The 71365-nt window shown below is 46.4% G+C and overlaps 1 protein-coding gene across 1 annotated transcript; it reads left to right on the top strand.

Annotated features, from left to right (window-relative positions):
- Positions 1–15922: 15922 nt before the first annotated feature.
- DISP3 (dispatched RND transporter family member 3) lies at positions 15923–58175 on the top strand. Its single transcript, XM_066637676.1, has 21 exons — positions 15923–15985; positions 37561–38503; positions 39022–39241; positions 41753–41889; positions 42828–42962; positions 43321–43481; positions 43798–43937; positions 44283–44428; positions 46432–46590; positions 47341–47502; positions 47752–47877; positions 48159–48295; positions 50480–50661; positions 52317–52447; positions 53013–53188; positions 53277–53403; positions 53702–53844; positions 55584–55743; positions 56082–56195; positions 56653–56819; positions 57813–58175. Exons 2-21 carry the CDS (start codon positions 37570–37572, stop codon positions 58173–58175), a joined length of 4020 nt encoding a protein of 1339 aa, XP_066493773.1. The 5' UTR covers positions 15923–15985; positions 37561–37569.
- The last annotated feature ends 13190 nt before the right edge of the window (positions 58176–71365 follow it).

Here is a 71365-nt window from a genome sequence, read left to right as displayed (position 1 = left end):
ATAATCAGGGGAATACCAGACCTTACCCTTTGTGCTTACGTGACAAAGGCCAGTGAGCACACTCACCCCCTTGGGGCACACTCCAGGGTGACGCCCGGGTCATGAAGCACACGGGGTGAGGTCAGAGTCAGGAAGCAGACTGGGTGATGACCGAGCTCCGGTCTGGCTGATGCCTGAGTTCAGAAGCAGACTGAGTAAACAGGCTGAATCCACAAAGTGCCAAATCCCTTGAGGAACTTGCATTGTTCCCTGACTGACTAGGCTAGAATGTAGCTGAGGAACAGTGTGTACCTAATGAACTTTGTACTGGGCTGAGAGGGAGGTGAATAAAAGAAGGTGAGGAGGCTGGCTGTGTGTGTGAGTGCAACTCCCTTGTGTGAGTGCTCTCTCCCTGAAGCTCGCCAGTCTGTCTTGCTCCCTTCATGAACCCTAAACATGTGAGTGTGTCTTGATTGCTTCATTGTTTCAGAATGGAATTCAGGAGCAGCAGAAAGCAGGGTGGCACAAACTTCATGCAGCAACTTTTCCATTACCAGCATATCTTAACATACTTAACATACATATTAACTGAGGCCCAAATCCTAACCCACTTTCCAATCACTAGCTTAGCAGTACCTGTGGAACGTGTGCTGCATCCTGCACTCAAAGTATGGGAATGTTTATTTCCTTATCTCTGAGATACTTTGCCCTTAGGATGGTGCTGGTAAGTGGGTTAGGATTGTGCCCTTAAGGAGCTTCTAGGCCAAAGTTGTTCATTCATACAGTGGGTCACATAGCATCATCCATGGTGCCTGCAGTGGGACAGGTGATGTCATTAAGCAGGAAGTGATGTCATTAAGCAGATCATGACCAGAAATAAGTACTTTTTCTCATGTAACTGCAAATGACCGAAGAGAAAATACACGTCTTGATTATATTTTCAAGATAAGGAAGAGCCCAATTATCATGCAGGCGGCCCTCTCAGCAGTGACAGCTCAGCAGTTTATGGTGGTGCTGGGACAACCGGGGGCTGATCAATGAGCTATTGGGGGCTGCATCCAACCCATGAGCCTTACGTTTGACACCTAGACTGCTGTCCAAAAAACAAAGTCAAGACCATAGATGGATGCCACCATTAAGGATTAGCAACATTTACAAAAGAAACTAAGTTCTTGCAAAGTTTCACTTCACACAGTCCATGCTCAGGAAGTTTTATTATTATTATTATTATTATTATTATTATTATTATTATTATTATTATTATTATTATTATTATTATTATTAACAGTATTTATATACCGCTTTTCAACTAAAGTTCACAAAGCGGTTTACAGAGAAAAATCAAATAACTAAATGGCTCCACATCCCAAAAGGGCTCACAATCTAAAAAGATGCAAAAGAATACCAGCAGACAGCCACTAGAACAGACACTGCTGGGGTGAGGTGGGCCAGTTACTCTCCCTCTGCTAAAAAAAGGAGCACCCACTAGGAAAAGTGCCTCTTACCAGGGGTAGTTTATCAGGGTTGTCAGACAAAATAGTGATGAAGAATGGGAAAGCAAGGAAAGATGGAAGGAAGGGAGCTTAACCTTAACCTTTCAGCTCTTTTTAAAAAAGTTTGACATGCCAGGAGAGGCAGTCACTCTGAAAACATTGTTTTTCTGGGTATGTCTTTCTTGCCGTTGGCAAGTGAATGACCTGCAGGACTTCTTCGGTCATCTTAATGTTCCTCCTCTCTATTGCATTACAACCCACTTAATTCAGAATTTCAATTCTATAAGCCCTTATGAATACCATGGTTATGCAGTACCAAGTCCAGGAAAGCCCCTCTTTTCTCTCTCACTTTTTCCCGCATCTGCCTTTAATAATCCCCCTGCCGCTTTTTAATATACTACGTAAAAGTGACTTACAGTTGCCTTGGGAACTGCAGTTCTGAATCCCCTGATTAAGGGTAAACCGAGGAAGAAACTGTAGTTGTAGAGCCATCTTTTGCTTTACAAATCAACACAAACAACTTGACATTCCAGAGAGGAAAAGAACACAAACTGAGACAGCACAGGAGAAAGTGGGCGTCCAGGCCCAAGTTCATCAAAGATCTTCCTGATTAGGCAGAAAGACCCCAAAATAAGGTTTGGTGCTGGACTAAGAATGGTCAATGCACAATAGGGTCATTTCAGTGGCAACTAGCCTTGGATGTCTCTCCAGAGCATTGGTTTCTGTAGTATCCCTTGCTCCAAATCTTCCAGCAGTTGGTTAAAATGTGTTTCTACAGTCTAATAATATGGTTCAGCATTTAGTCAGGTTTTAATAATATGGTTTAGCATTTGTAGAGCATTGTACAGAGTCTGGAGTGTTTCAGGTGTATTATCTTGTGGTTACCCTTGCCATTGTTGGCATCCTTCAGTCTCGAAAGACTATGGCTCTGAATAGTGTTCTGGAACAGTGTCCTCTCCAATGCGCGAAGCCTGGGTAAAGTAGATATGGAGGATAGACTGTGTCCCATGCAGCAAATCCCCCCTCTCCATGTCGCTGAAATGGTCCAATGGAAAGGCATAAGCCAATACGGTTGGTTTCAGCGGCATCGCAGGAGTTGCCAGAATGTGACTGTGTTCAGCCATGAACTGCCTCAGGGACTCCGGCTCCGGATTTTGCCTCGAGGTTGACTCCTGAAGCCTTTTCCATAACTGGATGTAGCCACAAGGCAGTGGAGGTTTGGGATCAGAGTTTTCCTTCTCTCAGATGAGCTATCTTCCCAGGTAGTCCCATCTACCCGGTGGCTGTTCAGTCGCCTCTTACGACAAGTACAGTCAAACTGAGGGCCTATTCTTATCCCCAGCCCTCAGGGGCAGGTTACCCTTATGATGATCCTATTGAGTACTGTAGTATTATTCCCATTTTGCAGATGAACTTAAAGACTGAACAGGACAGAGGCAATGCCCCAACCTGAGAGCCCTGGACTGAGGGCCCTTAAGGTGCAGGGGCAGTGGGGAGGCAGCAACGCAATACCCAGGATTGCGTTGCTAAGGGGGCCTTGTGCGGTTTTGCAGAGGCAAAGTGCCATTACCTCACTTTCACTTTCTGGAGGCTGGAGAGCCATGCAGACGGTTGCACAAGGTTGCCATGCAGAGGCTGCAGTGTAGCTTGGTAAGTAATCAGTCCCTACAACCCTCTTAGAGATGTGAACCTGGAGATCATGTTCCTATCTTCCCCCCACCCCCACTGCCATGTAGGCACATTGCAGTTCTCAAACTCCCTGAGAGTTTGAGAACCACAATATTTAGGCAAAGATTAGGATGGCTTACATGACTCACAGCCCAATCCTATTGCCCTGAACCCAATTAAGAGATACAGAAGCCAGCAAGGCAGACGCAAACGAGGCAGCTTGTGAAACTTAAAGCACAATCCTAACATGCTAGAACAGGCAGGCAGTGGGATTGCACTGTATCCACTGTAACTTTTCCCCTTACCCCGAGGAGAACCACAGTAGCCCCAATGGGTCTATTCAAATTGTGCCACCTCAGGAGGCTCTGCAGAGCTGAGCAGAACAGAGCAGCCTGGAGCCACTCTGAGCTGTCTGGGGAACAGGGCTGTGTTCCAGCATAACTGCAGGGTCCTAGCCAGCCACTTGCTCCCAGCTCGCCTCTGGAAACATTCCCCTGCTCCAAAATACCTAGCTTCCTCCCTGTACCCCCCCCCCAATCCTTGTATCAGCCAAGCTCAGCCAATGCATACTCACCCACTGGACCTCCGTGGGACAGTGAACTTCCGTGCAGTGGCACAGCTTACTTGCATGGAGGCACAAATGTGCTTTATGGCACAATGGAGACCCTCTCAGCCCAGCGCAATGGACTTGCTCTGGCCCTGGGTGCAGTTAGGATTGTGCCTCAATGCTACAAGATGCACTGGTGGTCACCAGTTTCAGTTCAGAAGTCTCTAAGCATTGTCAAAAGCCTCTCTGAAATTCCCATAGCAATCCCAATCCTAATGCATTCCCATAGCATTGTTAGTCAAAATCTTGGAGAAATGTCTTGGCTGATTCAACATTCTTTGTTACAGTTCCTGTTTTCCAATGCTTTTCCAGAGAGAAAAATAGCGATGGGTTTTTTAAAGACAAGGATAGACATTTTGCATGAAATGATACATGCTGAAAAATGGAATCCTGAAAACATTGAACATTAAGGAAAACATCCTGAAAACATTAAGGGATAATTAAAACAACTTTAGGGTCAAGATCCAAGTTTGCTCATCATGAAATATGAATCACTCGCTACATTTTTATGATGATCTCCCCACTTAACTCTAATTAAAGTTTTTTCTCTCTCTCCCTGTTTTAATTGCAAAAATCTTGGCACAGTCTAAGGGGTGCTGTTGGAGAGAAGCAATCTCCCTGAATCTCAGAGGATGTGAAATTAAACCTTTCAGTAAACAACCGGCTGTACCGGCAGATCTTTCAAAGCCCGTGGGCTGAACAGGAGCTAATGCAGAAAGTGGTATCATTGTTTGAACTTGGCTGGGGAAATGAGGATGCTTCTGATTATACCTTACATCTCTGTTTAAGCATTGTGGAACTAGATCCTATAATGTGTTCTAATCCCTGGCTTAAAGATTCAAGTAATGTTAAATTTTCTCAGAATCCTTTGCAAATGATGGTTAGCTGAGAAATTGGATTAGGAGCTCAGCACTCTATACCAAATGTGAAAATGATGATGATCCCCCTGTGAGATGCTACCTTGTAGTGGTGGTGGGGCAGTTCGGTGAGGCAGGGGGCTAAGAGGGACAGGGCCACCCAAACCAGACAGGCCTCTGCTGTGAAGCCAGACTAAATGTGTCTGAAACCCATTTCTAGTAGTGCGAAAAATGAATAGTAGTGCGAAAAATGAATAGAAAGTCTATTCCAGCTTGGTCATTGCCAGGATCAAGAAGGATCACACCAGGTGCTGGAGTTCCTGGGCACCTGGTGATGTGGGCTATGGAATGCTGGATCTTCATTTGAACAACCCAGAACTGAAGACTACTGGAAGACTACTGGAATAAACTACTGGAAGACTACTGGAAGACTACTGGAAGAAACTACTGGAAGAAACAGCTACTGGAAGAAACATCAATAAACACCAAGAACTCATGAGATGCTTTTACAAGTCTAGCCCGGCCTGAAAAGGCTGTTTGAAAAGAAAGTACAAATTTGGAAAGAGAAACATCCAGAGACAGAAAAAACAGAACGAATGTTAGCAGACCAATTTATAGAAAGGAATAAAGTATTAACAGACGTTGAACTGCAAAGAATAAGGCTCAAGAAATGCAAGAATACTTGGGAAACTGAAACTGAAAGAGCCACAATAGTTGATCCCATTCCTTAAACCAGCTTCAGTGGCAGCCCCAAATCGCACACTTTCATCACAGCCACATCAAATATTTGCTTTTATGTTAACAACATCTTGCAGCTTGGAAGCAGGGTAGAGATGGGGCCCTGATGTTCTCAGCATGTGGATTAAGCTCCATAAATATGCATGAGGCTCTAATTGGCTCCTGCACATAGACAAAGGTGCCTGAGGTCCCAGCATCCAGGCTTAATTGTTGTAGACCATTGATTTGTCTTAATTCCATATTGCAATTCACAGCTCATTAGAAGAGCAAGGAGGGAGACCCTTCCAAGTCAGTGAGCCTGTCTGCCACAGAAACCTCTGGCCATGTCTGGCTTTCATACTGGAATACCAGGGGGAAACAAAGGTCACCACTAAGTACTGTTACGGGGATTGCCAGTCAGAAGTTGCATTGCTACAGTAAATTGATTTTTGGCAGGGCATAGATTTTTGGCGATTAGAATCATCAAATGCTGCTGTTGGAAGGAACCTTAGATGTCTTCTAGGCCACCCTCTGCAAAGGTAATTGCTACATCCTGCCAGGTAGCTGTGCAGCCTCAGCTTGAAAACTTCAAACAAGGGAGACCCTTCAATTGCAGGAGGCAGGCAGCTCCAGTGCTTGCCTGGAATGGCTATAATTAGGAAATTCTTCCTCATGTCCAGGCAAAATCTTCTGCTCTGTTGGCAAAATCTGTTGGTTCTAGTCCTGCCCTCATGAACCACAGAGAGTAAACACACTCCTCTTCTGCATTACAGCCCTTCTGTTACTTGAAGATGGCTCTCATATCATATCTCATATCTCCCCATAGTCCAGGCTAAGCAGATCAAGCTCTTTTAAACACTACTCATAAAATCTGGTTTCCAGGGCTATCATCTGTGGTCCTCTCAACCCTGCTTGGAAGTCTTGACTGGAAAATCCTTTCCCCTTGATTCCTGGAAGCTACAATGCCTAGACAAGCTACAATGACAAGACAGCTTTTTTTTGTTGTTGCTGGCATCCTTTAGTCTCGGAAGACTATGGTGTCACGCTCTGAATGGTGGTTCTGGAACAGAGTGTCCTCTCCAGTGCGCGAAGCCTGGGTAAAGTAGGTATGGAGGATAGGCTGTTACCCATGCAGCAAATCCCCCCTCTCCACGTCACTGAAATGGTCCAATGGAAAGGCAGAGGCCAATACGGTTGGTTCCAGTGGCGTCGCAGGAGTTGCCAGAACGTGACCGTGTTCAGCCATGAACTGCCTCAGGGACTCTGGCTCCAGATTTTGCCTCGACTCCTGAAGCCTTTTCCATAACTGGATGTAGCCACAAGGCAGTGGAGGTTTGTGATCAGAGTTTTCCTTCTCTCAGATGAGCTGCCTTCCCAGGCTGACGAGTCCCATCGACCCGGTTGCTGTTTAGTCACCTCTTACAACAAGTACAGCCAAACTGAGGGCCTATTCTTATCCCCAGCCCCCAGGGCATTATGTTACCCTGCACATGCCCGATCTCGTCTGATCTTGGAAGCTAAGCAGGGTCAGGCCTGGTTAGTACTTGGATGGGAGACCGCCTGGGAATACCGAGTGCTTATACCATAGTCTTTCGAGACTGAAGGTTGCCAACCATTAAGACAGCTTTGGTTACCAGTAAATCATAGAATCAGAATCATGGAAGTAATGTCATTAGGAATGCCTTGCTTCCTCTAATCCTCTTAGAGCATCTCCAACAGATGAATATGTTGCTTGATATATAATATAATAGCTTGAATATCTCCTGATATCTCCACCACCTCTCTCGGCAATCCAAACCACCCTGACCGTCAGGAATTTTTTCCTGATCGAAAATCTCCTGATCGAAAATCGAAATCTCCTCTCTTGCAGTTTGTATGCATTTGTTCTACTCACAGAGATAGCTGAGAATAAATTATTTCCCCATATGACATATATGACAGTCATTTTGGTATTTGAAGACAGCTCTCATATACCCTCTAAGCCTTCTGTTCTCCAGGCTGGAGAACATGCCAAGTTCCCTCAATCTTACCTCCTAGGACTTGTCCTCCAGCCCGTGATCATCCTCGTTGCTCTCTTCTGAACCTGCCCCACTTTGGCTGCAGCTTTCTTAAAGTGGGGTGCCCACAATACTGCAGTGGGGTGGGACACAATACTGCAGGTGAGGTGTAACAGAGTAAAGTGGAACCACAACTTCTCCTGACTTGGAAGCTACAGTTCTGTTAATGCAGAACTGCATTAACAGAACTTCTTTGCAGCTGCATAACACTGCTGACTCAGGTTCATCCTGTGAGCCACCACAACTCCAAGGTCCCGCTCACATGTAGAGCTGCCAAGCCAGGTGTCTCCCATTTTATACCTGCATCTTTGGTTGTTTTTGCCCAAGTGCAGAACTTTGCATTTATCCCTGCATTTATCCCTGTTATCATCTTATTCATTCATTTCAGCCCAGTATTCCATTTTGTCTAGGTTTTCATGAAGGCTTCCACTTTCTATTGTGTTTGCTACTCCTCCCAGTTTATAGAGAATCAGGCCCAATATTAAAGAGAATAGGACCCAAGAGTCCTGGGGTACCCCACCCCAATGTAGAGCCATTGACAAACTCCCTCTGTGTATGGCCATCGAACCATGAAAAGTGAAAGAGCAACCAGTGTAAAGGAATAGGACAACTAGACTATCTGGGAAAAGTGGCTTTCCCAGCTGCATTATCCTTTCTCTAATAGATGGTGAAGCTCAAAAGGAAACTGGATACAGGGGCTAGGCATGCCTCTAGATTTAGGAGATCCTTGTAGTGGCCAAGGTGGGAGATGATGATCCCAGTCTTAACTGAATGAGATGTGCCACGTCATGGCAACCATGTTCAAGAAGGTGCAGCTGTTAGATAGCTGAGTTTTGGAACATGTACTGGACACTGAAGACAGTAGTGAATGCAAACTGATCAATAAAAACAGAATGCAACTGACTTAGATGGGTGGCAATTCAAATTTATTGCTGCCCATTCTCTCTCCCCCTCCCCCCTACAGACTTAGTCATGCTATAGTATGCATACAATATTCTCTTTTACAATTGCCATATGCTCTGGCAGTGGGGAGAGCCCTCATTTAAATATCTTTAGCACCTCCCATTCTACAGGCCTGCCATGCAGCTGGGTCGCAAGCTCTGGTTTGATTGGCAGCTCTCCACAGGTGGGGAGCCATGGGAAGCCTTATTTGTTCCTGCAGCCTAGCTGTGTATTAAGTACTTTTGAACACTTGTGGAGAGCCCTGTTTTTTTCCACCTACAATCAAAAGCATTTGCCCTCAGGTTTTGAAGAGATGTCTTCAGAACCTTGAAGAGCACAACACTGCAGCCCACCTGAGCACCTCTGCAATTAAATGCTCAAAGCCCAGATTTTTGTCTTGGGAATGGAGAGTTCAGCTGCAAACCCCAAGCTCTGCAGTACACAAATTCCTCACTCCTTGAGGAACGACAACAGGAGACTTAAAAATTAGGACTGGAACCTTAGACAAGGGCCATACAGAACTACTGAATAATCTGGGTCAGTGTCACATACACAGATCAGTAGTATTCTCCACAACTTCCAGGAGGGGCCTTTGCCAAATGTACCTGCCAAACCAATTCAGGATTGAACCACACACCTTCTCAATCTACAGAATGCACCCTCTGTTTGAGCCACAATCCCTCTCTGGGCAGTAAAGGAAAGACAAGCCTCATTGCCACAGTTTTGCATGTTCCCATGTTCCTCCTCCCTACCACTGGTCTACGTTTCAATCCCCACATGCACATCAATTCAACACTGCAAAACATGAAATCAGGTTAATTCTGGTTAAACCAGAATTAATTGCATATATTTATTAAATCTGTAGATGGCACCAAAGGTTCCTGCTGGTGGTGTTCAAGTGGGGAAAGGTGGCACATAAATCACATTCACATGCAGATTTTCATGGAAGATGGCAGTGGGGATGGATGATGTGGCCTTTCCCAGTTCTTGGATTCCAGCAAATGTCTGATCTTGCCCATGCCTGATGCCTGTGACTGAGCTGGCTGTTTCTGCCTGTCATCTAGAAAGCAGGCATTTGAATTGCCCATATGTAACAGCTCAACCAGTCATCCTGTGCCAGCCAGTCATCCAGGATTAATCAGATTGTCTTAGGTTCAGAAAAGGAAAGGAAAAGTATTTTTCCACACAAAGTCTCCTTAGCTTGTGGAACTTGCTGGCTGAAGATGTTAGTGAAATGATGACCCTTAAATGAAAAAAAACAAACAAGAATCAAAGGAATTTCATCTCTTTCTTTGCAAAGCTTCCTTTGCTTATTTGGAGCCATATGGGAAATGGGGTTTAGACACATTTATTTATAGACTGTATATCACTTTATTTGGGGATGAAGATGCCATCAAATCAGCTGCTTTAGAGGGTATTAATGGAAAGCAGGCCTGTCTGTGGCTACCACAACCCCATGTACATTTTTGCTGATAGTTATTTAAGTTTGTTTTTTGTAAGCATGAAAAAGAACTTCCATGATCAGAAGCAGTCTACCTTTGAGTAAGAGATTCGGCAGAACAGGCAACAAAGGCCTTGCTTGTGAGGCAGTTTCATGCCTTGGGGTTTCCTTTGGGAACTGTTGGAAACAGAAGTCTGATGGGCTTTTGCCTCAATTGTATAGGGTCATTTTTTATGTTTTGCAAACTTCTGCAATTCTTAGATTCATAATAGTGTCACCATATAAAAGGAGAGGAAGTCCAATTCCATGAGAATCATGAAGTCACTTGGATGCTGTCCAGTTTTCCATACAAGAGGACCACACTTGATATTGATGCCTGAGCTGGTTGAGATGACCATCCCACCCTGGCCTTCCAGCATTTTGTATGTGTGTGTGTGTGTGAGAGCGAGTGAGAGAGTCTCTCACCTTTTCTTCCTCTGAAGAAGCATGAACTTTATTAACAATAAATGACAGCTGCATTATTTATACATGCAGTACATGAAAGAAACATCTTTGCCATTTGACAAATATCCAGTTTTGTTTTGCTGACCAAGAAAATCTTTTGTTATTAAGGATTGCAGTTGATGGGGGATGAAGGGAAGAGGGAAGGGAGGGAGACATGTTATGTACATCTCAGTCTCCAGGATGTCAGTGCTCAGCTTCTTGTTCCTGGCTTGGCAGAGCAAATGTTTTTGAAAAGTTGGTTCACCCTGGCTTTGTTCACTCTTGATTGCTGGTGGATCAGAAGCATGGGGGATAGCAGATGTGCGCTTTGTTGTTGTATCCTTTGGAGTGAAGTTTCCAGCTTCAGAAACCATTCCATTCTTGTTCCTCTGATTTACCTTGTCCTGCAATCCTCACCTCCTAAACTCCAATTTGACTGGAAGAATCTCTAAACATTCATTCCAGGATTGGAGGAAGCCCACTTTGGCACAGCTTCCAGTTCAGTCACACCTCCCTCCCTTTATTTGTGGACACTGTCCCTTATGTGGGAGATCAAGATTGAGCAAGGCGCAGAAGGACTGCATCGACAAACAGGGCCATAGAGTGAAAGGGGAAGTTTCTGCCCCAAGAGGATTACAATCTGCATTAAAAAAAAAACTTTATAAAATAAAAAGAGAGAAAAAAGAAAACACACAATAAAATGAAAAAGTATGTATAAAGAAAACCTTTGTTGCATGAGGTCTGCAAGTCTGTTTTGGGGGACTGCTGGTGGATGTCCATTAAAAAGTATGATTTGACTTTCAGAACAAATGTCTCAGAAAGATTTAATGTTGGTTTCCTTGCAAGACAAAGCCCACATCCTCAACTGGCAAACTCAACTTAGGGCCAGTTCAGACGTCAAGGAAAGCAAGGATTAAATTGAGAATCACAGGAAGAACAACAAGAAGGGGAAAACAGGAGGCACACAACATGGGCCAGTTCAGATGTTACGCAGAGACTGTGTTTCATTGTGGATTTTGGAATGCTCCCTGGACTCAGGAACATGTCCTCTCCAGGGGAGAGGGGGGTAATTTGTACCTAGGCCCAGGGTCAAAAAGGGGCCCCAGAAGCCAAAGGAAGGGGCCCAGAAATTTCCTAGAATCTGACATTTTCCTATCTACACCGACTTGTTGCTCTCACAGGATCTTGGGGACACTGCCACGAGCATGCAGCTGCAGCTACAGCAGCTTACTGACAAGCCATATATGCTGGGCCAAGGAATGCATGCAAGACAGTCCTTAACACAGTGTCAAATCTGGGAGGAAACTGGTCTGCTTACAGTGGCTCTTTGGCTGGTGGATCTGCTTACCATGAAGAAGCTCAGGGACACAACTGGAAGACAACAGCTGCTGCAGAAGCAAGTTTTGGTATGCACAGGATACTTTTCATTCTAGTGTGAGTCTAAATATGAAGATGCTAAATTTCTGCATGATTTTCTATATTTAAATCAGTGCTCCTGTCACTCTCAATAACTTTGACTCATCTAAACCCAAGGAGGAAATTCAAATGCGAACCTCAGAAGCATTTAAGGAGGGCAGATGAAGATCACAGCCAAGGTGAGACCTCCTTTCCAGCTCCAATTCCATGAGAATCATTAAGCTTTGCTGGACTCATTACTGGGAACAACATTACATAATGCATCATTGGGCAAATGCTAATTTACCATTGTTTATTGGTTTCTCAGGTTGATGGATTGATTGCTCTCCTCACCTCAGCATGGGCTCAGCTTGCTTAACCAAGAAGCATTCTACAAGACTCTTCCCATTTTCCCAAATGCTCTTTGCTCCCTCCATGAGACAGGCTTGTGCAGCTGGCTCCCCTCTCTTTCAAAACTCCAGTCATTGGAACAATCTCTTTAGATACTTTTTTTAGCTCGGCAATAAAAAATGACTGGGGGAGGCCAGAACTGCATAAAATCAGGACATGGGTGTTGGAGGAAATTAAAAGTAGTTTCCTCTTTGGGGGGAAGCAGAGTAGCTTAAGCAGCGAACCCCCCCTTTTAGGTATCACCCCAGGGAACCTACCTCACCCGGCTGACTGCTATTCAATGAAAAAAGGCAAAGAGGCAATGGCTTGTTAAAGTTGCAAAAAAAGAAGTTGTTTATATACAGTTGTTTATATACAGTTCCATTGAGTGTATATTTACAGCATCTGATTAGGATCAGAGGTTCAGCTAACTTAGAGATAGCAAGGCCCTAGAGCTGCCTCGCCCTGCATGGACATGTGCTCAAGATGGCGTAGGCGGCAGAGCCCTGCTGCGTGCCATCTTAACAGGTCAGTGGTCAGAGGCCAAGCGAGTGAGTGCTCAGAGGAGAAGGGAAGGAAAAGGGTTAGGGCCACACCCCCACAAGGATCACATAGAGAACAGATTGAAAGGTCAGATTCACTGGACAGCATCCTGCCCGCTCTGAACAGCAGACAGAATTGTACAACAATGGGGAAGGAAATGAATGCAGAGAGAGGCTTTTCTCCCTCTCTCATAATACGGGGGGGGGGAGGCGTCCAATGAAATTGCTTGGTAAGATATTCAGGGTGTGGACAAAAGAACACAGAAGAATGTGACAACATTCATTTCTAGAATTTAATATCCTGGGATGTGGTAGTGGTCTCTACTTTCAATGGTCTTCAAAGGGGGGTGGGGCTTAATTGTAGCTGCTCTATGATCCTCCAGGCCTTGAGACAGTCACCTTTGCATACCAGTTGTGGGGGGATAACAAAAAGAAAGGGGATAACTGATGTGTCCTGCTTGTAATCTTCCCAGAGGCCTTTGGCCCAATGGTGTAGCTAGACAGGGTGCAAAGCACTAAGTTTTGCAGGTACCTAAATGTGCCATGTAAGTGGCCCCTCCCTGCTAACATAGCAGAGGTGAGATGAAACCCTGTGCAACCCCTCCCTGTACTATTTTTTGATTTAAATCACTCTCACCAAAACAGCCACATGGGAGAACTGGCAGGCACCCACTGGGTTCCACTTGGCACTTGGCAAAGGGAAGAAACAGAGATGGAGCCACCAGAAAAAAGCCAGCACATTTTTTGGCCTTTATGTGTTCCATTGCTATAGACAATTGGAGCTGCTACATGACTGAACCAAAGCCCACTTGCTGCTGTGTACCTGCCCAGATGGGAGGCTGTCAGCACTCCCCATAAGCCCCTCTTTTAGCTTTGTCACCCCAAGGGTAGAACGTAATCAGGACAGAGAAGGAGCCATGGCTCAGTCATGCTGACTGTCAAGCTGACAGTCCCAGTTGCACTACTCAGCAGCTCCATAAGAAGACCTTTGCCAAAGGTCCATCCATATAATGAAAAATGTGGGAACTGTGGGAAGCCCACAAGCAGGGAATGAAAGCATTTCTCTGCATTAAAGCATTTCTCCCTCCCTGCTCCCCTGCAACTGATTTTCAGGAGCACATTGCCACTATTGATGGACCTCTGGTCCTCCATAACTTTAGCAAATCCCCTTTTAAATATATCTCAGTGGCCATCACCACATTTTGTGGCACCACATTTTGTGGCCACAGATTAATTCTTGGCTGTGTGAGGAAGTTCTTCCTTTTGCCTGTCCTAAATCTCTACTTGTCAATTTCATTGGATGACCCTTGGGTCTGTTGTTGTGGGAGAGGGAGAAAAAGTCATCTTGTCCTTTCTCCCCATACCAGGTATCATTTTAAAGGTTTCCATTTTCCATTCCATTCCCTTGAATCACCTCTTCCCCCAAAGTTCTTCCTCTCTCTTGACTTCAGGTGGTCAATGGAATTGTTTGGCTACAAACTTAGCTTGGACTGGCCCAGATGGTCTGATCCAAAATACAGCAGCTTCACATTTTGAATTATTAAAACAGCAATACTATACCATATTTTTTAAAATCACATGTATGACTCAAGTTCTACAAGATTTCTACAGTAAAACAAGTGAAATCTGAGTCAGAATACAGGCTGTAAAAGGTGGTTTCCAGAGCTAAATGATGTGGAGAGGGGGGGAAAATGATCTGGAAGGGAGGAAAAAAGAAGAAGCTCCTTCCCACAGCTCCATTGTCATCTCATCTCCCTTCATCAAATTTCTCATTACTCAGCATTTGACACTGCGCAGCCCCAATGCTTTTATAGACCAGACTTTTTTAAGGGGATTATAGACCAGACTTCTCCCGGCTGTCTTCTCCAGGGAATTTGCTCCCTCGACAGGAGAGGGAGTCTCACAAGTTCCCAGCACAACCAGGGTTCATTGCACAAGTTCTCCCCTGGTGAGTGCTCTGAATGGATGGCTTTGCCACTTGCTTGGCACAGCATGTGAGAACAGCAGATTTGCTCCACCAAATTTTCCTCTGCAAATGTTGATGCTGAATATTCTCTGCGTGCCCTGACATTTATGGGATAATTGTATCTGCTTTTATTGACTTGATATTGGGCAAAGCAATAAATTATCAGCAGATAGATCAGTCTGTGTACATTATCATCTTGTAATCCTTGCATCAATTACCCTGCAAAAGAAATCAGTATTATTACAAACTTCCAGGGTGGCAGAAGGAAGGTTTAAGAGGCTTGCCTAAGGCCATCTAGTGAGTCCCTGGCAGAGGCAAGACTCAACCCAGAACTTTCTCATTTGCAGCTCATTCTTTTAGACATTATGAAAGGCTAGTGAAAATTAGTGTCTGAAAGCATTTCTTAGTCATCATGAAAGATTTTTCATGGCTGATACACACTGGCAATCGTATCCAAAAGCATTGCTTAGTAAACATGCAATGACATTTTATAGCCAATGGCATTTAATCGTCAACATGCAATGGTGCTACGTATTTGGCCACATTTCATAGCTGAGATGCAGCTGTATTTCTGACCACATTTCAAAGCCAGCATGCAGGTGTATTTAGTTTGACAGCCTCTGCTCCGCCCCCTCTCCATTGTTCCAGCCCAGTACTCTCCTCGCTCCACATTTCCTCTTCCTCTCTGTGCCTCTCATCCTTTTCCAATCCAGGGTGGAAAAGGAGCAGAGGAGGCAAGTATGCAAGGGGACCAAGGGATTTCCCCTACCAAGTGTGATCATAAGATGAGCCCTGCTGGATCAGGCCAAAGGGACCCCCCCCCCTAGTTTAGCATCTTGTTTAGACCCCTTTTCACAGGGTCTCTCCCATTGGCGTAGCCAGAGAGAGTGCAAAGCACTGAGTTTGCAGGGAGCCTCAGGGGGCGTGCAAGGGAGCCATTTCAGGTGTGGGGAGCAAAAGGGAGGCATTCCTTGCACACCCTGGTCAGGCTCCCTGCAAAAATCGGTGCTTTGCTCCCCCTCTGGCTACGCCACTGCCTCTTCCCCCTCGTCCCCCTCTTCCCCCCCGCAGCGTGTTTCCCCCTCCCACCCCGGCTGTACCATCCCTCCCGTGCTGGAGGAAGGGGCCGGGAGCGGGGAGCCGAGCGGCCACCTCCAGCTGCGCGCCGGCCAGGCGCCTCCTAGAGAGATCGGGCCGGGCAGCCAGCCCAGTGCGCTCCGGGCGCGGTGCGGCAGCGGGGTTGCACCCCCCCTCGCGCAGCCCGGGCGATGGTAGAGGCCGGATTGCGCAAGACTTGGCTGCCCAGGCGGGGTATAAAAGGCTGCGGCCGCCTTTGGTAGGGCTGGTTGGTGGGTGTTGCTTCTTGCTGCAGGGAGCGGAGGACGGTGGGTTCCTCGAGGGGCGCCTTTGTCTTGGGATCGACCCCCGCATTGGGCTCACATGTGACGGTGAGCAGCACTGCCTTCATGCCTGACCTGTGCTGGGGGAGCTCTGTTTCTGCTGGGGGTCGGTGGAGAGCATCTGTGGACCCGCGTGGAGGGCTTGAACGATGCTCCCAGTGTGCTCTCTCTCCGGGGCCCCTTCCCAAGTGTGGGGCGGGGAGGGAGTCCTTGCATCGGATTAGTTGAGTGCAAGTCTTACGGGGAGCGGGGGGAGTCATTTTGCCTTAACGTGTAGAGAGACCCTATCGGAGGTGCGCTGATGCTGCCAGCATACCAGTCTCTGGGTTCTCACCTGGAGCCTATGGGGAGACCCATCCTGCATCCTGCACCAACTGGGGACTTGTGTGGGGTGCTTGTGAAAAGTTGCTGGTGCCCTGGATGTGTACTCCCTGAATTTCTGAGAGGGGTCTGTTCTGGGGCGGGGGGGGGCTTTCCAAAGGGGGCTCCTTTTAGGTGCTGCTTCCCTCTGGCCTCTTCAGTTTTATATTGCTAGCTTCTGGTCCCTAGAAGGAGGCACGTGGAGTGCCTTGATCCTGGCCCCTGTTGGTGGTGGTGGTGGCTGCTTCTAGGGAAGGAAGGTGTCTGCAGGCCCCACCACCCACCCCAGGTGTCGGTGGAGGTCCTCAGCTGCAACTGAGCAAGAGCTCCCAGCTTGAAAATCTAAGGTAGGTGTAAAGCCTCCCCAAGCTATTTTTTTTCTGGAGTTGTGGGAGGAGATGAGATGCAAAAGCAAAGCGGTTTATTCTGGATTAACTAATCTGAGTTGAACCGCTTATGAAATGATCAATTCGATTCCCTTCTGTAACGTGTTTCGAAGGGAATGCTGTGTTATTCCTGTTTTCCTGCCTCCTGAAACACCCATCTGCCCAGGTGTGTGGCCAGGTGAGCGTTGGTTTCCCCACAGGAAAGGGGGGCATCACTTGGGGATGAAGTGATGCAGGAGTGAGAGGTTCTGGTTCTGGCAGAGGGTTTGGAGAAGTCCCAACTCAGAGAAGTTGGGAGCCAGCTGCCTGCTGGAGCAGGTCCTCTGGTACCTCCTGGCTTGCTGTTTGTGTGTCGATGGAAGGCAGCGTCTGGGAATTGGGGTATAGCTCAGGTCTTACTTTCTGGAATTGCTTTTGTTTGTGGGGAAAGCACATGTGAGAGCTGAGCAAAGTGGGGGGAGGGAAGTTTCAATTGTTGCCTGATAAAGTCTGTCTTGAGCAAAAGATGAGGTCTCTGTTAAGATGGAGACCAGTGTGAATCGGGAAGAATATGTGTTTGGCATCAAGCTCTATACAGTATGGGTACTCACCAAGAGCCTCCCACATCAACCTGCTCATGCACTGAGAGATTCGTCTGGAGTCCCTCCTTTGGGTGTCCCCGTGAGACATAGTTGGGCAGGGAGGGAGCATCTTCTCAGTGCATGTGGAATTCCCCTCCCCTCTGAGGTTGGCCTGTTGCCTCTTTGGATGGCCTTTTTGCACCAACTGCCAAGCTTTCAACTTTGACATGGTGCTGATGCTGCATCTCCAGCTTATTTCAAATCTCTTTGGATGTCCTAACATAGGTGCTGAAACATAGATGTTTCGAGCAGTAGAGTGGATTGGACGTTGATTGAATACACTCTTAATTGCAACATACTTGGGCTTGCACTGCAATCCTAGGCATGTCTGCTTGGGAATTAAGCAGTATTGAGCAAAATGGGCCATACTTCTAGGTAAGCATGTGCAGGATTGCAGGCTTGGTTAATCAGTGGTATTATGATAACTCCAGTAAGGGCTTCCCTCTCTCTTCTTTGTTGGGGTGTATACTGGAGGTGTTCCTTTAGTTTAAGAGTAGCCAATATTCATCTGTCTTGTTACTTGTTACCTTGTTATTCATTGTTACCTTGTTACTCATCATGGTGCTATAAGGGTTGTTGCAGAACAAATATGGCTACCCCTCAGGAAGTCAATATTAGTTGGGATTCCCTTCAACTAATGCGCAAGGCAGTTGCTTTCTCTTGGGCCAAATACTATTAGCATGCAGCTGAGCAAGAGAGTTTGCTCCGTATATTCAACTTGGCAAACTTAGACTGCAATGCTATGTGCACTTATCTGGAAGTAAGCTCCGTTGAATTCAGTGAGACTGAAGTTCTGATCTCATCCAGCAAGACTACTTCCAAACCCATCTATTGGGTAGCTTTGTGTTTGTAACATAGACTGTTTATTCCCATTTTGCAGCTAGGCAGGGTGGTCACTGAGGTTGGCCTTTTCCAGGCCTGCACAGTGTAAAAGAATGCTGCTGGATCTGACCATGAGGCCATGTAGTCTGGATCAACCAGTGGCCAACCTTCTGGGAAGCCACATTGAGACCATGGCCCTCTTCTTCTGTTTGTGTATTGTAACTGATTTTGAGGTAACTGCCTCTGACTATGGAGGCTCTGTCTGCCTATAGGATCCATGTTTGCTCTGCTGAATTGGAGCAAAGGCTCCTCCAGCTTCCAGAGTGGCCATTCAGATGTTCTTGGGATGCATGCCAGTTCAAATTCTGGCCTTAGCCATTGATTTCCTTATGCAGAAACCAGCAGCTGCAGACTGGATGAGTGTCTTCTCAGTGTTTGTCACTTTTTTCCTCCTTGCCCATCAGGAAGGAGAGTGATTCTCAATTAATGTCTCTGCTCCCCAGTGGCTGACTGCCTCCATCAAAGCCAGTCTTCTGTAGAATTCTGGGTTTTCATCCTATCCAATTGTGTGCTATGACTTGGAGAGTGAAAACCCAGTTGATAAGGGGAGAGAAATCTCTCCCTCTCTCCCTCCCTCTCTCTCTCTCTCTCTTCCACCCCCCCCCCAGCTGCTTCCAGGCAGTAATGATTTCAGTTGCTAGGTTTCCAATGAGATACACAGCAGTGGGGGGAAAATTCATGGATAGTTAATGTCAAAATGCCAAGAGAGGCGAGTAGAAGCAGTTCTGAGGAAATTTGGATTTTTGGTTAGGTCTGAGCTGCAGGAAAAACAAAGCAGGACTCTCTTGACAACAGTTACTTAAACAGGAATGAGGCACATGTTTGGGAACAGAACCCTGTGAGGGCCCATCCAGTTCAGCCTCTTGTTCGCTGTACGTCTGAGATAGAGGGCATGAAGATGAGAGCTTTCTGCTGGCATTTGGAGGTATTCTGTCAAGGCACATGTCTGCCTCTTGTGGCTAACAGCTGCTGGTAGGCCCTGTCTTAAGAGCGTAAAGAGCCTTACCTGGGTCAGGTCAAACACTTTTCTAGTCCAGTACCATACTTTTCATAGTCCCTGGCCCAAGGAGCTTACAATTGAGGAGAGCCATGTCAAGGATAAATAGCTAAATGGAAGCTTCCTGTTATCAGGGACTGAAGGAAGGAACCTCGCCACCTTGCGCACTGTCTCTAGTTAAAAAATAAATAGCACAAACTTCACATTCAGATGTTGAGGACAGAGAACAAGGAAAACTGCAGCATAATTGCCATACTTGATGATTTACATAAAGTGAAGAGGCAGTTCCCTGCCCCAAAGGACTTGCAGTCTGGAACATGATGTAGGAGAACAGAGGGAAGGGTCATGGATGCAAGAGCAAGCAGGGATGCACCTGTGATTGTTCCAGATTCACATATCTAAGCAGGGAGCTAAGATATACTGCCTTCAAAAGTGGAAGCTCTATATGCTGCATATAGCTAACGGCCATTGATGGAGCACCTCCTCCACAAATTTGTCCAGACTTAAACATACAAGACTGCACAAGTTTCAAGTTTGGGGAGTAGAACATGCAACGACCTTCCACTGTCTCCAGTTTCCAGACCTGCACTGATGTTTAGCTCTCACGCATACCAGCACATACGCCCTTAGGTGGTTGAGATGATAGAATTAAGGATGGAATCCTAGGCACACATTCCTGGGATTGAGTCCGCTGAACACAGTGGGACTGACTCCTGCTTAGCCATGCCTTGACTTTCACTTTGAAACTCTGTACCTGGGGCCAAACCACAGCACTGCAAATCTCTGGTCTGTCGGGGCCATTTTCTTCTTCCCTTCTCTTCTTTGGCTGCTCCCTGTCCCTCTTCGCCTCCAGCTTAGCGGCTTTCTGGTGCCTGTTTACTGGTGTTGCTCCTGCATCTTTTTTTTTTTTAAAGATTGCAAGTCCTTTTGGGACGAGGAGGCATGTATGACTTAGCTGGGTAAACCACTTTAAACTTGTTGTTGAAAAGCATTATACTGCATAAATATTCTTGATAAAACGTGTCTGAATGAGAAACATGTTTTCAGCTGCTGCCCAAGCATGTCGTTCCAGGGAGTCCCCGAGGATGATGGTGCAGGTTCTGTGCATGGATTCAACAAAGACCTCTCTTCATAAGAAGGAAGTAAAGAGGTCTGTTGTGCTTGGCTTCTCTGCAATTGAAGCTGGAGGATTTAGGGAGCATTTGTTTAGGGCAAACTGTTAAGAAATTTTATCTGGAGGGAGTAGGGTGTTTACTAAAATGTACCTTGCAACCCTTCTACATTTCTAGAAAACCATCTGCTGCTTTCAGAGTTTTGGGCAAACAATGCAAACATTTGAAATGCTGCCAGATTCCAAGTACAAAAGAATATTTTAAAATAAGAAGTATGTTTTTTTGGCTGCTTAGGAAGGGTCTGAGTAGATGTTCCCCTTCTCTTTAGAAATTGATAAATTCAGGAGTACCAGAATTAGAAATTTTTCTAGCCATGGATGCATCCCTGAAAAGCGGGGTGGGGTGGGGGGGGCTGTGGATATAGGCTTAGCTGAAGGAAGATCAAATTGATTTGTAGGCAGCCTCTTCAAAAATAAAAATAAGAGCAGCCTTGTCCAAATTAATTATCTATGTGCCTCTGATACTAGGGGGCCGACTGAGCTGCTGTTGGGGATCACGATGAGATTTTACATCTCTCTTTCTGTTTACTGTGTGCCTGGCTGTACTGTTGAATTCCCATTTGCTAATGGAAGTGTGTGTGTGGGGGGGGAGAGGGAACAACATGGGGAACAACATGGGGGCTGTTGGAGATGTATCGCCTTTGATCCAGTGAAGCTGCCTCCTGAGTCTGACTGTTGCTCCTGTACAGTCAACCCTGACTGGCAGCTCCTCTGCAGGAGCTTGAAGAAGCCCTGCTTGGAGATACCGGCAGGGTCAAAGCTTGGAGGATCAAAGCCGGGGGCTGCCAAAATGTCTTCCTGTGTTGGCAGCATAAATCTCTGTCACCTTCTCCTCTTGGCTAAGACTTTTGCCTGATGTGGCATCATTCTCTCGCATATTTAATATACAGTACAACATAACCAATCTGATGTGGCAGCTAGGCATAGGAACTTGCATTTAGAACATTGATGGGGGAGAGAGTGCAAAGGGACATGGAGAAAGTGAAACTTTATATAAATTGGCTCCCCCTGCCAAACTGTGTGGGGCTACTATTTCTCGTGAAACTAAATTTTGGGGGTATGGTAAATTTATTTTGTTCTCATGGGAAAGCAGGTTCTTCTTCCCAGTTCTTACAACAGTTCTGTAAGATGAGTTAGTCTTGTACCCATGTTGCAGGTGGGAAAGACTGAGGCAGCCTCTTGATTCTCTTCTGCTCTACACCCTCCTTGGCCAGCCATGTTACCTCAAAGAAAAGGACCAGACTGCCACATAACCATACTTTGCTGCTCTGTGCACAGCTATCCCAGTCATGGTGCCCTGCAGTCCCTGTGGCAGTGAGGTCAAGTGCTAGCTGACCTACTGGGGCGTACCACAGTTGAAACCCTTGCCCTAGAGCAGCCTGGAACTTGTTAACCATGACTGCCTGATCCCATACGAATTTGCCTGTTGAAATCATTAAAGTTCCTCTGGCCTGCTGTTAATAGAAATGAAATAGACTTTCACAGCAGGTAACCTTCTCAGTGGTGGCAGCATTTGTTTGGAGCACCTTTGTAAGGGATATCAAACTGGCTCACTCTTTGCTGGCTAAGAACAGTTCTAGAAAGTCTTTCCTCTGGCATGGCTTGATTTTCTTCTGCTCATTCTGTGTGTAGATTTTTGAAGTGTCCCATGTTTATTCCTTTTTTAATTGTGAAACTTTTTTGTAAGTGGCATTGGCTATATTAGGAAAAGTGACATATAAGTCCAGTAAGAAAAGACATGGCTTCAGAGCAGATTCCTTACCTTTGGGCTGTAGCTCAGTGGTAGGGGATTGGACAAGTTTCTGGAGGAAAAATCCATTATGGGGTACAAGTCATGATGTGTATGCGCAACCTCCTGATTTTAGAAATGGGTTATGTCAGAATGCCAGATGCAAGGGAGGGCACCAGGATGAGGTCTCTTGTTATCTGGTGTGCTCCCTGGGGCATTTGGTGGGCCGCTGTGAGATACAGGAAGCTGGACTAGATGGGCCTATGGCCTGATCCAGTGGGGCTGTTCTTATGTTCTTAGTGAATCTGTTTTGCATGTTGTGCTGTGTTGTGAATGCTGTTTTTGCATGCATCCTCTCCATGTTGGGCAGAGAAATGATTGCCAAATCCTAGAGAGCTGTTTCCAGGCAGCATCAATGTGAGTGAACTAAAGGGACCAGCATGCAATGTCACACAATGCAGTTTTCTGTGTACCTTGTTGTTTCTGACAATGTGGTGAGCAGCTGCTCCACTTATGTCTGCAAAAATGGAACAAAAAGGATTGAGGTGCCCTTGGAAAGATCAGCTCTTGGGTTAAGGGCTTTTAAGGGTTTTTGTTTGGAATTTAATGCTCAGAGTTGTTTGTGTATTTCAACACACAATGTTGCAATGCTAGAAAAAAATGATCTCGCTTGTTATTTGATTCTAGAATTTGGGGTTACTTCATGCAGTCAGTCCATGGAAGGCTGAAGTTAGCACATATTCAACGAATGCCTCATCTAACTTGTGGAACTCCCTGCCACAAGATGATGAAATTGTCTGCTAGCTCAAATGGCCTTTTTAAAAAAAGGACACATGTCTGGAGGGTCAGTCTAGTGGTGGCATTAGCCAGGGCAACAAAAATGGAGACTCTTAAGTACCAGGAGAATATACTTCTGAATACAAATGCATTTTGGTAACAAAAAGGCAAATAAGAATTATCCTATTTCCTATTTCATTGTCCTTAAACACCTACCCCTGAGTATGGTGAAGCTGGCTGAGTGTAGGTCACAAGCAAGGAGCATTATAGAGGGGAGAGCAGAGAGAAGGAATAGTGAGCATTTTGAGTTTTTTAGTGCCTGACACTCCAGCGGGACCCAATAAATGTATCATGGTGCTATTATCCCCATACATTGTCCAGTTTTAAGTGACCCAGCTTCCAGTTAATCTCTCTGCTCCCCAGCTTCATTTGCTATATGGGTTTTGTGTGGGTGTCCCTTGGATGTCGGCTCTCTTTAACACCTGGGGATCCTCTCTAGGCTCTTTAAAGCAAGTGCTCTCCCTCCTCTGCCTCAAAAAATGCTCCCTACCATCTGCCTGGAGACTGTGGAGTACTGAGCCCTGCCAGGCCTTGTTGATAGAGAACCTGAACAGCGAAAGGGTGAGCTGTTGGAGCACTGTGGTGGTGGTGGGGTGTCATGCCAGGAGTGGGCAAGGGGAGCCTGTTCTGCTGGTGAGATGTTAAGGAGCCAATGTTGCTTTACCTGATCTTGCAGGTTACAGAGGATGCAACAGGTGTCTTGCAAGAGTGAGAAACTGCTGAATCTATGCTGCAAATCTATGCATCTCACCCCAGCAGTGTCTGTTCTAGTGGCTGTCTGCTGGTATTCATTTGCATCTTTTTAGATTGTAAGCCCTTTTGGGACAGGGAGCCATTTAGTTATTGGACTTTTCTCTGTAAACCGCTTTGTGAACTTTAAGTTGAAAAGCGGTATATAAATACTGTTGATTGATTGAACTTAAATGGGAGTCACACTGGATCTGTTGGATGCAAATGGTGGAAGGTGGATCCTTTGTGGCCTTCCTGCAGGGACGGGAGGCAAGCATCCTGTCTGTCCTTTATTTTTATTAGATACAGAAGAGTGAACTTGGATGGGCCCCGTAGCCAACCCACCAGTGCTGCTGTTGTGGCCTCTGACATGCAATCCTGTGTGTGTGTGTTCAGAAGCAAGATCCATTTGTGTCAATGGTTCTTACACCCAGGAAAGCATGTACCCAGGATTGCAGCTTTATTATCTTATCTGGTGAAACACTTGGATTGCAATCCTTTGTGTGCCTATTCCCAAGTAAGTCCCCTCTGCAATAAATGGGAGTTCTCCAAAGGAGTGCCCTCTTGACATGTTATGGTTGCAGGATACGCAGACCCTTAGATTGTAGACTTCCTCAGCTGTATTCATCAAGAATTCAACATTCTTCTCCAAAGATGGCCACTGGCCTAGACAGGAATGAACCTGGTGCTTGTCACTTTCGTGGATATATCCTTCAAAGCTGTCCTGATGGCTGAAAAGAGAATTCCTGTTTTCATTGTTGAGTCCTTGTTTAATAGCAAAGGCTAGAGCTGCTGGCTCAACTATGGCTGTGACAAAAAGACAAGGGGTTGCTCTCTTGGTCATGCTTCCTGCTCTGGCAAACTGAGGATAATGACAGCACTAGCATACCTTACAGGGTTGCTGTGAAATGGACTTTGGCAAGTGCTTGAATGCTACAATGCCAGCACAAATGCACAATTTGAATGCACAAATGCCAGCTGACTACTGTAAGAAATAGGCGGACTCTTTGTGCTGATCTTTAGGGCTGCTCTTGGATTATTAGGAGAGTGTTGTGCTCATCCTCTTGTAAAAGAGGCACATGAACATCAATTGTCTACAACAGTGGTTCCCAAACTTTTTAGCACCGGGTCCCACTTCTTTAAACGATTATTGCAGGGGTGCCCAAACCCCAGCCCAGGGGCCACTTGCGGCCCTCAAGGCCTCTCAATGTGGCCCTCAGGGATCCCCCAGTCTCCAATGAGCCTTTGGCCCTCCGGAGATTTGTTGAAGCCTGCACTGGCCCAAAACAACTTCTCTCAGCATTGTTTGACTGTTTGACCTCTTGTGTGAGCTGTGGGATGAGAGCTCCCTTCACTGCTTGCTTTTTCACATCTGTTATGCAGCAGCGGCAGCAAAGGAAAGGCGAGCCTTGCTTTGTACAAGGCCTTTTATAGGCATTGAGCTATTGCAAGACCTTCATTCATTCATATAAGTTCATCTTTAATATATTCATTTATGTAAACTTACATAAGAACATAAGAACATAAGAACATAAGAACAGCCCCACTGGATCAGGCCATAGGCCCATCTAGTCCAGCTTCCTGTATCTCACAGCGGCCCACCAAATGCCCCAGGGAGCACACCAGATAACAAGAGACCTCGTCCTGGTGCTCTCCCCTACATCTGGCATTCTGACTTAACCCATTCCTAAAATCAGGAGGTTGCGCATACACATCATGGCTTGTACCCCATAATGGATTTTTCCTCCAGAAACTCGTCCAATCCACTTTTAAAGGCGTCTAGGCTAGACGCCAGCACCACATCCTGTGGCAAGGAGTTCCACAGACTGACCACGCGCTGAGTAAAGAAATATTTTCTTTTGTCTGTCCTAACCCGCCCAACACTCAATTTTAGTGGATGTCCCCTGGTTCTGGTATTATGTGAGAGTGTAAAGAGCATCTCCCTATCCACTCTGTCCATCCCCTGCATAATTTTGTATGTCTCAATCATGTCCCCCCTCAAGCGTCTCTTTTCTAGGCTGAAGAGGCCCAAACGCCGTAGCCTTTCCTCATAAGGAAGGTGCCCCAGCCCCGTAATCAGCTTAGTCGCTCTCTTTTGCACCTTTTCCATTTCCACTATGTCTTTTTTGAGATGCGGCGACCAGAACTGGACACAATACTCCAGGTGTGGCCTTACCATCGATTTGTACAATGGCATTATAATATTAGCCGTTTTGTTCTCAATACCCTTCCTAATGATCCCAAGCATAGAATTGGCCTTCTTCACTGCCGCCGCACATTGGGTCGACACTTTCATCGACCTGTCCACCACCACCCCAAGATCTCTCTCCTGATCTGTCACAGACAGCTCAGAACCCATCAGCCTATATCTAAAGTTTTGATTTTTTGCCCCAATGTGCATGACTTTACACTTACTGACATTGAAGCGCATCTGCCATTTTGCTGCCCATTCTGCCAGTCTGGAGAGATCCTTCTGGAGCTCCTCACAATCACTTCTGGTCTTTACCACTCGGAAAAGTTTGGTGTCGTCTGCAAACTTAGCCACTTCACTGCTCAACCCTGTCTCCAGGTCATTTATGAAGAGGTTGAAAAGCACCGGTCCCAGGACAGATCCTTGGGGCACACCGCTTTTCACCTCTCTCCATTGTGAAAATTGCCCATTGACACCCACTCTCTGCTTCCTGGCCTCCAACCAGTTCTCAATCCACGAGAGGACCTGTCCTCTAATTCCCTGACTGTGGAGTTTTTTCAGTAGCCTTTGGTGAGGGACCGTGTCAAATGCCTTCTGAAAGTCCAGATATATAAAGTCCACGGGTTCTCCCGCATCCACATGCCTGTTGACCTTTTCAAAGAATTCTATAAGGTTTGTGAGGCAAGACTTACCCTTACAGAAGCCATGCTGACTCTCCCTCAGCAAGGCCTGTTCGTCTATGTGTTTTGAGATCCTATCTTTGATGAGGCATTCCACCATCTTACCCGGTATGGATGTTAGGCTGACCGACCTATAGTTTCCCGGGTCCCCCCTCTTTCCCTTTTTAAAAATAGGCGTGACATTTGCTATCCTCCAATCTTCTGGTACCGTGGCTGTTTTGAGGGACAAGTTGCATACCTTAGTCAAGAGATCTGCAACTTCATTCTTCAATTCCTTAATAACCCTTGGGTGTATGCCATCAGGGCCCGGTGACTTATTGATCTTTAATTTATCAATGAGGTCTGAAACATCTTCTCTTTTAACCTCTATCTGACTTAACTCCTCGGTCAGGAGGGGCCGTTCGGGCAGCGGTATCTGCCCAAGGTCTTCTGCCGTGAAGACAGATGCAAAGAACTCATTTAATTTCTCTGCCATCTCTAAGTCTCCTTTTATCTCCCCTTTCCCTCCCTCACCATCCAGAGGGCCAACCGCTTCTCTGGCGGGTTTCCTGCTTCTAACATATTTGAAGAAGCTTTTATTATTCCCCTTAATGTTGCTGGCCATGCGTTCCTCATAGTCTCGCTTATGTAAACTTGAATAAACTTATGTAAATTTATTCTCGCTTGAATAAACTTATGTAAATTTATTCAAATTTTAAATGTAAATTAATTCTTTTTTTCCCCCAGCCCCCGACACAGTGTCTTGAGAGCTGATGTGGCCCTCCTGCCAAAAACTTTGGACACCCCTGCTCTATTGGAACCCACCTAGGTTTACCAGACTTTTAAAAAAGATTTAGAAACATTTTTTTTATAAGTAATAAAACCAGAAAAAGACACTCAAACATTTATCTCCCTATGCTTGCAGACACATGCTTGCAGACTGCAGGAACAAAGCTCTTTACATGGTAATCAGCAGTGACAGTATCTGATTTCTGAATAGCCTCAGGGCTTGAGGCAATTTGTTATCTGATCTTTCCATCTGGTGACCCACCAAAAATCAGGTCGCAATCCACCAGTGGGTCTAGACCCACAGTTTGGGAACCACTGGGCTACACCAAAGGGCAATTAGAGCCTCTGATTGGAGGCGCACAGTATCAACTGGAAAGGGTTATTGACTCCACCAGATCAGGCTTCTGTAACGCAATGTCTTGCCTCTTTCCTGCCTCATCTGCTTCACAAGAAATTCCCCTTTAAGGCTGTTTTCTTGAAAGTCTGTGGCAATTTCCAGCTCTTGGAGTGCAGAACCAGTCTCCCATCATCAAAGGAATATCTCTGAGTTTCTCTTTTGTCTGTTGTGTGTTCCCTTTTAACAAGCTCCAAATCCTCCCACTGAGGTGTGGGGGGGGGGGGGGAGAAGACTGATTTTCTTGCATTGCAACCATTGCATTAATGGTGGATTTAAAAGGCCTCGCTGGGGACGGGGAGGGGGAGAACCCTCCAAACAATCTTGGCTTGCACTGGCAAAGAAGCCGATCCACCCAGGTCTCTTGAAATCCTCCTCTCCTCCTCCGCCAGCCCCTCCTTTTCTTGTCAACTGGCAGCTCTGCATGCCAGACTGAATCTCAGAGCCCATTTTTATAGCTGAATTTGAACAGAAAGACAGACAAGCCTGCAAGAGAATGAAAGGCTCAATATAAAAAGAACTGGGCTCCCATTTGTTCTCTTAAAAGAGAGTCTGAAGATGCCACCATTCAGGAAGTACTTGGTGGGTGGCCCCAGGGGCGTGCTCAATGTGTGCCTCTTGAGTTGGAGTACCAAAGAAAGAGTTCAAAGACCAGCCTCCCCTCTACATTTTCTCAATCTGTGTAATTCTCCTCCATCTCCTCTTCTGACTGCTGTGAACCAATGTGCCATTTTATTTCCTGTATTAAAGTAGGAAATGTTTTTCACGCTTGCACCCAAAGAGGATCCTGCCTATTTTTGCATCCATTTGGATTGGAAGAAGGCAAGTCCACAGGGCTGGTGCATGCAGAGGTGTAATGGGGAACCTCATTGGGGAGGTAATTCCACTCACTCTACACTGAGAATGGGAAGTACCAAGGCAGAACTGGGGCAGAATTTTATTCACACAGTGGAGGGTTTTTGAGGGGAGAGCAAGAGAGCAGGGCATGAATAATTCAGGAATGCAACAGGTAGACTCGCTTTGGGGAAAGTTCTAATGGCTCTTGGAGAGCCTTCTCTTTCTAACAATCACTGAGTTGGACAATGCAGGGAGGAAACGGGATAGAGACAGGGTAATAGGGAACCATAACCTTTTGTGTGCCTGGAGTATTCTTGGTTACAGACAGAGACGGGGCCTGTAGGCTTTGTGGACAAGATGGGTTTTAAGAAGGGAGTTGAAGGCAAGGGCCTGCAAGTTGCTGTCACTGCCCCAATGGCTCCAACAGTGAGTGGGAGGGGCTGCTTACACAGTGCATTTGGGTGCCAGAAATAATATGCCCCTTGGCTATGCTACTGCTCAGTTCATCCCTTGGAGTCTGTCACTTCACATAGGCACCCCTCATCCTGATCAGGACTGTACCATCTTGAATCTCTGTGTCTCTCCGTTTCAAAAAAGGACAAGTCCAAAGTTCGGCTCTTCTCTGCTTCTTCTAAACCTCCTGTCTGGGAGAACACTGTGTTAAAAGCAACTGGTGTCTCTGCAACTCCCTCCCTTTCCTCCCTCTTCTGTTGTCACTGCTGTCACTGCGTTGGGTGTGCTTAGGGCGACAGATTTTCTGCCGCATCATAGGTGGCAATAAAAGTGTGATTCAATGACAACTAAAGAGCAAGATCATCAGCAGGTAAATGCTTTATTCCCAGAGCGATCCACTTACAGCTGAGATAAGACATGTGCTCCTCGGAAATGAGATGCGTTTCTCATACAGAGCAGGTTCCTCTTTAGAGGCCAACACCAGAGAACTGTGTTAGTGTTTATTAAAACACTAGTAGCAAGATGGAAATACACCTCTGGTAGCAGAGGGTTGTTTATGATGGGCAGTGCATGCCGTGGAGTTCTCTTTTGCCATAGGAATGTAGTGCTCTGCAAAGCAAATATATATTCAAGATAAAAGAACGCCTTTAAATAAAATTCTCAACCACTTTACATAACTGTGGCACGAGGCACCATCGTTCTATTTAGAGGGAGTGTGGAGGCTACCTTACGCAGCCTCATACGATCAGGTTGAAGACATCTACTACTTTTGACTCAGTCTGTTGGCTAATCAGTCTTATCGTGACAGCCTTCACTGTCCTCTCACAACAGTCCAAATCAAGAACATGATTCTTGAACATGAAAAAGAACATTGAACATTCTTGAACAAGAATCTTGAACAAATCAAGAACATGTCTTCCATGGCTATCATCAAATGAGCTTGAAAATGAACTGAGCTATTTGCTAAAGTGGATCCAGATGTGTCATTTGCAGTTGGAATCTTGCAAACCTTCACATCCCTGACAGCAGACACTTTTGGGGGGTCGGGGGCAAAGAGGACTTACTAGGGAGATGCAGCCCCCTACCAAAGACCCTTGGGGGATGAGGGTCTTCAGTGGCAGGTTGCCATTTTCCTCCACAAGCATTCCAAGGCTGCTCCAACCTCTTGAACAGGAGACAAGGAGTCTAATCCATTGAGCTTCACTCCTTTTCAATAGAGAGGCTTTATCTGAGCCAGAGAAGATGTGGAAACCTTCAGAGCTCAATGCAATGAGGAGGTGAGCTTTGCAAGTCCCCCAGTACCTTAATGTACCTGCTCAAGAGCCCCGGAGATGGCCAAAGACATCCCTTTCATTTGGAATCAGAGAGGAAGTGATTTGGAGCTGGATAATGAGGAAATGTGACTGTGCTGAATTTTGGAAGCCTCCCCGATCTTGGCTGAGAATTTGCAGCCCAGTTCTGGTGTGAGTGAGCTTGAGGTCTTTTCCAGCTATAAGACTTGGCTCCTAGGCGTGCTTGGGCATTTGCACCCTCTCTCAAAACAAAGACATGCAGACAGCCAGGCTTCAAGTGAAATGAGGCACAGAGGCACAGTGATGGCTTGTACCAGCCCGCGGTCTCTCTTCCAGCCCAACCCCTCATCTATGGCATGGAGGACTTTGCTGCACACTGAGCTGTGTTGATGTTTTCATGCTGCTGCCCTCTTTTCTGCATGGCTTCCACCATGGAATCTGGTCCAGATGAGAGCATATGCTGTTCTTAAAGCATCAAAACACCCTTTCTCCTTCCTTTGCTGTTTCTGGGTTAGAGAGACACAAATCCCCTTGCTGAGCTGTCTCTCTTGATCTTGTGGGAACAGCCAACTACAGCGTTGGAGTTGCCCCTTTGTAGGCTTCCTCTCAGGGTCCCACAAAGCCAAGAAATTAACACTAAGGAATTGGGTGCTGGAGGTGTCACTCCCAATGTGGTTTGCAGCTGGTTGGAGATTCCTGTGAAAGGGCAGAAGGGGTGGCTGTTCTCTTTTCTGAATGGAAACCGATTTAGTTTTGATTTTTGTCTTGCTTTTGATACAGGAGGATCTTTGAAGTAGGTTTATATCAAGAATAAGAGATTGGGGCACTTCTCCCTTTCTCTCCTGCAGAAGAGAACATCTGTCTTCCTCCCTCCCTAGAATCCAGTTCTCATTGTGACTGATCTCATTGCCCTGCTCCGACAGTTGGCAGTTGAGTGGTCCCTGGCCAGGCTGAGGCTGTCTGTTTTGCGCTTCCTCTTTAGGATGATGGGTAGTTTTGGTGTCCAAGGGCATGAGGAGATGAATCAGGGGCAGTGCTGAGCCTTTGAACCAGAGACAGCTGGATGTTCTGTTGCATGGTTAACAGAACATGTGCAGCTTCATTTCTACAGCATTAACCCAGCATCCACCAGGCAGGGAGCAGCTTTCCAGTGTTCCAGATTAAGACAAGTTTCTCCCAAAGCCACCAGTTGCTGTAGTCCCAGCAACATGGCATACAGCTGGCACTGTGCGCCAATCCTTTTGCGATGAGAGAATGACTCCCATTAGGAGACCTGGAGGATGTTGGGGGAAGGACTCTTGCCCAGTTGAGGTTAATAAGCAATGAGTCCTGCTAACCACATGCTGTTTGTGAGATGTGCAGTTGCACTATATCTTTGTCTCAGGGTGTTGCTTTTCAGTTCCTTAATGATCCCTGGCAACATCCCTGTTGTGTTCATTGAGCCTTCCATCATGATGCTGAGATCTCTTTTCTGGCTAGCTGCTGACAGCTCAGATACCACTGGTGTGTACTTGAGATGGGCTTATTTATCTGCACCCCCAATGTGGGTGTGGTTTTATTTGCAAAGAACCTTACTTGTTCTTACTTACTTACATTACTTACTTACATTGGCAAGCTGTCTTTTGGAAGGTTCTGTCCAATAGCAGCTGTTGAGCTCTGTTGCTGAGGCTACTCCTTAAAATCAAAAGATCTCCAGCAGAAACACTTGGAAAAATTCACCTGGCTCCTTCAGAAGACTGTAAGAACTCCAAAGAGATTGGCTATAGCACCTCATAATTGGCAGAAGAGAAGGAGGTCTTCAGGAACCTCTTGCTATGAGCCATCATTGGAGACAAGATCTTGGGTAGAGGAGCCAATAACTTGATCTGGCTCATCTCTGGTAAACCAAGATTCCCAAATGCAGTGAATCATAACTTGGGGTACACCGATCCAGCTGCCCTGTTGGTTCTGGGATGTGATGACCACAGTCTTTGATGGCTTTCAAGAGGGATAAATGGATGTTTGATCCATCTATCCTAGTGATCCTCTCTCAAAGGGCAAGAAGTGGCTTCCTTCTGAGTTCAGTCCATCTAGGTCAGAACCAGGCACTGACTGGCAGCATCTCATGAGGGTTTCAGAATGGGGGACTTTCTCAGCCTTACCTGGAGATGCTGAGACTGCTTGTAGACTTCTCAGGTGCCTGAGAAGAGCTTGTAGGTTAATCCTATAAACTGAATGAAACACTGGAAGTGGCCTCCATGCATTTCTGTAGCTCCTCTTCCATGCATTGTTAAATTGTAAGGAGGTGGGGAAGGCATGTAAACTGTCTGGATTTTCCACAGTCTGCCCCTCCTTGTGCTCGTACAACAGAGGCCTCGTCAGACCCAGTGCTTTTCAGGGCTGCACAAATAATTTCTCTTGTATGTATGTGTAATGCTCCCTCTACTCCCTCCCCCACAGCTTTGCAGAGTCTTAAAAACAACTAATGAAGCAATTATCCCAATCAGCTTGGGGAACTGCAACAAGGCTACAGGGATGATGACTTAGTCAGTTTTACCAGGGAGGAGGAGGGGGGTTATTTAAAGTCTCCAAGGACTGTGTGGGATGACTGTGAGGCCAGGAGATTGCAAACAGCAGTGATACAACTCTTGCTGGGGGGGGGGGGGTGTGTGCAGGTGTCCCACTTCAAAAGTGGAGGGATAAGAACCGAGGAGGGGCAGACCAGGAGGGAGACACCAGCATCCAGACTACTCTCCTTTTGATCACAAGTGCCTTGATTTACTTTCCTCTTGCCTTGTTAAAATTGAAATAAATTACCATTGACCACAGAATTCTTAACCTTTTGCTGTGTTTTTTCCATAATCTTTTGTTCTCCATTTTTGGCATCAGTATAGGAACAGCTAATGCTACAGGCCTGAAATGATTGCCCCTTCAATTTCTCGATTCCTGTATCCCTTTCCTCCAGTGAAGTGTTTTGAAAAAGAAAACCAAGTAGTGCTTGTAGTAAATATAGAATGTACAGGCGCTGAGCTTTGAGATGTCTTTGCATATTTGGCAATCTGGCAGGCACACCTGTGACTGCGCAAATGCTTTGTTATCTATGGTTAGTGTTGAAAAGCCAGTGCCCTGGAAAATAGTGGAAAGTTATAGAAAGAGCTAGCCTTGAAAATGTTATGAAGAAATCATATCTATGGAATGTGTTTGCGGTTAAGCTAGAGAGCCGGCGGGTTACAGCCCATATGAATGTCAACATCCTCTTAGAAATTTCCCTATTTCGTAGCCTTATATCATGTGTTTTGAGACTTAATAAAAAGCTGGGTCAGGAGCTGGGAGACACTTCACTTCTCCCTTGATTTCATTCCTGCTCCTGCTTCCAGCACTTTCAACCTCTCTGAAACCTGTGTCTGTTGTCTAATTCTTGCCATGGCTTCTCTGCCACACCAAAGCAGCATCTTAAGCTGCTCCTCAAGTAGCACCAAAATGCTACAAGTGCTTGGTTTAAATTGCAAGATCTTTCCTTTTGTAAGCTTGCCCATTTTCAAAAGAAGGACCCAGTGTGTCCTAGACACTTGAGATGAAGCTCTGTGATGGCATCTCCTCCAGAGTCTTGTCAGAAGTAGCACCTTGCAAAAGGGAGAGGCTTCAAATTGCTTCTAGTTCTATGGTTTGAAATTGCCTGTGACTTCCAGGGTCAAACTACAGAGAGAACCTTGTCGAGATGTGGAAATTGGCAGGGGAAAGAGAGCAGGTTTTTACTTTTAGGAGAAGAGCACATGGGTGTCTGACTTAGTCCAGTTTTCCAGCTTGGGGGAGGGAGATGCATTTGAGATTTCCAAACTGCAGCCCTAAGTGAGCAGCTGCAGCAGGTACCAAGGTAAGCACAACTACCATTGTTTCAGACAGACACAGTTGGCACACCTGTTACACCAACTCTAACTACCCAAGTCCTTGTTAAAGGCTTGACTATAGGTAAAGTTGCATTAAGAGGCAGAATCCTGGTCCATGGTCTTTTACACTTTTTGGGAATGGCAAGTCCTGCTGTTTCAGAGCTGGGTCTTCCCTCATTCTGCTGATGCTGCCAGGGGTTCAACTTGGGGGCTTCTGCCTGAAAAGCAGTTCCAGGTGCATGGGAGAATGGGTAGAGATTTAACAATGCGGGTGGACTTTGGTGGTTGTAGGTGCTGGAGTTGCAGGGGTGAAGGTCAGATGCAGCAGTGTGATTGGCTATCAGAGCAGGGAGAAAGGGAATTCAGTGATGGAATTATAAGAAGGACTGATCATTTCACAAGACTGATCTCCTGTCTCTGAGGGTGGGGCAGCTTTGAATCTAAGGGTATTCTTGTATTCAAGAGCAGAAGTAGCCAATAGCTTGTTATAGAACCTGCTTCTGATGAGCATATCAGGCTAGCTGCATCTGTCTGGCACCCCATCAAGTTGTATTTTGTCGATATGGACAACCAGAAAACATTTAGGATGAATTTTCACTACATCCCCCACTCCTGAAAAAGGTGAAAAATTGCATCCACAAGCAGATCTTCAGGCCTCCAAGGAGCCCTTCTGGCTCAAGCCAAAGGTCCAGCATCTGTGGCTGACCTTGATGCCCCAAGTGAGCCCCCAAGCAGGGCATGGATACTGCAGTCCTGTGCTGCATGTCAAATGCATGCCCCCCTCCCCAAATGGGCTTGCAAACAACTTGCGGGTTCCATATAGCCACAAGGACTTGCCAGCGCTCAGCGCTCTTCCATGAATTTGTGTAATCCCTCCTAAAGCCATATAAGCCACTTTGAATTCCATGAAGAGACGTGCCTTCCCTCGCTCTGGCCTCAATCCCCTGCCAATCAATTTCCGCAGATCACCTGGAGTTCTAGCAATAGGGAGAGATGGTGAGAAATGCTTCTCTGGGAGGGTTGGTAGTCCTTGCTACAACTAGAGAGATGCTCTGGGAATGTGAGTTGCAATCAGGGCTCCAAAAATGGAGACTAGGTATTGCTTTTCAGCAAGAAGAAGGGACAGATGCTTCCATGTCCCTGAGGAAATCTTAAAATGAAACCAGGGAGACACCAGCAAAAGGGAGCCATCCCCAAATGTGTGCCATCCCTCTCTTAAATGTGTTGCCCTCTGCCCTGTGGTGAGCTGGTGCTGCAAAGAGGATGCCTTGGTCTTGGTCTACATGTGCTTGTTTCATCAAAGAATAGAAATAACATTATAAATACCGAGAAGGAGAAAGATCGGCTCTCGGCCTTAATGAGCGGGAGAAAAAAGCCTGGGTATATTTCATCCCAAAGCCTAAAGTGTTCCCAACCAGACAGCAGGGACAAGGCCACTAAATTCAAAACCTCCCTGGCAGGGTGATCCTAACTACAGTGTGCATGAAGGGAATTCACTTGGGTGTCCGGAGGAGCGCCGTTTGGATGAGTGATTCATGGGAAAGCCGCCAAGTGAAAGATGGAGCCAAGGCAGCTGTCTGGGCCGGGTGATTTGCCACTCCTGGTTTGGAAAGCACAGGGCAGGGCTTGGAGAAATGGAGTTAGAGAGAAGTGGGAATGTCCTTCAGAACATTCAGTGTTGCTGCCATGTCCTGGAGCCAGAAGAGTGGGGTTCTTTGAGAAGTACCTGGAATGTAGAAATGCTCTCTTGAGCCCTCTGTTTTCACAAAACTCTCCATTTCCTCGCTCCCCTCACCCCCCAAGCTCAGCTCCTGTATCCCTGCCTGTGGCCTTCATCCCTCCAACTCTGCCCCTTGAAGATTACCTAAACTCTCAAATGATTCCGCCCTTGTTGCCCCTTTTTCCTGGAACCTCCTTGCAGAGCTCCATGCATTGCCCTTCAATTATATCACCCCTTTTTTTTCCTGTGGCTGCCCCAAAACAACCTTCCTGCCACCTCTCGTACTGTGTTCAAATCCCCCCTTCAAAAGCCCTTTTCCTGCAAAAGTGCTGCACGCACCTCACATTGCCATCCTGCACTCGAACTGAAACCAAAATGAATGGACGTCCTTCCTGTTTATTCCTGCCTCAAAGTTGTCCCTTCTCTTGTTGTCTCTTTGGAGTCTTTCTTCTAGACCAGGGATCTCTAAACTTTTTGGCCGAAGGGCCGCATCAGATACCTGGCACAATGTCAAGGGCCAGAAAAAAATTAAGTAAATACATTAGAGATAGATGAATGAATGGGCTCAAATGTCTAGGATTTCTCCAAGCACCAACACAGCCCAAGAAATAAAGCACACACTTAAATAAGCATAATTCCGGTTGTATTTGGTCAATTGGGCCAGAGGCTCTCAAGGGATCAGAGGATGGCCATGGGCCAGATAGAGGCTTGCCACAGGCTGCATTTGGCCCCCAGGCCGGGGATTGGAGACCCCTGTTCTAGACTGTAAGTGTGTAGGTGCAGGAATCTGTCTTCTTGGACTTTGTAGTACATGATGTGTGAGGCTAGCACAAATGAAAGAAATGAAATGTTACCCTCTCCTAGTTAGGTCAGTAGTGACTGATTATTGGAGATTCTTTAGAGTGATTTCCCCCTCCCCCTATCTGTATCCCCCTTTCAAGTCCCTGGCTAAATGAATGGTTGCTTTTATGCAGACTGTTAAGTGCCAGGTTGTGCTGCTCTCCATGTTTCTGATTAAATGTGTGTGTTTGGTGGGTTGTTTTTGGCTTATTTTCTTGCTCTTAAAAATCCTTCTGTTATTGTGTGTCTAATGCTGGAAATATATATTAACTGCCAAGGGAATAACTTCCATCGATCGGATAGGGTAGAGAAATATATGAAATAAAATACACTAAGGAACAGTGTTGGGGGGGTGACCTCTTGGAGTAGCACTGATACTGCCTGGTGCCCACAGTAATCTCCCCCCCCCCCGCACTATGAATTGAGTGGCAAAAATGTCATTTCTGTTCTGCACGTATAGTATAGCCCACTCATTGTTCATGGTGCTATAAAAAAAGTGCAGGAGGCAGGTCCCTGTCCTGAGCAGTTTGCAATCTAAAATCAGACATAGGGCAAACAGAGGCATGAGTGTCAAAAGACCTGTCCTTTACATCTCTTACCGACGCTTCTTAAACCATGTGGACAGGGGAGCTGTCTCTTACTGAGTAATGCCCATTGGTCCACCTACTGCACTGAAGGGTAGCAGCTCTCCAAGTTTGCATGTGGGGGCTTCTTCCAGCCCTGTCTGGAGAAGCCAGGGATTGAACTAGGAAACCTTCAGCCTGCAGTAAGGCAGATGGTCCCAGGGCTATGGAAACAATTCTTTGTGTCTCCTTCCAAGGACTTGCATTCCAGCATTGTGGCTCATGTTCTTTCTTCACCATTACCACAGGTCCTGAGGATGGATGCTGAGGACGACCCCTTGTTACAAGATGCATGGCCGAATGAAGAAGAGGAGGCAGCCTTTGGCCCCCGTAAAATGGCAGAGGGCCCACGGCTCTGCGGGAAGTGCCAGTGGAATGCCAAACCACAAATGCCAACCACAGCAGTTCTCACCTCTGGCTTCTGGAGTGCCATGGGCTGGGTCTTCACCAACCCCTACTCCGCTGGCATCATCCTCTTCCTGGGTTGCACTATTCCAACTGCACTGGCCATTTTTATGTTCTTGCACTACCCGGCCTTGGACATTGACATCTCATACAACGCCTTTGAGATCCGCAACCATGAGTCCTCCCAGCGCTTTGATGCCCTCACCTTGGCCCTCAAGTCCCAGTTTGGCTCATGGGGCCGCAACCGCCGGGATCTGGCAGAGTTCACCTCTGAGACCTTGCAGAGGCTAATCTTTGAACATCTTCAGCACCTCCACCTCAACACCTCACGGTTGGGGGGAGTAGCCAGAAGGAGGCGGAGTGTGGACCAAGGGCGGCCTCCTCCTTCTCCTTCTGAGGCCCTGCCAGGCTTGGGCAACCAAACGTCCCGCCAACCCCGGAGTGTCCCATCCCACTGGGAGTATTCTAATACTGTTGTGAGTGCCAACACCCAGACACATGCGCACTGGCGCATTGAGCTCATCTTCCTAGCTCGGGGAGATGCTGAGAACAACATCTTCACCTCTGATCGCCTGGTCACCATCCATGAAATTGAGCGCAAAATTATGGACCACCCGCACTTCCGGGAGTTTTGCTGGAAGCCCCATGAGGTTCTCAAAGACCTCCCGCTGGGTTCCTACTCCTACTGCTCCCCTCCAAGCTCACTCATGACATATTTCTTCCCCACAGAGAGAGGTGGAAAGATCTACTATGATGGTCTAGGGCAGGATCTGGCTGACATCAGAGGTAAGACCTTTTGGATTGATTTGCATGTGGGTCTCATGTGCAGTCTCTAGGTCTCCAGGTAGAGCTGAGAAAAGAGATTGTTACTTCCAGTCAGTGCAGGCAATCCTGAGGAAGACAATTTGGTAGAAAGCAGCTGCATAAGTTGTGTGGTGGCAGGTGGTTTTCTAAAGATTGATTCCATGGTGTGACTGTGCTGTGTTTGAGACTTGCAGGGCCAAGGACGTGAGCCTCTCCCCTGGAGTCAGACCTAGGTGATCAGCCCACGTGATTGTATCACTCCCTGTCGTCCACCAAGCTATGTGCAGTCCTGGAGCCATCCATTCTGGCTCTTAGATGCTTTGTGACCCCCCCCCCCTTATTTTTTGCAGTCCCAGAGAGGCAATGCACACTATCTGATCAACCTTGGTCTGTGGCCGCTGGACTGCAGTCTGCCCAAAGGGCTCGCAAATGTGACCAACCTGCCCCAGAAGTGGTGTTGGTGTGTTTCTTTCACCCTGATTTTTCCTGCCTGCCTTTAGGTTCCCTGGAGCTGGCCATGACCCACCCAGAGTTCTACTGGTATGTGGACGAGAGTCTGTCAGCAGAGAACATGAAGAGCAGTCTCCTGCGCAGTGAGATTCTCTTTGGGGCTCCCCTGCCCAGCTACTACTCAGTGGAGGACCGGTGGGAGGAACAGCGCAGGAAATTCCAGAGCTTTGTAGTCACCTATGTGGCATTGTTGGCCAAGCAGTCCACCAGGTAAGGAGGCGGAGAGAGGTTTCACTTGTGGGAGGAAAGCTGCTTCCCTGGGCTCCTTAAAAACTTAGCAAAAATACCTGTGGGGTCAGCTTACACAGTCACCTGCCTCCCAAATGGCCCACGCAGAAACAATATAAAGGCAACAGTCATCTCCTATTTTTGTATTCTCTGAACCCATAATTCAGAGGTGGACTGCTCTTGAACATGAAGTTTCCATCTGGTTATCATAGCTGTTAATTCACCCACCTTAAGAGCAGAAAAGAAACCCCTTGTTTGTGGAGGCTGGCTATAGTTACTAGGTAGTGTAGGAAAAGCACTCAGTATATACTCAGGAACACACATTCCAAGACTGCAGATTCTAGTGTAGACACCGTGAGACCCCTGCCTTGTGATTGCCCTTGCCCCGAAGACTGCAATTAATGCTTGAGGCCATTAAGGAGAAATTGCAATGGGGGGGCGGAAGGGTGGTGTCACGGCCACTCTCTTGCAGTGCTGGCTTTAATGTCTTTCTCGTTTAATTATCTCAGATTAGCCTTGCTCAGGCCCTTCTGTGGAAGAGCCGGGACGTATTGTTTGGCTCGCGATCTTGGCTGCCGCGCCTCTTGGTTCCTCCTGCTTATTGCTCCTTTTGTACTTTAATATAATAAAACACTGATTAGGATTCCAGGTGGAATTGCTGGGAGTCATGTTCCGACAGCCGCCTGTTAAGCTCTAGAGGAAAGTTATGGGGGGGGAGGGAATGATGTGTGTTTGTCCCTTGCCAATCGCTCTCGCTCCTCCAATGCCTAATCCCCTGGCTTTGCTTGTGGTGGTGGGGGGATCCAATGCAGTGCTCTGTTATTCACAGAGATTTTCTTCTCACTCTCCAGGCAGGAGGGCTGGAAAGGATTCAGATTCCACAGGCCCCCTCCAGCTGCCTGTTGCATGGCTGATGTGCTTTTCTTGACAGGTTTAAGCTTGCTCCAAGTGAACGTAAGAACATAAGAATAGCTCCACTGGATCAGGCCATAGGCCCATCTAGTCCAGCTTCCTGTATCTCACAGCGGCCCACCAAATGCCCCAGGGAGCACACCAGATAACAAGAGACCTCATCCTGGTGCCCTCCCTTGCATGTGACATAGCCCATTTCTAAAATCAGGAGTTTGCGCATACACATCATGGCTTGTAACCCATAATGGATTTTTCCTCCAGAAACTTGTCCAATCCCATTTTAAAGGCATCCAAGCCAGATGCCGTCACCACGTCCTGCGGCAAGGAGTTCCACAGGCCAACCACACACTGAGTAAAGAAATATTTTATTTTGTCTGTCCGAACCCTCCCAACACTCAATTTTAGTGGATGTCCCCTGGTTCTGATGTTATGTGAGAGTGTAAAGAGCATCTCTCTATCCACTTTATCCTTCCCATACATAATTTTGTATGTCTCAGTCTTTTCTAGGCTGAAGAGGCCCAAACGCTGTAGCCTTTCCTCATAAGGAAGGTGCCCCAGCCCCGTAATCATCTTAGTCACTCTCTTTTGCACCTTTTTCATTTCCACTATGTCCTTTTTGAGATGCGGCGACCAGAACTGGACACAATACTCCAGGTGCGGCCTTACCATCGATTTGTACAATGGCATTATAATATTAGCCGTTTTGTTCTCAATACCTTTTCTAATGATCCCCAGCATAGAATTGGCCTTCTTCACTGCCGCCGCACATTGGGTCGACACTTTCATTGACCTGTCCACCACCACCCCAAGATCTCTCTCCTGATCTGTCACAGACAGCTCAGAACCCATGAGCCTATATGTGAAGTTTTGATTTTTTGCCCCAATGTGCATGACTTTACACTTACTGACATTAAAGCGCATCTGCCATTTTGCTGCCCATTCTGCCAGTCTGGAGAGATCCTTCTCGAGCTCCTCACAATCACTTCTGGTCTTCACCGCTTGGAAAAGTTTGGTGTCATCTGCAAACTTAGCCACCTCGCTGCTCAACCCTGTCTCCAGGCCATTTATGAAGAGGTTGAAGAGCAGGACAGATCCTTGGGGCACGCTGCTTTTCACCTCTTTCCATTGTGAAAATTGCCCATTGACACCCACTCTCTGTTTCCTGGTCTTCAACCAGAAATGCCAGAAATGCTGGCGATGGCAACGACATTGGGCATGTGGCTGGAATCTCAACCCCGAGAGGCAGTGTGGGCCTTGCAGTAGCATAGCTGGGGGTGTCACGGTAAGTAGTGCAGGCGCCACAACATGCTGTGTAAGCGGCCCCTCCCATTCACTGATGGCAATTGCTGTCACTACTGCAATGGCTCTGATGGCAAGTGGGATGGGCAGCTTATACAGTGGGTTGAGGTACCTGCAATAACTTACTGCACCCACCCCTCTGGCTATGCTGCAGGGTTAATGGCCAACTATGACCAAAGAGCGGTTTCATCAGTGTGCCAAGGTGGGGAGCTCCATGCAGCGTTGACGTTCTCGGTGATGAACTCTCCCTCTTCCTTCCTCCCTTCCTGTTTTTCTCTCCAGCAAGGTTCAGGTGCTTTACGGTGGGACAGATCTCTTTGACTACGAAGTGAGGAAGACCTTCAACAATGACATGTTGCTGGCTTTTGTGAGCAGCAGCTGCATCGCTGTCTTGGTCTACATCCTCGCCTCTTGCTCCGGTAAGCGGTAATGGAAGCAAACCGGCCCACCTCACAGGGTCACCGTCTCCCAGGTGAAGTCACGTGTTGGTTAAGATGGCCACCTTGCCTCGGAAAGAAGGGAATCACTGTCCCAAGCCCTTTCTGGTGTATCTGCTTCTAAAGAAGAATGAGATTCCCCACTACCAGGACAGCATCTTCTTACCATGAGCTCTCATTGATGAAACATCAAACATCTCTCCTAGATTTATTAACCCACATTCCGCCTAGCAAAAGACTGATTGGCCAGCAGCTGTAACAATACCCACACACTCCACCTCAAATGCAAGGCTTCCCAATGATTTGCACAGTCAGCTCTGACTCTTTAAACCTTACGTAATCAAGTGATGAGCATAAGAACAGCCCCACTGGATCAGGCCATAGGCCCATCTAGTCCAGCTTCCTGTATCTCACAGTGACCCACCAAATGCCCCAGGGAGCATACAAGACAACAAGAGACCTGCATCCTGGTGCCCTCTCTTGCATCTGGCATTCTGACACAGTCCATTTCTAAAATCAGGAGGTTGCACATACACATCATGGCTTGTAACCCATCATGGATTTTTCCTCCAGAAACTTGTTCAATCTCCTTTTAAAGACATCTAGGCCTGCTGCCATCACCACATCCTGTGGCAAGGACTTCCACAGACCAACCACACGCTGAGTAAAGAAATATTTTATTTTGTCTCTCCTAACTCTCCCAACACTCAGTTTGTATCCCCTGGTTCTGATGTTGTGTGAGAGGGTAAAGAGCATCTCTCTATCCACTCTATCCTTCCTGTGTATAATTTTATATGTCTCAATCATACTCCCCTTCAGGCACCTCTTTTCTAGGTCATGCATGTGTGGACTTGCTCTTGGTTTGTGTGTCAGCCCCTGAAAAAAAAGCTTCAAAGTCTTCCTCCATCTCCTTCTTGCAGTGTTCCTGTCTTTCTTTGGGATTGCTAGCATTGGACTCAGCTGTTTGGTGGCCCTTTTTCTCTACCACGTAGTGTTTGGAATTCAGTACCTCGGCATCTTGAATGGAGTGGCTGCTTTTGTCATCGTGGGAATTGGTAAGTCATCTTGATGTGCCCCTTGTTAGCACTTCCTGGCCCCCAAGTAGGATGCCATCTTCTTAGTCTCACCTACATGGTCATCTTCCCCATGTACAAAATGTAGATGTTAGCTCCCTGGGGACATAGACCTGTTTTTTTTCATATTGGAAAGAGCAACTGTTGTTGATACTGCTATGTTATGAGAAGATATACAATGTTGTCAGTTGGTGAAGGGGGATGATATAATTTTACCATCCTGATCCAAAAGGCTGCATCCTTTGTACCTTTTCAACACAAGCCATGAAATGTGTATTTTCTGAGCGTTTCCTGATTTCTTTTTGTTTTATCCCCCCCACACACACACACACCACCCCAGGTGTGGACGATGTCTTTGTCTTCATCAACACCTACCGGCAGGCCACCCACCTGAAAGACATTCAGTTGCGGATGATCCACACCATCCAGACGGCAGGGAAAGCCACTTTTTTCACCTCCTTGACAACGGCCGCAGCATATGCCGCTAACATTTTCTCGCAGGTGAGCACGAGACTTCCCTCTTTTTGTCTTCAGCGTTTCAGGTTCTCCAATGTAGAATGTAACAAGAACTGCCCTCCCATCTGGATAGTTCAAAGTTCCATGAAGCCCTAGTACACTGTTTCCAGCAGTGGGACAGCAGGCTCTTGATTGCTTACACCCCAGCCTTTCTGGTCCCTTCTGGATGCACAGCATGTGATCCATCTCTGAGCCTCCCTCAAAGCTCCATGTCGCTCCTCAAGGTTTGCTGTATTCCTTCAATGCCTCATGCCCAGGGGATCTCAGCTCAGGCTTTTCAGTTCTCCTCCTCTCTCTGCAGATCCCAGCGGTGCACGATTTTGGGCTCTTCATGTCGCTGATTGTCTCCTGCTGCTGGGTGGCAGTTCTTTTCATGATGCCTGCAGCGCTGGGGATATGGTCTCTGTACTTGTCACCCCTGGAAAATGCCTGCCACAATAGGTGTGACTTGTTGAGTAAGCTTGGATTTAAAATGTTATGTGTTATGAGGGCAAGGAGGTAATTCCAGGAGGTGACTCCCCAACCTCCTTTTTCCTCTCTTTTTGGATATTGGTCACTGCTAGGGGACTGGGCAGAAGGAGAGTTTCTGGGTATTCTGTTCCAGATTGAGAGAAGTCGTGTGCCCCAGCTTCAATCCTCCTGATGGTGCACATCATGCACAGCTGATGCCTGCCTTGAGCACCTGTTTGATCTGTCCTTGGCTGACAAAGCCAAGCCACAGTTGTTCTGCAAGGGCAAATTACTCAAAGGTTCTTATGATGCTGCCTGTTTTTTCCTCTGCTGCAGCTGTAGTCAGAAGTGTGTGAAGGAGAGCACCTTGCATGTGTCAGATGGGCTGTTTGTTTTCTCGATGGCTGCGGACAGTTCTGGCCCACGGACCTTGCCTTACCTTGATGACGACATCCCCCTCTTGAATGTGGAAGATGAGCCAGGTAGGCTGGAGGAGCAGGGTTGCAGGCTGCATGGTGTGTGCAAAAAAATTAGGTTTTCCTTGTGCTCAGTGTGTTCAACTGAGTGTGCTCAGATGCTCCACCTGGAGCGAAGCCTGGAAATTTGCTTCAAATCTCTGCTATGAAACTACAGTGCTAGCTGAGCTGAGACCCCCTGTCCAGATGCAAAGCTGAAGCTTGGGGATCATGAGCTGCATCCTAGTTTAATTCATTCATTCTTTAATCTGCATGTAATTAACCTGTGGAACTCCTTGCCACAGGATGTGGTGATGGCTTCTGGCGTAGATGCCCTGAAGAGGGGATTTCTTTGTAGAAGAAAAGTCCATCACAGGATACAAGCCATGATGCGTATGTGCAACCTCCTGGTTTTAGAAGTAGGCTGTCTCAGAATGCCAAGGGAGTGCCACCAGGTTGCAGGTATCTTGTGTGCTCCCTGAGGCATCTGATGGGCAGTGCAGGAAGCTGGACTATATTGGGCTGATCCAGCAGAGCTGTTCTTATGTTCAGAGATTGGTTCACTTCCACATCTATCCCTCCACTCAAATTGGCAGAGTAAAGACTCAAACAAATGTCCTCCTTGCGACTGATGTCCAGCCAGCCTCTGAGTGTCAAAACCTCCTATTCTCACTAAGAGCTAGAAACCTGGGTAGAAAGCTTGAAACATGGCTATCTTGGAGGAAGTGCAATGCCCTCAAATCCATCCCTCCTGTGATGAGCCTTCCTGCAGACCAGGGGTCCCTGACTCCTGGCAAACAGCTCACAGTTTTTGAAGTTTCTGCCACAGACACCCAACCTCATTGATATGCTGTCCTGCTGCTACATGGTAATTTATGGAAATATCTGTTGTTTTCCTAGAATAATATGAGACCGGAGGACAATTTCCTACGGGGGCCCCCTTGGGTCAGCGGGGCAGGGAAAGTCGCTGTGTGTGCATGTGCAATGTTAATACAGCTAGGAGCAGATACTTTAGCAGTGAAATGCTAAATTCAAGGGAAGGGCGTGATTCAAGATTTGGGGTGAGGCTTAGACAAGACCATCAGCAATAGGTTGTGTCAATTGAGAAAGCATCCCAAAGTCCTCGATCATTATGCCGGGATAATCTGAAGGTGCCCTCCTTACTGACCCAGTATTACTGTGAGGCATAGCAATTCTCCAAGGCTTTAGATTTTTTCCCCTCAAGCCCTGAGATACCAGGGATTGAACTGGGACCTGCTCCCTGCCTGAACAGGGTTCTCTCCCTGCGCTGTGGCTTCTCCCTGAATAGTAAGGGAATGCCATAACTGTTGTGTGGTGCTTGTGGGCTTTCCAAAGACTTGGTTCGTCACTGTAGGAAAAAAAGAAGTGGAGCTTGTACTGAATCTTCTCATTTCACAGAGTGAGGTGATAAACTGAGGCACTGGAATCTGGGCTGCTGTACTGGAATTCTGGGCTGCAGGAAGGGAGTCGCACTTCTAAACCCTTCCCCATCCCCCAAAAAACACTCTAAGGGTGCAATCCTAACCCATTTTCCCATAATGCAACTTCGAGGTAAGGGAACAAACATTGCCATACCTTGAGAAGACCTCTGTAACTGCCTCCCAACTGCAGCACATGCCCCACTGGCACAGCTATGCCAGTGCTGGAAAGTTGGTTAGGATTCGCCCTTAGTGTAATAAACTAAAAAACTAAGGAGCTAACTACGCTATATCTTTTATCCAGTGTTCTTTTATACAACATGGGGGGGGGGGGAGTTTGCACATGGTTGCATTCTGAAATATGTTTCCCCCCACTGAAATGGAGCAGTCCAGAATTCTGTCACCTCTAACTTCATAAGCAGATATCTCTTGTGAGCAAGTCAAGTCACCAACTCAATACAGTGTTTAAAAGTCTACAAGCTATGAAGCGGTACAAACCCCCAATGTTGTGCAATGCAGGCTTCTGGATTTTTACTTACATACTTGCCTTTCTCTGCTTGCATTTCACCTTGGCTTTGTCCTTTCTGTTAGTGGCTGTGGAAATGGGGGATGTCCCCCTGGTATCCGTGCTGCCTGAGAACCTCCAGTGCCCCACCAGAAACAATCAGGGTCACCTGATCCCTCGCTTGCAGGAGCTCCTCCAGTATTGGACACTGTGGTCAGCAGTGAAGAGCCGATGGATGATTATTGGTAAGCAGGATGGGCAAGTCAGCATTCCAGTGAAGCTCAGCATGTGGAATGGCATGCAGATTTCATTATCCAAACAAACCTTTTCTTTTATTTGAAAAAAAATGCAAATTTCTAGACCTTAAGGGGCACACAGATTGAAAAGTGCATGTGACAAAGTGAAAGGGGTGATTTTGCCTTAGCCTACACTCAGCTTGTACCATTTTAGGTAGCCCAGCTGGAAATGTCATGGTTTTTGCCTTTGAAGACACTGGAAAGATCCCATATGAATGCCAAGTATTTATACAAAGATTTCTAGACTGACTTTCTTTCCCATCACCAAGGTGACTCACAATAATATATTAAATACCAGAATTAAAGCACAGTCTGAAGTTTGAATTATTGCAGCTTTTATTTCTGCTGTTGAATTTTTGTGTAGTTTTGTTGCTCTTATATTTTACATAAATTGGATCTTGGACACCCATGTTAGATGGGGGAAGATGGGATATAAATTAGTTTGTTGCAGTACTTACAACTGAGTACTTACTCATAACCTTGTAAGGTAGGTAGCATTATTCCCATATAGCAGATAGGGAGAAGTGGCTTGCTTAAAGCCACCCAGTGAGCCCCTGACATAGGCAAGTTTGACATAGGCAAGTTTCAAACTGGTGAAGTCTTGGATCCATCTTGCAGCCGCAACGCTACAGTGGCAAGAACTCTTGATGTGATTTGCGTGTAATCCTGCTTCGGTCTTCATGCTGTGTCTTGTTGCAGGGCTGTTTGTGATGGTTCTCCTGCTCTCCATCTTCTTCGCCAGCCGCCTCAGGCCGGCTAGCCGTGCTCCCCTTCTCTTCCGGCCTGACACCAACATCCAGGTGCTGCTGGATCTCAAGTACAACTTGAGTGCTGAGGGCATTTCCTGTGTCACCTGCTCAGGTGAGATGAAGCTGAGTCAGTCGTAGCTTGCTCAGGGGACTGATGGCGCAGGCATTTGGAAAAAGCTTATTCCGCTTGATTTTTGTTCAGCACCACATGAATGACAAGAGTGCTGAATGAATGGCAAGAGGCTTTTGTCACCCATTCAGGAGGGCTGTGATTCTTCCTCCTTTGGGGAGAACCTCCCCCCCAGCCTTGCTTCTATCAATGCTCAATAGCCTTCCTTCCCTGACTAACCTTGTGTGACAGGCTTATTTCAGGAAAAACCCTGTAATCTGCAGAATAACATCCACACCACTTTGGAGAAGAAGAAACGGGGATCAGGGCTTGCATGGGGGCCCCAGTCAAGTGCACCTGGGGATGGAGCTCTGCAGGGTGAGTTTGTGAGCAGCCTGCATCCTCAGTCTTTGCCCACCCTTGCTGTAGAAACCCTGCTAAATAATAATAGCCCCCAGAGGAGTTCTGGAGCGGAGGGGAAGCATGATCTGGCTGTACCTTCTAGTTAAGGAGGAGGACAACATACAGCAGCAGAATGTATTTTAAAAGTGACTTGCATTTGAGGATGAGGTGCCCTTTGGACCACCCTGGTTCTTGTCCAGTCAAGGGCACCTGTTGCTAGATGGTCCATCTCAGACTGACTGTGCTGCATTCTTCAGACCCCCAGGGAACTGTCTACATCTTCAAATCCAAAGGGAAGGGTCGACCAGCAATCTACAGGTTCTCTCTCAATGCCACTGTCCCAGCTCCATGGCAGACAGTGTCCCCAGGAGATGGGGAGGTCCCCTCTTTTCAGGTGAGTGGTGGGAGTATCTCTCAATGTTGGCAACAAGGAAATGGGCGTACTACAGTGCAGGAGGAAGGGGAGATGGGGAGCTTCTTTGAGGAACCCCACTTTTTCTGGAATCCTAGCCTGAGCTTTGTTTTGGGGAAATGTACAAGGAAGGACATAAGAACATAAGAACAGCCCCACTGGCTCAGGCCATAGGCCCATCTAGTCCAGCTTCCTGTATCTTACAGCGGCTCACCAAATGCCCCAGGGAGCACACCAGATAACAAGAGACCTGCATGCTGGTGCCCTCTCTTGCATCTGACATAGTCCATTTCTAAAATCAGGAGGTGGCACATACACATCATGGCTTGTAACCCATAATGGATTTTTCCTCCAGAAACTTGTCCAATCCCCTTTTAAAGTCATCCAGGCCAGATGCTGTCACCACATCCTGTGGCAAGGAGTTCCACAGACCAACCACACGCTGAGTAAAGAAATATTTTATTTTGTCTGTTCTAACTCTCCCAACATTTTAGTGGATGTCCCCTGGTTCTGGTGTTATGTGAGAGTGTAAAGAGCATCTCCCTATCCACTCTGTCCATCCCCTGTATAATTTTGTATGTCTCAATCATGTCCCCCCTCAGGCGTCTCTTTTCTAGGCTGAAGAGGCCCAAACGCCTCATAGGGAAGGTGCCCCAGCTCAGTAGTCGCTCATCTTAGTAGCTCTCTTTTGCACCTTTTCCATTTCCACTATGTCCTTTTTGAGATGCGGTGACCAGAACTGGACACAATACTCCAGGTGTGGCCTTAGCATCGATTTGTACAACATTATAATATTAGCCATTTTGTTCTCAATTCCTTTTCTAATTATCCCAAGCATAGAATTGGCCTTCTTCACTGCCGCCGCACATTGGGTCAACACTTTCATCGACCTGTCCACCACCACCCCAAGATCTCTCTCCTGATCTGTCACAGACAGCTCAGAACCCATGTGAAGTTTTGATTTTTTGCCCCAATGTGCATGACTTTACACTTGTCAGAGACATGTGTGTCTCTGATCACCATGCGGAATTACAAAAAATAAAAACAGATACCAAACTCCACATTCTGAAACTTCTCAGTTGTTCATTCTTTTTAATCAAATGTTAAGTTGCTAGCCCTCAAGGCTGTGCAAATAGTCTTGAGAGTTAGCAAGCAATGTGAAGAAATCTCACTTGCTGTGAGGAGGGGGCGTGATCCATAACTAACTTGAGTGTCAGTTTCTTCTGTAGCCTATTTTTTTTTTTTACATTTTTTTTTTTTACATTACAATAGATTAATTTACTCAGATTGCAAGAGTCAATTTTTTACCTGTGTTCATGTTAGGTAGCTTGGGGTGCGACCTGGTTTGCAACAAAGATATGGAGGTGCTCAGGACTGACTACACAAATAGCAGATCATGCAATGAAATTGTTCTTGGACTTTGCATACGGAATAGTGCTTCAGATATAGAAGGCCTTGTCTTCTTCCTGACACAAATCATTTCTTAGAAGGAAATGCTTTTCATTAATTGTCCGCTGTGACCTCCCCTCCCCCCAGCTCCCAGTCTCTTTCGTAGTTGGTCACCCCCATTTCAAACCTCATCAATCTGTCGCTGTGAATTTAGGATATTTTTTTTTGCCCATCATTGTCCATCATTCAGCACTCAGTCATGTGACCCTCCCTCTGCAGTCATGGTGCCAGAAAAATATATTGTGGGGAGGAGGGGACAAAATTATGAGGAGGGGTGAGCTTTGTCCCACATGTTAGATTTCTGAAAGGGACACAGTTTTATTATTTCACATGAGCATTCTTATGCTAAATACATTTTTCTCTGTGGTAGAGTAACTTTTCAGAAAGTTATGTTCAGTATTGCAGTCTCAATTTTCAGATTTAGCCATGGAGATTTTTGGGGAACAAGCTATTGATCTTTAGTGTGGGGGAGGAGAAGCATTGCTCTCTGACCCTGCCAATGCCCACTGGCAATCTGGGGTGCTGTTGTCCAAGAACAGTGTCTTCCTGTGATCTGCTGTATGTGCAGGCCTGCAGATTCTTACCATTATCTAACAGATAATGATCTGTTGGGGCAAGCAGGGAAGAGTCTAGGATGCTAACCTTTCTTTTGTGGCCTGTTCCCCAACTCCGGACAGATGGAGTGAAGTGTTCTGTTTTCATTAATCCATTGCTTAGGTATATAGAGTTCCTTACGGTAACTTCACCAAGAGGCTGACCGCTTGTATGTCCACAGTAGGGCATGTCCAGCAGATGGGCCCCAAGAAATGGATGATGACCACTTTGTCCTGCGATGCCAAGAGAGGGTGGAAATTTGATTTCAGTTTCTACGTGGCTGCAAAGGAACAGCAGCAAACACGGTAATAAAAATGTTGCTTTTATCTATTCCAGCAAATGGGATAAAGTCCGTTGAGGCACAGTGCTTGATCAGGGCTATACACAGGGTGCAACTCTGGAGAAGGCTCAAAGTGTGGAGGCTCTAGTTCCACCCAGAAGAGTCCCAGTTCCTAGTCCTCATGGCTTCCAAAGGGCCATGATGCTTTCTCAAGTTGAAAAATGCCCATCTCCACACACATATTGCCCCATGGTTGGGTGATAGAAGAATTCTCAGTGGCAGAGTTGTAATTAGGGTGGAGCCTGACAGACGTGCTTTGGGCACTATGCCAAGGGGGGTGCAGGACATTGGCTTGCCCTAGTTATGGAGGAGGTTCTGGCGGCATTGTGCCCGCGTTGTTTTTCTGAGCCTCCACAGGTGAAGGAACAGGGCGAGTGCTCTCTCCTCTGAAGAGAACCCTGAAATGATGTCACAACATCATCCTGGGTGCTGGAAAAGAGTGCTGAACCTCTGCTCAGTGGCTGCTCCATTCCTGTGAAGTGCTTTCCCCCAATGCTTCCTGGAGACATACCCAAAATGAATTGTAGAATTAACTTATCTTGCAGTGGTTTGCTGTGGTGTGTCTCCTGAAAGGATGATGGGCAATGTTGACTTGAGGGGAGAGTTCCAACAAGATGATTTGAGAACTGCCCTCCTTTCATTGAACTGCAGTTCTCCGCATTCCTTGATTGAGAGCCCTGACCGTTTTATTTGAAAGTGGAGACATGTCCTTTTTGAAGCTAGTTTTTCAGGACAGGACTAAACTGTTAATGGGGGGCAGTTCCAGCAGAATCTTCCAGTTTTGATGTGGGCTGGTGCTTCTCTATTTTATTAGACCAGTAAATCGATTTTATTTCACCCAATTTGAGTGAGCCTGCATTCTTAGTAAGAGTCTGCCCTGATTCTTCCAGATGGACTTGAACTACATTTTAGAACATTATTTAATCTTTTTAGAAAGATATAGAAGCCATGTGCATGTTAACTTCAGGAGATGCAGAAAGTGGCACATATGGTACTTTTTCCCAAGCTGTGTTTGAACAAAGGTGGCAGCTTTCTCTTTTTGCTTTTTCTTTTCTTTCTCTTTTTCACTTTATGTTAAAAGAACCTTTGACAATGGAGGGGAAAATGGACATTGAAATAGTCTGGTGTTTTCCCTGAAGTTCAAAGGAATGAAGCCCTGTAGCTCTTGTACACACTTTTTCTGCTAGGAAGTCCCACTGAGCTCAATGAGACTTACTTCTGAGTAAGCCAGAAGCGGGAAGTAAGCAGGAAGCCAGCTGTACACATAGGACTGTGCTGGCAGCACGTCTTGCCTAGATACTTTTAACAGGGGATTGGACAAATTTCTGGAGGAAAAATCCATCACAGTTTACAAGCCATGATGTGTATTTGCAACCTCCTGATTTTAGAAATGGGCTGTGTCAGATACAAGGGAGGCACCAGGATGCAGGTCTCTTGTTGTCTTGTGTGCTTCCTGGGGCATTTGGTGGGTCACTGTGAGATACAGGAAGCTGGACTAGATAGGCCTATGGCCTGATCCAGCAAGGCTGTTCTTATGTTATGTAGCAGCTTACAAAACAAGCAATGGAGGGCAAAAATGCAATTAAAAGCAGAAGCCTAAAACCACTTTTCTGTCTGCAGGAAGCTGTACTTCGCCCAGTCACACAAGCCCCCTTATCACGGTCGGGTGTGCATGACTCCACCTGGGTGCCTTCTCAGCTCCAGCCCAGATGGACCAAACAAAGGCTTCCTGTATGTACCAAGTGAGAAAGGTGAGAGCACTTGGGGGGATGTGACCCAGAGGTCTTGGCTTTGCATGCATGCCTGGGCTCCTTGAGGGCTGTGTCTCTAAGCAGGACTGAAGAAGACCCTTGATCTAACGGAGAGTGACTTCCAGTTAGTGCGAACAATATGGACCTAGATGGACCCTGGGTTAGGAGGCCAGCTCCTGTATGTGCTTGGCCACAGAGGGATTTAGGCAGTTTGAATGCAGTTTCACTCTTGTTGCTTCTCTGAGTGGAAGGAAGTTTTGTGGGAGCAGCCATCTGCACATGCTTCCTTCTCAGAACAGAGAGCTTGTTTGGTGTTTGTGTGTAATACGTTTGTCTGCAAATATACCAAGTGAGTAGAGGGAAGCAGGAAGCAGACAGGGATGCTCCTGTCAGCCCCTCAAAAGCTTGTACCTTGGATTTGCTTAGGGACTTGCTCAGAGATTCCCAAATTCAATCACCAGTATTTGATGTAGGATGGGAAAAAGTTCCTTGCTGCAAGCCTTGGTCTGACTTGATATAGTGCAGCTTTGGATTTCCATCCTTTCTCCTTGCCTTTCTCCTCCAGCATCCCCCAAAGCCAAGCTGTCGCCCACTTCTGGGTTCAACCCTTGTGGAAATGCCAGTTGTGGGAAGCCAGCTGTTCGACCGCTGGTGGACACAGGAGCCATGGTATTTGTGGTGTTTGGGATCCTGGGAGTGAATCGCACCCGGCAGATGGACAACCACGTCATTGGAGACATGGTATATGTGCCTTTCTGCATGGGGTGGGTGGGATGCGTTTAAGGTCTCATATGTTTCCTCTCTTTCTGTGGGTGTCTCCTTGTGAAAGGGCAGTGTCATCTACGATGATGGTTTTGACCTCTTCAAAGAGATTGGCAACCTGTGCCAGATCTGCAAGGCCATCGCCACCAATGCTGAGCTGGTCAAACCAGGAGGAGCCCAATGTTTACCCTCAGGTATGTTGACACATCTTGAGCCATTATAACATCCTCTTATGGCCATTTGGGAGTGATATTTGCATGTGAGCATTGCTTTCAGTTGCTTTCAGTCTTTGAAACATGTAATTGGGACGTGATTCATTTGGGGCCTGTTCAATTCCCGAGAGATGAAGTGACTTTTCATTGTAATTGGGGACAACCCAGATCTCACTAGGCTTGAAAAGGATTTTCTTAACTTCAGTGAAAACACAGCCTTTGCTGTTCTGGATTGTGCAGAAATTCAGTAACCACCTAAATCCTCTCTCTCTCTTTCCAGGTTATAGCACCTCTGTCCTTCAGATGCTGCACCCAGATTGTAAGAACCTTCCTGAACCAAACCTCCTTCCTGGGCAGCTGTCCCACGGGGCGGTGGGTGTAAAAGATGGCAAAGTGCAATGGATCTCCATGGCCTTTGAGTCGGTGAGGACCCCCACCCATTCTGTTCCCCAGCTTGCAAGTTCAGGTTCTGGGGCAGAGTTCTCCAAGTCAGAGGCAGTAGTGTTACTGCCTCCACCGCAGAGAATGGGAGGCACCATTTGTCCTGAGCTGGCTCAGAATTCAGTTTTTTTCGTCCTTCCTGTCTGTCTCCCTGCCTTCCCTGAGCCTAAATCTTGGAGCATAATGCTGGGTGCCCTAGCAGATGTCCAAAGGGAAAGGGTTTTCCCGAAGGTAGAAAACTGGAAAAATGACTCTGCCCGAGTTAATGAGAGACCAGTCAATTTGGTGCAGCTCAATTGAGCATGTAGAAAGCATTACATTTTTCACAAGATCCATGCCTGTTTGAGCTGGGAACCGCCTGTGGCTCTACACGGCTGTATGTTTTCAACCTGTGGAAATTAGAACCGGGGGAATAAGGTTTTCTTAAGGGCAGCAGGTTGACCCTTGGAGCCTTTCAAACAAATGGAGCTCTTGCCTGCACTAGGGAGGTTTCCCGAGGGTGCTTCTAATTGACCTGGAAAAGCTGCTGGTCAGTGGGTGAAACATCAAGCTGGTGCATGAGTGCCAACTCACTTCATAATTTAATAATCTTGTAGGAGCTACTTTTAAGGCATTTTGATGGCGTGTGAGAACCAGGGCACTTGTTTTTATTGCTTTTGCAAAAATGTGTGTGTAAATAAATTGTTGTGTAAGATTATCTCTGTCCCCATATGGGAAACAGGGCAAAGCATATTTAGCTGTTTCTCACATTGGGGCTGGTTTGGTGGGGGTGGCTGAAGCCAGCAGTTAAGAGCAGACAATGGCTATCTCGAGGATGTTTCTGAAATAATCCCTGTGGGACCCAGCTTGTCCCACAGGGAAGACTGGTTGGAACCCAAATGATAATGAACTTCTGCAAAGAATGTCTTAAGGACATTGATTCTGCAAGGAATTGTCCTTCTGCAAGGAATCTAGGCAAAGGCTGCACAGCCTCTGGCTAGAAGACCCTGGCTGCACAGCAGAGAGACGTAATGGAGTGTTGTACAGAAGTTCATGCATTTGTAGTTCATTTCAGCTTTCAGTTCCTTTGGATCTCCTTCACTCTCTCCCTCCTCCTCTGCTGCCCTCTAAGCTACTGGTATATGTGGTGCATTGATTAAACACCATTATACATCACCAAGCTTGTTTCGTTATTTCAGGATTTTTTCTGGATTTTTTCTGTGCTGTATTTTACCTATTCACAAAGTGTGCCCTGGTAAAATGCAGCACACAAAGCATCTTGATGCAGTCGTGTGTATGATCACATTGCACTTGCTTTGGTGTGGTGTTTTTATAATGCTCACATGGATGTGGCTGTTGGTTGCACAACGCACCATGTGAAAGAACTTTCCTGAAAGAACTTGGGAAAATCTTCTAATTACATATAAATTCAGGAGAAGTGGAAGTTCACACAATCCCATTAGAACAAACAAACAAAAAGGCTAGCAATTCACCCTTAAGCTTTAGCATTAGTCTAGCATTGGACAGCTAGCCCAAATCTAGAGTTATATTTAACTCAGATCACACAGCAGATTCCTAATTCTGACTGTCTGAACTCTGACTGAGCAGATTCCTAACTCTGACAGTCTGTGTCTGTGTCCAGACTCATTGTCTTCAAGCACAGTGCTTTCTGATGACATAGAGAGAATGCAAGAAGTGTGCATCTGTGAATTGTTCTAACCATTGGCTTCTTACCATTGCAGACAACCTACAAGGGAAAATCCTCTTTCCAGACCTACTCAGATTATCTAAAGTGGGAAACATTTCTCCAGGAACAACTCCGGCAGTTTCCTGAAAGCTCCATCTTGCGCCGGGGCTTCCAGACCTGCGAACACTGGAAGCAGATCTTCATGGAGATCATAGGTAGGTGGGCCTCTGCCTTCCTCTAGCAGTCCCAGCTGGAGAACCAGGAATAGCTGTGATTTGCAAGGTGGGGAAAAACTCCTAAGACTCAACTCCCTGCAGACATTGAAAATTTGTGACTGGTAACAACGGAGTCTAAAGGTGACTGTTCCCTGTCCCACAAGGCTTACAGTCAGGGCTGTGAATCAGGAGATTCTGATTCTCTGTGGCAGAGCTCCTATGTTCAATTGAGATGGTGGTGTGGAAACATGTCTGCCTCCCCAAGCTCTGCAGTAGAATTTGAAAAAAAAAAGAAAAACACAAAATCTCTCTCTCTCACACACCCTTCCTTATTCCAGGTGTGCAAAGTGCTCTCTATGGCCTCATCCTCTCCCTGGTGATCTGCATAGCTGCTGTTGCTATCTTCACCACTCACATTCTCCTGCTACTTCCAGTCTTGCTCACCATCCTAGGTACAGAAGACCTTCTCACCTCCTCCTTTTTTTTCTGTTTAAGAATTAATCATTCACAATCTTAATGTTATGAGAGTCGGTGTAGCACATTGGCTGAGCAGTACTTGGTTCAATTCACTTCTGCCTTGAGCTGGCTTGGTAGCTTTGGGGAAGCTTCCCCTTTTGACCTCAGTCTTCTCAATCTGTGATATGGGGTTAATAACACCTGATTGGGCTACAACATAAATAATACACAGAAAGTTCTTTGAACAGTTGGAAAATGCAATACAAATGCCAAGTATGATAAGATTTCTGGTTTTAAAAGGCTTATTTGTACATAAACCGCTTTTATGAACTTTTGTGAACTTTTAGTTGAAAAGCGGTATATAAATACTAATACTAATACTAATAATAATAATAATAATAATAATAAACCTTTTCTGTTTTTATTCCTTCCTCTCTCTCTCTCTTTCTGCAGGGGTTGTCTGCCTTGTGGTTACGATCATGTACTGGTCCGGCTGGGAGATGGGGGCGGTGGAGGCCATCTCCCTCTCCATCCTTGTTGGATCTTCAGTTGATTATTGTGTCCACCTTGTGGAGGGATACTTGCTAGCTGGGGAGAACGTGCCACTTCACCTGGCTGAGGTGAGTCTTCCCCATCATAAGATGCGTGCTGCCCTCAAGACTCTCTCCTTTCTTCAGCGTCTGGATATACCCCCCCCACACATTCTGTACCACACATTCTGATTTGAATGGAGAGTCATGCTAAATGGGACTGTGCCTGCCCACTTGGAAAGGCATCTCCATCCAGACACAATCCCTTCATCATGGTTATGGTGCCGTCCACATCGATGGTGCTTTACAAGGAGGGAGCGGATAGAACCCTGTCTCAAGGATCTTACAGTCTAGATGTCCTCTCTTCCTGATGTAACTAAGCATCATGAAACAGAAACATCTCATAATGCTTTCTCTGCTTATTTTTCTTTCCACTTATCCACTTCCTTTTCTGTTTGTCAAAATTGCAAGCCTCTTGGGACAGGGATCTGTCCTGTCATTCTGCGTAAAGTGCCATATTCATGGCTGTACAAATGTAGACAGAAGGGAAGGGGAGACTAAACATGGAATTGAGACTAAATAGGAACGAGTAAATTCTATGTGCTTAAGCTTTGTTACGGCAGGGAATGAGGATTTTCCTTCTTACCCTCCCTGACATGCTAGTTTTCCAAGTACAAGGAGGGGGGTTATGGCAGAGGTAAGGATTCAGGCATACAACTCACTTGCTCCCATCTGTGAATGGAAGTGGTACCGTCCATAGGTATGTAAAGCAAGAGCTTTGCTAAGTGAAACCTAGGGTCCCTCTAGTGGCGTCTCATAGTGGCCACTCGCATGCCTCTGGAAAATCCTCAAGCAAAGCATGAAGGCAATCAGCAACTGCTATCGAAGGTAGACTGCCTTTGACTGTGGAGACTCAATTTAACCAGCATCTCCCTGGTAGGGTTCTTAACACAAGCTTGTGGCAGTTCTCCTTGCCAACTTGCAGGAGAGGTTGATGGTCTGTTTTAAGGGGGGGGCAGTGCAGGATTAACTGACTGCAGTTACAACACATTCCCATTTCTCTCCCCCGCCCGCTCCTCTTAGGACCCAAGCTCCAGCCGCCAGTGGCGAACAATTGAGGCGGTGCGGCACGTGGGTGTGGCCATCGTCTCCAGCGCTGTCACCACCGTCATTGCCACCATCCCACTCTTCTTCTGCATCATTGCCCCCTTTGCCAAGTTTGGCAAGATCGTGGCCCTCAACACGGGTGTCTCCATCCTGTATACACTGACTGTGAGCACAGCTCTGCTGAGTGTCATGGGACCCGCCTCCTTCACGCGCAGCCGGACTTCCTTCCTCAAGGCCCTGGCAGGCGTGCTCATCACCATGGTGACTGGCCTCTGTGTCTGCTTGGCACTGCTGAGAAGCGGCTTCAAGATCCCCCTCCCCAATGGGACGATCCTATAGTTCCACTTCTCTGAATGACCTCTTCCAATACACATTTTTTTCTTCCCCCTTTTTTCCCAACTGGAGTCCCACAAGAGTCTCGGGACCAGAGTCTGGCAGTCCAACGGAGGATGTGCGCATCAGGGGACTTGATCACCATTCTTGCCATTTCCTGGGTATCAAGTGTACACATGGAGTCCTCACCATATGTGAACAGGGCTTAGTGGTGCAGGCAAGAGTCACAATGTAAGCTCTTGCTGGGCCCTCGATACCCTTTTCCTGGATCATTTGCTCGATCTTCCCTCTACAATCCCCTTTGTATAAAGGGGAGGAATCTGAGCCCCCATCCAATGGAGGACCCATGGCAGCAGTGTGAGAAGGGAATGGAGGAGAGATCCACTCCTTTCCTGTGAGGACTGGAGATCATTCATGGTTGGCCTTTCCAACTGTGGACTGGTGGGCTGTTCATACCAGCTGGTGCCACAAATTTCTTCCTCTAGTTTTCTAAGAAGATTGTTTTGTAAGTCCAAAAGAAAAAAAATGCCTCTGTCCCTTCTCTCCCAGTTTCTGGGTGCATGTTATTCCCATCTCCTTCTCTTTTGCTTGGAACCTGAGTGTTAATTTTCTCAAGGTGGATGGTGAGAATCCATGCATGTCCTGTGGCTGAGAAGAGGTGGAGGAGAATCTCTGCTTTATGTGTGTCGTCCCAAGTTGGCAGATGCAGAACTGCTTCCAGGTACTTTTTCCGTGTCATGCGATGTGGAAACCTGGAAGACATTGTGTGTCTTCCATACTCTGCTTGTGTATACTCTGCTTGTGGGGGCAGCTGCTGATTGATGCGGATTAACTGACTGCAGTTACAACACATTCCCATTTCTCTCCCCCGCCCGCTCCTCTTAGGACCCAAGCTCCAGGAGGACCCAAGCTCCAGGAGGAGGATGCTGTCGTGTTTTGACAGTTTCCGGTTGCTTTGATTTGTGTTTCAAATGTCTCTCCAGTTCTCCTATTGCAGTTTTCATAGCTGAGCCACAAGTAGCTGCTGAGGTAAGGGTCGAGAGACGAGCCAGGGCTCAGAATGGGGTCCAGCCACTGCTGGCCATAGAAGTTGCGAGGCCCATGCAAAACTTTTTTGTCATACTCACCAGGATGAGTGACAGCAGCAAAGCACCTGGCAGTAGCATCACTGCCAGTTCCTTCCAGGAGGGTGATTTCAAGCCAATTGGACCCAGGAGTGGGCAGGAGGGACGGCCGTCCAGCAGCAATGCTCTGTTCACCATACTCTCCTTGCAGTGTCTCAGCATAGAAGATTCCCAGCTGGAGCATCAGCTACAGAGGAGATGCCAGCATTCTCCTTGCCACCCTGGTGCAGGGTCTCTCCAGGTGTGGGGCCCAAATTGGTCAAATTGCCCTTAGGCTGGCACTGGGTCCAGCCAGGAAAGGCTGTTGAAGCCTTAGCCTTAGCAGCCATTCCTACAAGAAGAATCAGAGCCAGGCCTGTACACGGGGCAGCTGTGTACAGAGTCCTGGAAGCTGTGTTGCTTGATTGGTGGATCCAGACAGGAAACTGGGCACCAAGACCCAGGTTTTGTGAGGCTCAGGTACAGCAGGGGCACTTGTTTGATTGTGGCATATTCTTGTTCTGTTTCCCTCCCACCGCACACGTTCTGCCCTTTTGCCCCTGAGAAACTGCTTGTTCTGAGCAGATGGTTGGCATTAAACTCCAAACGAAGCGGCAACCCGCTCTGTTAACAAGCACATGCAAAGCATCACTGAGCTCATCCTTTTCACCATTTGTATGCTAAGCAGCTGCAACCCCAGCAGAGAAAGCAACAGGGACTCTGCTTGGGTGGGGGTGTACTGTGCAAACATTTATTTACAGGGCAGCAAACCAAGGGAGTTGAATCTGTAATAGGTGCTGGCATTTTGTAGCATTGGCTGAGGGGACAGTTCTGAGGGGACAGTCTGAGGGGTTGAGTTGGAACAGTGGCTGGCATGAGTGGCTGAACATGTGCAGACTGGCATCAGCTCTGCAAGGTCTCAAGCAGAGTTTTCTCCCATCACCTGCTGTCTGAGCTCCTTAACTAGGAAGTATGTGCTGGCTACATCCCAGTCATCAGGCTGCCTTGGCCACACACTAAGTCCAAGTTGGGGGGGGGGCTGTTGGGTGGCTTAATGTGGCTGCAAGCCAGAGGAGCTTTCCATTGGGTGCTTTCCATGCACAAGGCTCAGAACATGCAGCTACGTCACATAGCTGTGCCCCACCTGTGCAATCAAAGTGCAAGTGGTTTGGTCCCAGCAAACTTCATTGGTCTCAGCAAGCTTCATTGGCACCACTAATTTTTTTGAAAAACATTTTGTTTTTTAAATCTGCCAAATGGAATTGGGGGCTATCCTTATTTGATCAAAAGATGAATTGATTTTTCCCCCCCTAACCAACTGGTAGGCTTGAGCCATCCTGTGCACATTTACTAGGAAGCCAATCCCAATGTTCAGTTGAGCTTCCTCCTATGTTGGCATGCAGAGGATTGCATCTGAAATTGTGTCAGAAGCACCACACTAGATTACATTCTCTGCACCCAAGCCTGGCCTCCCTCCTTCTCCTTGGCTGTAAAGTCTCCTGCTTTTCTTGGGGCAAGTCACGGCTCCTCCATACTTGCAGCATAATTTGTTTGCCTTGAATTTTCCTTACAAGAGAAGCTGCTTCTCCTGGGAAGGTAATAAAACGCCCGTTATTTACTACAGTGACTGACATAAATCCTTCTGTGCTCTCCAGCAACGGAATTGGCTGCTGATTGATTGATAGACAAACTGGGAGAGCTCAAGGGGGAGGGCAGGCTTGTTGCTTTAGTAAATCACTCTTGCCACGGAGAGCACTTAAAACTAAGGGTGGTTTACAGGGTCTGCCTTGACCAGGTTCCTCCCCAGAAATAGACTTCATTTGTTTCTCAGTTATTTCTGGGTATTGGTAGATGCTGCAAGGATTTTCTTGCCCTTGTTAGACTGGGAATTTCCAGGACACTCTGTCAGGATGAGCCTCTGAAGCTGCCTTGCTTCGAGAGAGACCATGCTGGAAGGGTCAGGGTCTGTCTATGTAGGGCTGGGAACTGTGTGGAGAGCTGGTGCTCTGTGGGGTTCATTCCTAGCCCTCCCCTAAAGACGTCACTTCCTGTATGAGTCTTAGGAAAAAAAGTGATGGCAGGAGAGCATGCGAAGCTATCCATATAGCATTCAACAATTTTGATAAATTACTCCCCTACAACAGTCTTGTCAGATTGGCATCATTTATCCCCATGTTTCCAATGGGGCTAGAACTGAAAAAAGCAACTTGCCCATTGCCCCCCCCAGTTAGTTGGTGGCAGAGCCAAGGGTCAGATAGGCCAGTTCCTAATTTTTAATGCTGTCTCTGCATTATAGAAATGCTGTCTCTGTATAGAAGACACTGTATACACACTGACCTGGGAACAAGTCCCTTTGAACTCAATAGGACTTACTCCAGACTTGTAGGCTTGCACTGCTTACCCTAACATACTAGCTCTCATCTAGCCTGCAACATTGCAAAAACTGAAAGTGAGACACTTCTGTCCCACTCATCTTGCTGGCTTTGTTTTCCTTGAAATTATTATTCATTCAATAATAATCCTTTTCAGTCACATACCTTCTCTCAAAATTCTGCAAATGTTCAATCTGTGCAGGAGCCTCAAAAATTCACTTCCAGTTTAGTTTTAAAGTGATTGGGGGAGGTGCTCCAAATTCAGTTGTGAGGGAGATCTAATCTCCCCGGCTAATCTTCTTAAGTTTTTTGCACAAATTAGAATGTTTGTATTTTTCTAAATAGACTGGTTCCAAGTATCCCTCAAAACCCACATTCACAAGTAGGGCAACAGGGTATGATTGTGGGTACCTAAGTGACTTTCTCATTCTAGTCAAATTTCTGTTTGGCCCGTAGTCCAAATGGGTGCCTGAAAATTCTAACCTGGGTTTGACTGGTATCTGAAGTACAATAAATAGATTTGCTATGCACACAAGTTCTTAGAACACCAGGAAAGTTGCAAGACTGAAAGACACTGCTGCTTGGTGATTATTATGGGATGTGGGGGGCTAAGAATGGGTCAGAATCTTCTTTGCATGCGGCTTTCAAGGGTTGACTACATAGCACAATTTCTTCACGGTTTCTACCCTTCTTCCTGTTAATTTATTTTAATGTTCCTCTATTGTTGAGGTTTTTCCCCTTCTTTACCTTTTGAGACTGTTGTAAATAAAAGATTTTGACATTCCCCCCTTTGTGCTTGTTTCTGTTTGTTCTGGGCCAGAGCTACCTACAGCTCAAATTTCATGTTATAATAAATGCATAATCTGACCCTGTGTTTTGAAAATAGCATTGGGAGGAATAGGGCAATACCACAGGGGGATTAGGGTGGATTTAGGACTTTGAGTAAACCATTCTTTCCATCCTGGTTCCCCCCATCCCACTCTGTTAATTGGGAAAAACACTTCTAGACAAGTAGAAAGTTGTTTCTAGATTTAGACACAAAACCCACAGAAATAATACAGCTTTGACGCATTTTGATAGCCGAGATAATTTGGGTGGTGATTCTGGCTGGGATGGACAGAAGAGATATTCAACATTCTGCCTGCTCTTGAGAGGCCAGCTCATTCACCTTTTCTATTTTAATGAGCAACCAACTCAGGACTGTAGTATATCAACTGTATATCAACTGTATAACAACTGTATATCAACTGTATTATAACAATGTCAGAGATTCATTCTCTCCCCTCCAGAGTTATCAAGATTCTGCAACTTAGCAATTGCTAGTCATCCAGGTGCTTGAATTATGGGAGAAAGAGGTAGGGACTCTTAATTCACAAACCCCTGTCTTCAACACACACACACATCCCCCCCATTTAGCCTTCTCTCTTAGATTGGTCATGTGTTAAACTGTATGGGTACACATCAGTGTTGGCCTGTATTTGTGTATAACTGTTCATTACTTTTAAGTAAACGTACATATTCAATGCATGCACAATTTGTGCTGAGTGCTGAACTGTAAAAACCAAACCTGGGTGCAGTTATGGGAAAATTTGTGTCTAAGTAGTGCAGAATGCATGAACAGCCTTGATCGTTCCTGCACAAGCACATGGTCACCTGAAAGCAAAAGCACATGGTCACCTAAACCTAACTGAGGTTTAAGTTCTTGCAAAAACTGAGGTTTAAGTTCTAACTGAGGTTTAAGTTCTTGCAAAAGCACATGGTCACCTAAACCTAACTGAGGGGTTAATATCCCTGTAATTAGGTCGCTGTTTTCTTCAACAATTGCCACTGTACTTAGAGGTTCACCAAATTCCATGTGTTCTTGCCAGAATATGAAAACCATCATTTCTCCAGCCTCTTCCCCGTTACAGTGCTTGCTCTCCTCCCCCCTCCCCCATGCCTGCTTAACTTAGAGATGCCTGTGTGCATGTCTGCCATGCAGCTTCTACCTTTGGTGGGCAATTTATGCAGAGAAATGCAGAGTCTTTAAATCTTCCACTTTTTCACTTTAGCAGCCGCCCTCCCTCCCACCCAGCAGCCAGGGCTGGGTGTCGCAGTGCATGAATATCTATCATAATTGCTTATCACACATACACCTGCAAGAGGAGTTTGCGGAGCCATTGGGCTTCTGGTGGCACCTTGAAATTGCTACATGCAGCAGCTTCATACAGGGTCAGCCAAATGCAAGAAATGTAGGTGTGCAGTAGGATGGCATGAGCTTAATCCAGTCCAAGGCAAACTGCCCACAGAGAGTTAATACCAGCCACAGTTTGAAGGTCTCACTGCAAGCCAGATGCTCTGGGACATTTCCTTCTCCAATATGGCCCAGGTTGGAAACCAAAGAAGTCTGAGCCTGAGAGGGCACCAAGATGCAGGGAGGGCATCAGGATGCAGGTCTCTTGTTATCTGGTGTGCTCCTTGGGGCATTTGGTGGGCCACTGTGAGATATAGGAAGCTGGACTAGATGGGCCTATGGCGTATTAATCCATCCTGAAACTTCTCACCCACTTAGCCCAGAATGATCTACATGAACTGGCAATTAATTAACAATGTTGGCCAGCTAAGGTAGACAGCTGAGGTAGCTAAGGTGGCTAGCCTTATTTTCCAAATTTCACATCTGTAAAATTCACAGTACATCTAAAATTTCCTCCTGAGGTTAAACAGCAAAGCATCTTCAAGGGCCACTTTGGGGGATGTACAGGGATAGGTTTACCTGCCTCATGTTCCTGCACTGACAAAAGCTGCAATTTCCAGCCCCATCACCCAGTCCAGTCCTAAGGCAATTGTGAACATTTGTGTCCTTTTCTGATGATGGAGGAATGTGACAACCCAAGGTGTCCCTGTGGGAGAGCCACAAATAAACAGGCATAAATTTATTTCCTCTACTTTAAAAATGAGTCTTTATATAGCTCCTCATTTGCAACTGAGGGAGGATTCGTTCTCTTGCTCCCAGAGCTGCTAATAATTTAGTCATGACACGGTAGCTTCTGCCAGCAGAAGAAAAGAACACTGCACATTCTTGAGATTGTGTCTCTGTGACCGCAGTGTCACAGACTGCACCTGTGAAATTCTGTAGGATCCTACATTTGGGGTGAGTCCAGCCAGGACAGAGCAGAAGAGCACTTAACAATGAGCACTGAGGTATTTAGGAGTCTTTTGCATGGAAGCTTTACTACTGAAGCTTTACTACTGTGCCTTCACCACATCAGAGCTAACTGATGTTTCGCTCGTCATGATTTCAGATTCTGTTTTGGCCTTTGGTGCAAATTTGATGTCCTTCATTGGTGCAGCAGAGCCTATTACGTAATGCTGCATCAGATTTAGCCAATCAAATTTCATGCACAGTCATGTCTGGCTGATGTCACAAAGAGGTGGATCTACTGATGTCGCAAAGATTATAGAGGGACATGACCCATTATGTTCACCATAAGGGGAAATTTCCCACTTTGAAGATGTAATATGCTGTTGGATACACAGCAAGAAAGAACCCATCTGATGATCTTGTCCATGCATCTGTGCCATACAAATTCTACCATGATTAGTGGGGTAATTTGCTCAAATCTTCCTGTGCAGAGGTAAATATATGCCAGGCACAAGGTAGGCTCTGGGAAATGTAGTTTTCCTTCATTTCCCAGGGTATATAAGCCAGGCTGGAATGGCCCTCCAATGGGCATATGACCTCCCTGGTCAACTCCTCATGCCACCAGTGACCCCACTCCAACCCTGATTCCAAAGTTGGACTGCTTGGTCAGATAATTACTATTCACATCTACCCTTCCTCAGAGAAGCTCATGACATACATGATTCTTCCACCCCTACTTTTAATTATTTATCACTACCAGATTGAGACAGACTTGCCCAGGGTGGCACATCCAGCTTTATGGCCAAAGGGGGATTCAAATCTGGGTCCTTGTCCAACACTTAACCACTGCTGCACATGGGTGCAATGCAAGCCTAAGCAGTTCTTCCCCATTTTTTCCTGCCTGCTGTGAGTTTTCTTTCTCCACCCCCTCCAGTCTGCATTGTGCCGTTTCATTATGCCATGAATTTGATTTGTTCTCTCGCATCTTGCCAGCAATCCAGTTTGCATGTGGGAGTGTTGCTTTCCACAGATTGTCTGGTTAGCCGAGGTGTGTCAACTGCCATGCAAAGAGACTGAGTCATCATCTCGGTCCCCCCCATGGTAACTGTCAAGAGCTACAGTATTTTGTCCCAAGTTATTCAGGCACTCAAAAGGACTTATCACATTTCATCATCTATTTCTGGCTAAAAGAGCCCAGCTGGGGATTTCTGAACCGGTAAGGGTAAGGCCGACATGGAATCTAAGAGGGGATCATGGAGGCTCCTGTGACATCAGGGGTGTCCCATCAGGGCAAGGGCTTGCTGAATTCAACAGGGTCCAAGGTGGAGTCTCAATCCTAGCAACTGACTCACAAGGGGAAGTCACCTTCTCCTGGTCACCACATGTCCCATATGTGGAAAATTCCTCTCCTAAGCATAGCCCCTCTGGCTCAAGCACAGGTTGCTGCCAAATCCTTTCTGTGCTCTTTGAAGATGGAATCCAGAGTTCCTTACTTGCAATGCTATGGCCCATCCTCATAGTCTAGGGACACTCTTTACTACTCTGCTCTGCTGTTCTGTCTAGCCTGGGAGTATCTGCTCTGGCTCATTACATCTCTTTGCAGGGAGGTCACAGCCTTTTGCAAGCAACCAAGGGACTTCTGGTGTATGAGACACATGCCCTGCTATCAAGCTCCAGCTGCTCTTCACTTGCAAATAAGTGCAGGTACCTGACATTCCTGCAGCAAATGGGACATTCATAATTTGACCCCAATGGCTTCGCTTCCTTTTGGATGACCTTAACTCAAAAGGCCTGGGGGCTGGATGTGCCCCAAGGAAGCTTTTTATCTGGCCCTCAGACTCTCAGCTGCTGAGCAGTGCTGAGATGTTACTGCTTATAAGGATAGCCCACATGAAAATTGGGCTTTCCCATATCTTGAAATATGATCAAGATTTAGGGTATTTTCTCTTCTGTCATTTGCAGCTTTTAGTGAGAAAAAGTACTTATTTTTGGTTAAGGTTTAATGACATCATTTCCTGCCTAATGGCTTCACTTCCGGCCAGCATGCATCATGAATGCTATTTGGCCCTTGGTATGAAATGAGTTTGATACCACTGATATAACTGAATGCTTAAGCTCGCCACAAAAGTGGTTGAACTTCTTAGCTGCCATTCAAATGCAATCAACAATGTTTACTGAGTGTTTTAACTTTCTGTTTGCGAGATATCTGCTGGAGCAGACTTTTAGAGATTTATCTGCCTAGAGACCTGGTAGGAGGGAACTGAAGCCTTAGGATTCACAATTAGACAAATTCACCACAGGCAAGTATCACTGACTACATGTCATTGGCCACAGGCTACCTCTATGTTTAGTGGCAATTATCTCCGTATCTCACTACCAGTGAGCAACAGTGGGAGAGGCGTCTTGACTGACCAGTCTCTTTTGGGAGCTTCCCAAAAGGCAGCTGGTGAGCCACTGTGGGGGGAAAAGGATACTTGGGCTTGATCCAATTGGGCTTTTCTTTTTATGTAACAGTGGCACATTTTAGAACTTGCAAAAGAGGAACAGTAATTTTCCCAGTACAGAACACTAGGAGTATATGAATATCATAGTACCAATCATAGTACCAATACAAACATCCCAACCTCCAGCCCTTAGAATATTGTATACTGCCATCCTGAGTCAGATAATTGGGCCATCAAAGTAAGTAGCAGCAGTACTGACTGGCAGGAGAAATCCAGGGTTTCTGTTCTGCTCCATCTGAAGTTGCCAGGGATGGAAGATGAGACCTCCAGCAAAGCAGATGTTTTTCCACTGATCTACAGCCCCATCCTAATTTCCATGAGTGCAAGTTCCATGAGTGCAAAACGATGGCCTAACAGGGAGGGGGGGATGTCATCCCCCTCATTCTATGTACAACACACTGGAGATAAAAATACAGAAAACAAACATGCAGTTTTTGTCCCCATTGTTTAACCTTTTTTAAAAGGCTGAGGGCTTAAAGGTGAGGGTGAGGACTTGCTGATGGGTTGGCTAGAACTATGATTCATAAATCATGGTGTTTCTCTTGTCATCGGATGCATTGGGAGTTTTATGGGAGGATATTATTTTGTGCTGCTCCTAGTTCAAGGGAAGGTTGTTTTTCACTGTCACAAAACAGTAGGTGAACCTGAAGCCTAGTATAGATGTCAGTGTTGACACACAAGCTGGAAGGCCAGAATATTCTGCTTCTAAAGACTAGCATACCTACTGTGATTCAGTCCTTGATCATGACCCTGATTCTGCATTCCAAGTCTGACGAGGTACTCAGACTCTGGGCCAAGCCTCAGCTCATCAACAAAGAGACCCCAAACCCCATAACCAACAGTAAATGCTTAGCATGCTGTACAAAATCCAGAACTGTAACCTGGATCTGTTCCCTGTCAGAACCCTTAATTTGGAATTCCACAAAGCAATGTGGAAGAACTTCAAGAGTTTCTATCACCTGCCCATGTTATAAAGAATCTAGATTACCTTTTCCTCTGATGCTTGGGGTAGCTGGAGGGACTCTTTGTAGCTCTTTCAGTGTTATAGGAAATGCACTCTCTGTACCTGTACCCCCAAAATGCCCAGCTCACAATATTGCAATACCCAAAAGGCCCAAATGTTCATTCCAACTTCTCTATCTTAAAGCCTCTCTCTGACCCTTGTTCAGAAATTGTTCTGATTTCTCAGAAATCAAGCTGGCTACAAAAATAAGCCTGGTATGGGCCACAAAAGCCACTAAGGACCAAACAAGACCAAGGATGTGAGACCCTGGGAAGACTAAGGTCAAGACCAAACCGTCAATAACATGTCGATGCACATCCTTCCTACCAAACTGATAATGGATGCTGATTTTTTTTCTGCCTGCTTACGTGTTATTTTTCCCATGGATGCTTTCCCCTCTCTTGCTACCCTTCCTCTATTTAGAATGCTCTATAAAACCTGTAACTCTTCAGGGTCCTCCACCTGTGTGTGTGGGGGTCCCATTTGCAAAGGAAAGCTTTTCCTTTCAGAAGTTCTCTGAATCCTCCTGACCTGTTTTGCTTCTCCACTGATTCAGGAACAACTGCTTAGGAGAAAGTTAGTCTTTCTCACTGTTTTTAACTTCATGCTCCAGAATTGAGAGTTGGCCTTGAAAACAGATGCCAGGACTGATCCTGAGCAAATTCTGGCTTGAGGCAAGCTCTCTGTTTGGATCTCAACAGAATGTTTACTGAGCAGTTACCTACAGCTGTCCCAGTCAGCTGGATCATAACAGATGAGTCCAGCTCGAATGTTACTTTGCTATGAGGGTAATACATCTTATTGCAAGTTCCCAGAGGATGGAGCAAGAGGCATGCTGTTTGCAAGGTGCAAAAACAAAATGTTACAAGGGATTCTAGATGTTGCACAGTAATCCCAGGTTCCAAAGCAAACTCAGTAGACAAAGGTGATCAAATCCAAGCCTTTATTGTAAATCCATCAGCAAAAGGTGATCCATCTACATCTCCAAAGGAGACTGAAAGCATCAGAAGTGGGAAGGAAAAAGCCCAGAATTTCAGCTGACTTTTATTACAATCTGGGGTTCCCTCCTTGAAACACATACATGGAGACAATTCATTGGTCTTTTATACATCACGAGAAGTTCACTTCGTACATCTCGTTATTTGAGCAGGCTGTAGGTGGTACTGCAACCCCTTAGTTCAAAAGCTCAACTCATCATACATTCTTTTGGCCTTAGTTTGTGGCCTATGAAATGCAACATACTTGCCATTGACATCACAGTGTGTGTGTTCATCTCAAAACGGGTGCGAAATGATTTTGTCTGGGAATCTGACCTGTGAACCTGGAAATGACTTTGCTGTGTTCTCTTTTAAACCCTAAAATATAGTTAGACTACCACATACTTAAAATATTACTATTTGCTAGTCACACTTGTGTTTGAAATGAATAACAAGAAATATAAGGAGCTAAGCTTCCTAGTGGTTTCTATGAAAGCTGGTGTGAATATTTGTTTTCTAGCATTTGTGTGTGCGTAGCCTAGTGCTCCGAAAGTCTTCAAACTGGACATTTCTGTAGTCAAAGCACAAGTCTGAAGTCAAAGCACTTTAAACCGAATTTCAAACTGCTGGAATATATATTTTTCCCCGTGGTCTGAAACAAAGAGCCGCTGCACAGTGTTATCAAATGTTCTGTTAGAGAAAGAACATTTGACATTCCGCCAAGTCCAGCCAAACGTTTGAGTTAACCATTTTTTTATTACTCAAGTTGAACATTCAAAGATGGACTGTGCTGTTTATGTTTCAGGTAAGCATCCTATACCATAACTACCAGGCTTACCTTGCTTTCATCAGCATCTTCCAGGATTCAGAGCTATCCATTTTATGGCCCCCCCCTCTCTCTCTCTCTCTCTCTCTCTCTCTCTCTCTCTCTTTCTGTCATTTTGAGCAATGTCTAAGTTGCAGGTCAGGATGAGAGATGATTTTCCTTGGCCTGCTGTACCCTGCATTCCCCTCCTCCTGGATTCCAGTCAACATGGAGAATCTCTAAAATTAATTGTTAGAGCATTAATAGCTGCCACCTTTTCAAGCTCCTCTGGTTAGTCTACACCTCCCCCCCCCCCCCCCCACAATACCAATGAGCACATGAGCATGGATGGGCTCCATCCCATCATATGACTCACTCAAGATGCTTTCTGTGGTGGTGTTTATTGATGTAAAAATAAGCTACTGCATGTTGGTAAAAAAACAACAACACAGAAAGTAATTCATAGGACTGCATCGAAGTTACTTGTTTACAGTATTTATCTGTGTGGTGTTTTATTGATGTACAACAGGAACTACAACTAAAACAACACACAAAAATGTTGATACACCTCAAATCAAATCTAGATTGTGTGTGTGGTTAAAAAAACACCATACAGAAAGCATCAAGCAGCATCAAGTATCAAGCACCACACAATGATTGCATAGCTCGTTTAAAGTGTTTTATCAGTGTTTAAAGTGTTTTATCAGCCTGAGATGATATCCAAAGGTTGAAATGGGGGGGGGGGCACTCTTTGCAGTAGAATGTGAATAAATGTTCAGTTTCTGAAAATAAAGATGTCAGAAATAAAAACATAAGAGCTTAAGAGATAGGATTTGTGTTGCTGCTAGCAGGAAATGGAGGCAGGGGTTGAGTAGGAAGCCAGCCCAGGAAGTTATGGTGTTTGGGAATAAGAAGCTCAGGTGCTGGGATGGTGAAGGAAACTGGAATGATGCTGTAGTAGTGTGAAGAAGTTCCTTTGAAGAAAGCCAGTGACTGGAGAAAGAGAGTAGGATACACAGGATATACAAAGAAGTTCCTTTGAAGAAGGCCAGTGACTGGTGAGAAAGAGAGTAGGATACACAGCCCTGACTTTTGACAAGGTTGTGGAGCTGTCTGGTACTCCAAACTCTATGATTAGCCAATTGCCAACTGGACTGCTTCATCACCTGGTTGCTGGCATTTCAGCGATGCCAAGGAGACCAGATGCCAAGATGCCAGATGCCAAGGAGTCGACGGTGTCTTTCCAGGAATTGGTAAGCTGCAGTTGTCTCTTGAAAAAAGATGTAGAAGCTGTTCCTATTTATGCTGCAA

This window comes from Tiliqua scincoides, chromosome 9, assembly GCF_035046505.1.
Source record: "Tiliqua scincoides isolate rTilSci1 chromosome 9, rTilSci1.hap2, whole genome shotgun sequence".
Taxonomy (NCBI): domain Eukaryota; kingdom Metazoa; phylum Chordata; class Lepidosauria; order Squamata; family Scincidae; genus Tiliqua; species Tiliqua scincoides.
The sequence above is the reverse complement of the archived record's forward strand: the minus strand, read 5'-3'. Positions and strand labels throughout refer to the sequence as shown.

What these genes read in the sequence shown, in the direction of transcription:
- DISP3 (XM_066637676.1), top strand. Translation starts at nt 37,570, where the DNA reads ATGGATGCTGAGGACGACCCCTTGTTACAAGATGCATGGCCGAATGAA. An exon ending in TGGGGATGGAGCTCTGCAGG is followed by an intron (nt 47,878 to 48,158) that starts GTGAGTTTGTGA and finishes TGCATTCTTCAG; the next exon opens with ACCCCCAGGGAACTGTCTAC. An exon ending in TCTCCATGGCCTTTGAGTCG is followed by an intron (nt 53,845 to 55,583) that starts GTGAGGACCCCC and finishes TTACCATTGCAG; the next exon opens with ACAACCTACAAGGGAAAATC.